Raw genomic sequence first — 72089 nt, 5'->3', positions numbered from 1 at the left:
CTTGAGTTCCAAGGTAACTGGGATGAGCACTTACATTTGGTAGAATTTTCCTATAATAACAGTTTCCACTCGAGCATCAAGATGGAACCCTATCAAGCCTTGTACGGACAGAAGTGTCGTACGCCGTCTTGTTGGCTTGAGGCTGGAGAAAAGCAGTTTATGGGCCCCGAGATAGTCCATGAGACTGCTGAAAAGCTGAAAGTAATTAGGGAAAGAATGTTAGCAGCTCAGGATCGTCAGAAGAGCTATGCTGACAAGAAAAGACGACCGATGACCTTCGAAGTTGGGGATTCGGTTTTGCTTAAAGTCTCACCGTGGAAGGGACTTATAAGATTCGGAAAGCGAGGAAAGTTGAGTCCAAAGTTTATTGGACCGTTTAAAGTTCTTCAGAAGATTGGGAACCAAGCCTACAAGCTCGAATTACCCGAGGAATTAGATAGTATTCATAACACTTTCCATGTGTGTTATTTGAGGAAGTTCACAAGAGAAGTTCCCGGCGTAATTCCAATCTCAGAGTTAAAAATTGATGAAAACAAGAGGCTGATTGAAGAGCCCGAGGCAATTGTTGACCGTAAGACTAAGAAGTTACGACGCAAGATGGTCGACTTAGTGCTAGTCCAATGGAAACATTCGAATGGGCCTAATCTCACTTGGGAAACAGAGGATGCATTATGAGTCGCTATCCACATCTGTTTGCTAACGCATGATTCCGGGACGAAATCATCCTAAGGGGGAGAGAATTGTAACGCCCGGGTTTCGGGGCTAAGAATTTTTAGACAATGTAATAGTCTAGGTCAACTATTGTAACTATTTTTGAAGTAATAAAGATAAAATATTTGAATACTATGTGAATTATGTATATTTGTGTGCTTATAACTTAATTATAAATGTATAATTAATAAAGAATAAAAATAAGCGTCAAAATTAAAGTGTGATATAAGCCCGATATCTTTACATAAAGTTGTAGTGGTCGAAACAAGGATTCCGGGGATATAAAGAACGCGGAAATCCGAGTTATAACGAAGAAGCTATGACCCGTCGAAGTTTCACGACGGAACCGGCACGACACCGGGAAGCGTAAATAGTGAATTTACGATAGAGCGACTTTTAGCCTTAGCAATCTAAACGAAAGTCGTAGAATATGTTAAACCGAGAGCGTCCATAAAAAGAACGCCCAAATCTGACTTCGTATGAGGAAGTTATGATTTTTCGAAGTTTCGGCTTAGCTGTGTACAGCCCGAAGTTCGAATATTAGATCGAGCGGTTTTTAGCCGACACAACCTAAACGAGAATCGAAGATCTCGTTAATAGTAGCATAACAATAAAAAGACAGACGAAAACGGACGTCGGATGAAGAAGTTATGAATTTTTAACGGACCAATCCTGTCCCGGCCTGTTAAAAATATAACTTTCAAAATAAAGTCAAAATTAGCCGACGGAGTCTAAACGAAAGTTGTAGAGTACGTTCCCGCCTACGCGTGGATATAAAGAACGTCGAAAACGGAGCTCGTATGGGAAAGTTACGAATTTTTAAAGTCGAGTGTGCAATTTGCGAAATCTGATGCAAGATACGATGACGTGGCACGATCCCAGCCTTCCCTTGCTCCCCACGGTCTCGCTTCAGATGAAGGACACGTCGCCTCGCCACTACGCCCCGCGTCCGAGAACGAGTACGCCCCGCGTACTCCGGTCTTATCCGGTTCCGATACGAGCCACGTGCGAGACAGCTGGATGCGAGCTGGCCCCCCCTTATCCGAACTACGCCCAGCGTAGTTGAGTTGTACGCCCAGCGTACGGTCCGAAGTCCGACCCTATAAATACCATGCGAAATGTTCCGGATTTCTCACTCATTTCTTCATTCCTTTCTCTCTCTACTTTCTCTCACTACCCCTCTAACCCCCCCCCCCCCCCCTAAAACCTAGGAAAACCCCCTAGCACCCGAAGGAAGCCCCGAGGCTCCCGGAGTCCCGAGAAAAAGGATCTTTCGGTTCGGAAACGCTGCTCCAAGCGAAGCCCGGTTTTCTTTAAAATCCGCTGTAAGTGAGCTACGCCTATGAAATTTTTAATATAGCTTTTAAATAATTATAATAATGTTATTAGGTCCTTAAAATAATTATTTGGGCTATTATTATGAGTTATATAGAGTGTTGTTTAACGCTTATATAATAATAATAATAATAATAATAATAATAATAATAATAGCTAGACTATTAATTAGTCGCGGTTAACGTTAGACTAAACCCTAGTGGTATTGATACTAGGTTTTGTCGAGGGAAAATTATTTTGAGATAACGAAGCGATGTTCGAGTGCAGAGTCACCACCTTTCAGGTGAGTGCATAGTTACTTTCAGCTTACATATAGATATGAAATATTTTATATAAATTACGTGCTGTGTGTGCATATTATCTGTATACTTGCTATCTATGCTGGTTGAACGATTTTATACATGTTTTAAATGATTTAAACTGTATATGTATTTTATATCTACAAAATGTGTTGGGTAAAACATGGGTAGATGTAATAGTTGGTGTGTGACAAAATAAAATAATGAGAGGCCTCGTTATAGATGTTATTGATGATCCAGTCATCTAGCGGAGTATAGATGACGACCACGGACTATTCTAGACAGTCCAGTGGAACGCTAGCAGGCTCGCAACCTGTAGGTGTTTATTTGAACTGTGTGTTTACCACCAGTACTCCATCCCCCACATGGTTTCCTTATTTGACATGAATTGTTGAGGAACCCCCGAAGCATGTGTTGTCACCCCGATGAAAGTCCTTAGACTAGGTCCCTTGTGTTAGATGTTTTAGGGACGTAAAGTGAGGATAACGGGAACGGGTAATCGAGTTTGTTTGGTTTGATAAAGTTAATAAATTTATTTATTGTGGGTTGAAAACCCTATGTGCTCACCAGGCTCCCAAGCATGACTCACTCAGTTTCTTGTGTTACAGGAAGTGTCGCATGAGCATAGATGTTTGGATGAGAGATAAGGGATTATAGGCATGTAAAGACGAAATAATGTAGTAAGGCTTATGTTGTACTGTTTATGCTTTTGATCTGTATCGAACATGACATCCTGAGTCTTTTAATGAAATACATTTCTTTGGAAATGCTTTTGATAAATCTTTATCATATTTTGTTATGGGACAAATTCCGCAACACTTTTATTTAAAATGTTACTCTGATTTTCAAACAAACATAAACAAAATCGGTCTTTTCTGGCCGTGAAAATGGGGATGTCACAATATCCATTCTTACCCACCGCTCTCTTATATGGTGGAGGGTCGTTAGTCGATAGGACAATTAATCCTCATTAAAAGTATAATGATAAAGTAACTAAACCATTTTCTAAAATCTTATTCTTAGTTACTTTATGAAAAATTTGAATTTGATGCTAACCCATGAAATTGCACATTGCACCATATTGGTCATTAGTGGAGCGTGTGTGATTAACCGACACACTAATATGGGACTAATATTGTTGGCAATGGGTGTCTCGTAAGTTATCATTGAATTAATGGAGCGCGTTTGGTTAACCGGCACGTTAAATTCAAATGATAAATGACATCGAGAGTACCAAGCTAATTTGCATGATTATTCACATCTCGTTTGTGATCCTGGGCATCCCAATCACCAGTGTTGCAGAAATCGGCCTTGGCGGCCGATTAATCGGCGATTAATAGCTTGGCGGCCTCGAACCGATTACGATTAGGTGCTTGGCGGAAATTGGTCAAAATCGGTCAAACTCGGGCTTGGCAGTCCTTGGCGGTCATAGGCAGGAAATATTTAAAAAATTCAAAAAAAAAATAATTTTCAAATATTACACCAAAATTTTAAAATTTTAAATTTTTAAGCTTTCAAATTTTAAAATATTATACTAAAATTTTTAAAAATTCAAAATTTTAAAATTTAAAATTTTCAAATACATAATTTTTCAGGAAATATTAATTTCTTAAATAATTTTATTAATAATTTAGGGTCCCCGATTAATCGCCGACTAATCCCCGCGGAGTCTGATTAATCGCTTATCGCCAGTCGACCGCCGAGCTACCGCCGAGCGATTTTTACAACCTTGCCAATCACAAAGTGAGAGCATAATCGAGATTAAACATGCCACTGAATAGTTCAATGAATCTCAAATGATCTAGGAGTTTCATAAGATTGAAATTGGTAAATGTTTTACCTACCTAAAATAAATTCGAATTTGATTACGACATCCCTCTTCATAATTCGAATCCAAAATATGGATACTAGCGTTGATTTAAATTTTTGGGTTAATAGTTAAGGATTAAAATCAAATAACTTGAATTCTCTTTTCTCCCTTTATAGATGTCGAGTCAAGACAACAGTGGTTCTCCTCGTTCTTATGGAAATGTTTTTCCTTCTGAAGATGATCTTCCACATGTTGATCAAGGTGAAAGAATGTTCCCTTCTTCATGTAACGTCTGGTTCCCAGTACGTATTTTTATTACAAGTTTTTGCTTATTTACACAGGGACTCGACGAGTTGGAGGCCCAACTCGTCGAGTAGGTGCGAGTGATTGGACGCGGGTTGAAAAGTCTACTCGCCGAGTCAGAAGCCCCGAATCGACGAGTAGGCCTGTCTGGATGAAACCCTAAAATTTAGGGTTTGCGCCCTATTTAAACAACTTATAGGGTCTCCACTCCATCCTCCATCACCCTCAGAATCTCTTCACGAAACCCTAATCGAATATTGAGTGTTCTTGAGCTTTTTGTGCCATTTGTGTGTATTTGAAGCTTGAGAAGAAGAGGGAAGCTTAGGAGATCAAGAGAAAGCAAGAAGATCCAGAGTTTTTGACACATTTCCAGCTCATTTGAGGTATAAAGCTGATACCTTGACTATTCATTTCTTAGATCTCCATTTAGGGCTATTTTCTACCTTTTATAGGTCTTAGTGAAGCCATATTCGGGATTATAAGTATCCATGGAGTTGTACTTCAGATCGTGAACCTTTAAGGGTCCCCATGGCATAAAGGTGCCAGCTTTATGGCCATGGGAGTCCCATGCATCTTGTAGACTTCATTTTAGACTTGGAAATGGTGTTTTTGGCTCATGATGCCTTGCATGCATGTAAAGTTTGTAACTTTATGTGTAATATGGACCCTAGGAGGCCAGATCTATGTTCTGGATGCATTAAGTCCGATTGAAATCGACTTGGTAGACTTGGACCTTGGGGACTCGGTGAGTCGCTCATAGGACTCGGCGAGTTGGTTATGGTTCCCCAACCTTTTCTGTTTCTAATCGATCTGGTTGAGTTTAGAAGAGGACTCAACAAGATGGACTGGAGTATGGACTTGAGGATCGAAGAACTCGACGAGTTCAAGGATGAACTCGGTGAGTTCAAGGCAATGTCCCAATGTACATGAAGAAAAACTCGACGAGTCAAGGAAAGACTCGGCGAGTCAAGGACTAACGTTCCAACTTGCACGAATAAGGACTCGACGAGTTCAAGGGCGAACTCGGCGAGTCATTGACTAAAGGTCCCGATCCCGTATGAAGAGGAACTAGACGAGTTCTTGAAAGACTCGACGAGTGGAAGTGAGGTTCCAGGATGTTAGTGGATTATGGAACTCGACGAGTTGGTGGACCAACTTGGCGAGTAAAGTCAACCAGATGTTGACTTTGACCAGGGGTGTTGACCTGGACTTTGACTTGACTTGAGTTGACCCTTGAAAGGGTTAAGAGTATGAAATGGTAATCAAGGAAGGTTGTTATGGGTAGGAGTTTGAGAGGAGTTGATCCCTGCATTGAGGACAGTTCATGCACTTCACGACACTGAGGTGAGTTACCTTCTACTAGAAGTGGGTCTACGGCCACAATGTCGGCCCACTAGTAGGAGATGGTTGTTAGATAATTGTTTTTGTGATAATTATCTGGTATGTTATGTTTTATGTGATAGTATGCTATGATGTTATGTGATATGTGATAGGAGGGGTAGGATAGACCCCAGTACCGGTCGATAGGGCCGAAGGGGTATGCCAGCACCCAGACAAGCTAGGCAGTATATTATTTATATGTTATACACTAGGATGCTATGTGGTAGAGGTAGGGGTGAAACAGTCCCCGGTACCGGTCGACAGGACCCAAGGGGTAGGCCAGCACCCTGATATGCTAGGCTAGGTACCGATCGACAGGACCGAAGGGGTAGGCCAGCACCCTGATATGCTAGGCAAGTTACCGGTTGAAAGAGACCGAAGGGGTAGTCAGTACCCAGATATGTTAGACAGTATGTGTTATGTATGGTATGTGGTATGATGAGGAAACTCACTAAGCTTTGTGCTTATAGTTTTCAGTTTTGTTTTAGGTACCTCTTCAGCGAAGGGGAAGGAGCCGACACGGTAGCAGCGCATCACACACATATGATTTCCGCATTTCGAGATCCATGGGATTGTACTCTGACATTACTACCATTTGATGATATAGTTTGAGACATGTGACTATGTTTTTATAAAATGATATGAATCAATGATGTTTTTCAGTAAATTGTTTTACAAGTCACTTAATTAAAAACAAAATTTTTGGTCTTGAAAATTGGGATGTTACACTTCAAGCAAGGGTGGAACTGGAAATAATGCTTCTCCAACTCTTCCTCCACCTCCTCCAGTGACTCTCCCTAAGTGTCACACCCCAAAACCGGAACGGCGGAATCGTTCGGGGGTGGAGGACGCCATGTTTAGTATCACGAGATATGTATATGGTAAGCAAGTAAAGAACAACCATTTCATTTCGAAAGAAAGTGTTTACAATGTGTGTGTTCACAAAACATAGAATTCATAAACAAATAACAAAACAAGACTTGAAGCTATAATGCTCCATCTTCTGAATTCCCAGCACGAGCACATGTCTAATAGTCTCCTGAGAATACAAGTTATTTGAAAGAGTTGATCAGCAATTAAGCTGGTGAGTTCATAAGATTTTAGTGATGTGAGTAAGTTGTAAAGTGTTGTTGAAAATGTATATGTAAAAATGGTGTAAGTTGTAAGTTCTGTTTTGAAAAGTTCGCCTGTTCCTCTAGAAAATCATATATTTCCTACTTTGATGGAAGTTTAAGTAAAATGACACTACAACCCATTCTATGGGTACTAAGTGGGTACAAGTTATATAAGACTCAGAGTAAACAAACAATCAATTGCGCGCATCTGCCTCAAGCTCACAACCAAACGAGGAACAGAAATTAAGGCGGATAGCACACATCCCATTGTTTGTTAGATCGTCGTCATATATAACCCTGGTGTATTCACTTGTTACTCATAGAGTTAGTTGTGATGGTTCCTTTGTATCTAATGAAAAGTTCTTTAAGAAAACCCTTATTTCTTATAATAAAGTGGTGACCACAGTGACTACTTTTATAATAGCTTAGTTTATATTGATATACACAATCTAATATCGGATAGAAAGTTAATTGAGTGAATCTGCCCTAAGCCCACAACCAAACAAGGAACAGGAAGTAAGGCGGAAAGCACACACCCAACTACCTACTGGGTATTAGTTTTATATATAAACATGATGTATAAACTAAGGTATTATAGAGTTACTCACCTAAGGTCATTTAATTTGAACTGGTTTAATAAAATGGATTAAACCCTTTACTGGGAAGTCTCTAGTTTTATATACCAAAAGTACTGATTTTGGAAAGTGTGTTTTGTACTGGAAAAACTGTGCTTTGACTCTGTGTCCTATAACCTGACCCATACCTGGTACCCTTATGATGACTTGATGTATACTAAGCATACATATATATAGAATCGGGTAGAAAATAGATTGGGTGAATTCGTTCCAAGCCCACAACCAAACAAGGAACAGGAAATGAAGCGGAGAGCACACATCCTATTACCTGTCAGACCCTATTGGTATATATATATATATATATATATATATATATATATATATATATATCCTGTGATGTATACATTAAGGAATCATAAGACTAGCATTATGGTCCTTTCTTTTAATCGTAGCCTTCTACCAAGGCATCTTCTGTTATGTGCTAGACTCGACTGTTCCGTTTGTCGTTTGTAAAAATGTATATTTTCCCTAGTTTATAACTATCTTGACTCGAAAATAGTTTGAGTTTGACTTTCAAGTGGTACTGTCACTTTATGAAAGTGATGGGAAATGTAAGTACACAGTTGTCGTTTATAATGACATGCGGATGTACTAATAACCTAAAAACATATTTGTTTTATTACAGTTATAATGTGAAGGCTAGAACCCCTACTAAACGCTCTCCATATCAAGAGATTAAGGGAACCAAACGCGACCTCTGCAAATTCTTGCAAGCCGTGTAATTCACATTAAAGTATATGATCATGTATACCCAATATAACTATCACCTTTTGTTTAAAACAATGAGTTAGTGATTCATTGGTATAATTAGATCCTGTATGCGTTCTCATGCTATAGCAACCTAACTTGTTTGTTTTGTACTGTATATTGTACGTTCTCTCTGTATGGTATTGTTTGATTCTCTTCACTATATGTTATGTATGGTATTGTTTGATTCTCTTCACTATATGTTCTGTATGGTATTGTTTGATTCATGTAAGAACTGACTCTTTGTGTGCTTCATTGTACTAGAAGTAATGAATAGCATTCTCCTAAACTATACCTTTTATAGTTTACTAATGTTCTACTTGGACTGTTACTGAAAAGACTCGTTTATCTACTAAGTTATGCTTGTACCTTTAAAAACAGAGTTTTGTATAACTATAAAGTAACATAACTTTTAAAAGAGTTTTGGAAATGTTTTGACAACTTATAAATAACATAAGTAACATTTTGAAAGATGTTTATAACAAACATTTACACAATTTTCATTGTGTTCAACTTGTATCCCCCCTTAAACAGTTAAAACAATTAAAAGATTCATTACGGGGTATGAACTCACCTGATGTGGGTGATTCAAACGGGTATGCGTGTACGGATGAGAAGTTCCACGAATGAAGTCCTAAATGACATATAATAGCATATATTGACGTAAATATAGGGTTTAGAAGCAACCAAATGCAAGAAAACACCTCACGGGACTAGGAAACACCTTGGCCAAGTGTTGGAATCACATGTGATTCAAACTAAGGGAGTGTGCGGCCACTTAAGGGAGTGTGCGGCCATGGGTGTGCGGCCAGGGGAGTGTGCGGCCACACACTCATGGTAAAGTGTGCTCAAAACGTTTTCCAAATGGTGGGGAGGCTTGTAGGGCTGATGCTCATCAAGTGTTGAAGCTAGAAAGGCACTTTGGACGCCCTAAAGCACCAAACAAAGTGGTGTGCGGTCACATGAGTGTGTGCGGCCGCACACTCCTTGATGAACATGTTTTGGACATTTTCTAAGGCTCTTATCTAGTAGGTAACAAGCTTGGGGAGTGGTATTTACAGTATACAAGCCTTTAGGGGTGTTTTGGTGGTGTTTTTGAGGGTGTTTGAAGGGTGTACGGCCACATGAGTGTGTGCGGCCGCAGACACCATAAGGTCACGAGTTCTGGGCATTTCTAAGGACTTAAACAAGTGTTCTTAACAAGTTTCAAGCATTGGGAAGAAGTACTTACGATCCGGAAGCTCGGGAAGGCTCAAAATCGCCAAGAACAAGTGTGTGTTCTTGGTGTTCTTGGTGAAATGGATGAAGATTTGAAGATCTAACCAAAACACGATTTTAAATGGATGAAATCAAAGGTTGTAACTAGTTTATGAAGATTAGCAACAAACCAAAGGAAGAACACTTAGATTCTTGAAGATTTAGGCTGAAAATCGGGTGGTAGTTGAGAGCAAAATCGAGTTCTAAGCTTGGGAGGGTGAAAAATGATTAAAGGAGGCTGAGTTCTACACTTATACCCGTGAGTGTGCTGCCAGGAGAGGGGTGTGTGGCCGCACACCCATGTGTGCGGCCGTACACTCCTTGTGTTGGAGTGTAAGGCCCGGTTTTGATGCTAAAAGCGCACACGATCCTTTTCTATGTTCAATGCTTGAATGTACTAACCTTTGGACCTTTAAATGGACTCTAAACAAGGCTAAATGATAGCAGACATGAGTTTGACACTCAGCTGAGTTAACTGGCTGAGCTTTACCAGGCAAAATTTTAAAAATTTTCGGGTTGTCACACTAAGTCATGTCTTCTTCAAGTTGAAAAGTACGAAGTCACTCAAGCCATATTGGCTAGTAAACATCAAGATGGAAAGTATGTGTGTGCGCATGTTCTGAAAATGAAATCGCACATTGACAGATTGGGAATGTTGGGTGTCGTTTTTCCAAGAGAGTTGGCCATTGATTTGGTTCTACTTTCGCTTCCTAAATCATATATTCAGTTCATCAAAGACTTCTATGAGAGGGAATACGATGTGACCCTAATCGATCTGACATATATGTTGATTGCTGCTGAAGCAGAAATGCTTAAGAGCACAAATCAAGCAAATATGTTTGAAGGATCTATCTCCCAAGTTTCCATGGTCGTTAAAAATGGCAACTTTGGTAGTCCGGAAAAGATTTCTCTTCCCAATGGAAAGGGATCGGCCAAGGTCAAACCGTTTGACCATATGGTAAAGAGAAAGGCTAATTCTGAGATAGTCCCATGTGCTATTCGTGAAAGGTCCATATGTTTATATTGCCAATTGAAGGGGCATTGGATGCGAAGCTGCCCAGACTACCTGAAAGATCTTAGAGATAGTAAAGTCAAGTTGTTTGACTATACTTCAGGTACATCCTCTATATAACTCCTCTATTTTATTAAGTTCCTATTCATAGATTCTCAATACATGATGTGATAGTCATATTTTGATGTTTTTGCGGGATCTAAGGGAAAGAAGGAAACTTAAGAAGAATAAGTTGAATCTGATCGTGAGAGATGGATTTCGGTCGCATGGTTCGATGATCAGATTTTGGAAGCTGTTGCATAGGAGTTGTGATATATTAATAATTTGCTTAGAAAATATCTAGAAACATAGTTTTCATATGTATCTGCATTGTAAGGACAAAATTTTTCCGCTTATTATCAATAAAAGTGAATTTTGATTTATTTACTTTATATTTCCTAGCAATGGCATTTATGAAAATTTGTAACATCCCAAAATTCAAGGCTAAAAATTTTGTTTTTAATATAAGAAAACACTTAACAACTTTGTTCCGAACATTGAAAATGTTCCATTTAAAATAAATATCAGAGTCTAATCCCAAAGATCACATAATGCGGAATAATATGGGTGAATGCGCTGCGATCGTCCTGAGCTCCTTTTCTGAAAACTGAAGGTACCTTAAACCAAAAATGTAAACCGTAAGCATGAAGCTTAGTGAGTTCCCCAAATATCACATACCATACATATCAACTGGTCCATACATTCCATACATACTGTGAGCCATTCATATCAATCATATATCAAATAAGGTGTTATGTGCCGCACATAGTCTTGCTGTTATGCCACGGACCGCCACATGGTCTTTCTTGCCAAGTCGGGGGCCACCCCCTCGGTCTTACACACAAGTGCCAAGAGCCGCCTCCTGGTCTTCCATGCAAGTATCACAAAGACAACTAGCATACATACTAATCTACTTAGCTAATGAGCATACAGTGTGTCAGGAGCCACCTCCTGGTCTTTCATGCATATTGCCTAGGGCTAACCCCCGGGTCTTCCTGTCATACATAATAGCATATTGTGTGCCAGGAGCAACCCCCTGGTCTTTCATACATAGTTCCTAGGGCTAACCCCCGGGTATTCCTATCATAATAAACTAAATGGGTCGGCATTGTGGTCGTAGACCCATAAAAATAGTGAGGAGACTCACCTCACAAGCTGACTGTCGAATCCCGCGAATAAACCCCTCGCTGCTAGCTGACAGATCCCTGAACTGCTGATCTCTCGACTCCCCGTGCTACCGATTATCATACAACTTAGATAAGTCCGAGATTCTTATAACTTAATCATAAGTCCTCACTGGGGTAGAAGACCATTCCACCCCTCACATACTCTTGCCCAAAGGCCTTTATAAGTCAAATAGGTCAACCTTGGTCAAAGTCAAAGTCAACGCTCCGAGTTGACTCAACTCGTCAAGTCACCCCCTGACTTGCCGAGTTTCTATGCTACTCATAGTCGCGAAACCACAAACCAACTCGTCGAGTCCCTTCACGGACTCGTCGAGTTCCTTCTGAACATAGTCGGTACATTACCATCTTAACTCGTCGAGTCCTTCCCTGGACTCGGTGAGTTCTTCAGTCTGCTAAGCCTTCCTTCATGGATTAAGCCACTATACTTCAGATATGAGCCCCAAACTTCGTCTATATGTTGGAAATGACCTCTTAAGGGTAAAGTTTCCAACTTTACCCACTCCTAGTACTTCTTAATGGGTTTAGCTCAAACCCTAGCTCCTTAAGACATAGATTCATTGTCCAAAGACCACAATATTCCAAACTAAAGGACATCCACATAGATCCGGGCCTTAGACACCCAACAAACACGTAAAGCCTCTGCCTTTTCATCCATGCATGGACCTTTTGGCTCAAAAGGCCATAACAACTCCTTAAAGCTTGCATGGGGGTTTCTAATGGCATAAAGCTTGCACCTTCATGCCTTAACCACCCTTAGGGATTTCAGATCTGAAAGGATCTTGCGTGGGACGTCCTTGTCCCATAGATCAAGCTTTATGGACCAAACCTCTCATGAAAGGGACATAAATAGATCTAAGAAACTATAAACCAAGATGAAGACTTGATTACCATAGAATGATGGAAATAAGACGGTGTTGTTGGATCTACAAACTTCTCCTTGAACCTTCAAACTCCTTCTTCTGCTTCTAGTCTCCAAGAGCACCTCAACTCACTCAAAAATGGCTCACACACTCAATAAGAACTCTAGGGTTTTGTGGCTTATGTTCTGGGCAATGGGGGCTGGGAATGGAACCCAAAGGAGGAGAATAGGATGTTTAAATAGGGTACCAAGTCCCAAATTTAGGGTTTCCCAAACCCTGACCAACTCGTCGAGTTGGTCCCCCAACTCGTCGAGTAGGTCACTTAATCCGCGCCCTAAACTTCGCTCCTACTCGCCGAGTTCCTCCCTAGGCTCGACGAATAGCCTTCCTAGTTAGGGTTTTTTTCTTTCCTTTCTTGGCCTTCTGGATTCCAGGTGTTACAAAATTGGTGGTTATATTTCTATTATTAGCAATGTTAAATATGGATTTGATTCTTAATAATTTCGTTTGTGGAAATGTCATAATCAACCAAGTGAAAAGGAATTCTCATCACCCAAGTTTCAATTAGATAGAAACTTGGAGTCATACAATTCGTATTGTGTGATGTATGAGAATCTTGGTTATTGGAATATCATGACTAATTCATTGATCACATGTTTATGTGAGTCAAGTGAAGGACTAGAGGATCTAGTACACATTGATGTGGACTATTTAGATCCACCACAAAGAACGATAACTCTATTCGTCATGGTTTACTGATGTTTCAGTAAACATGGTTGTGTTTATAAGATTAAGCATAATCCCAACACCTTGAAAAGTTTCAAATAGTGGCCTTAAAACGAATAAGAAGAATCTATTAGGTAGAAAGATAAAAGTGTCTCCAATCTGAAAGGAAAGGAGAGTACTTTAGTATCATGTTTTATGATCATCTTAATGGTTATGGAACTATATCACGATTGATCCTTGAAGATCATCTTAGTGTAATTGTTTGACTAAGAACAGGAATCGGATATTGTTGAAATGGTTTGATCGAGAGATGAGTCATACTTCGTTTCCAATCAAGTTCTAAAGTCATACTCTAGTTACTTCAAATCGTATCTTGAAGCTTATTTCAAACTAAGTAGGTTATAACACCTCATGAAATGTGGAGTAATAATGTTTTCTTACTCTAGCACATTTGTAATTGGTAGTTGTAATGTTTTGGTTAAAACAAAAGATGGACTAAGATCAATTCCATGAGATGTTTTCTTGTCGAGAATTCACACTAACTTTTGAATATTGTTTTTTCTTGTCAAGGAATGTTCCTTAAAAGAAAATTTGTATATGTCAAGAAGTCAGTGGGAGTCTTAATGATCTTGAAAAGTTTCAGGAATTAGTCGAGAATAAACCTTTTAGTTATCACTAGCACACGACCTAAGGTTGATAACCTATCGTATTCAGTTGACACATTCTTGTTTCTGTGCACCTTCCATTTGTGTTGGCAATGCTTATGAGTTCTATGGTTCTCATTCGACTGCAAAAGGCAGAGCACGTTGGTTAGTGATAGTACATTGGTCAATATGGGTGAGCTGCTTAACAACACGGAAGCACTGGTAGGCCCTCGAGCTACCAGAAGGCAAGAAATTAAGAATAAGCAAAGTTCAGTCCATGAAAGGAAAAAACTAAATTTGTTTTTTGGTTTCGTCCTCAACCTTATCTAATGATTGTAGGTTTGAAATGATAAATTCACATGGATAGGAACGCATACACCATAAAATCTAGGTGGCAAAAGGTTTCGCCCTAATTCATGAAAATGATTATGAGGAAACTCTTGCGCTAATAGATTTTAAATATGATTAACATCATTATGGTTAGCAATTGTGATAATTGCGTTCTTAAATTCGCATATGATTACGGCATCCCTTTTCATAGTTCGAATTATGAGAAATGGCAAGAAATAGTTTGAACGTTCAGGACTTATAGCTATAAGTTCTGAAAGGGTTTAAACACACACATATGCTATCTAATGAAAGGTGTATGAGCTTGAGAAGTCTAGATGAAGACTTATCAAAGCATCATGCATTAAAAATTTGTACTTTAGTAAGAAAGTCAATAGTATTGATTTCTGAAAGTCCAGTTGATTTATGGGTACATGTCAAAGCTAGTGGGAGCATAATTGTTATGGTAAGTATTGCAAGTTGGCAATACTAATTGTAGTAAACAAAGATTTCAAATTTGCAAATTGAAAAGTTTGGGAATTGTTTTGCTACAGAAAGATTTAGTGGAGAGGGCACTCATACTTCATTTCAAATCTAAAAGTTTAGATTGAAAGTTTAATAAAACTTAGTCTTAGACATATATGAATATCGTGTTGAAATGATTCAACGTAGGAAATTCGATATATGGAAATATTATAGCAAGAGACTGATCAAGTATCATGTATTTATGTAAGACATAGTGTATTGAATCCCATATGCTTTAGATATAAGATTGATTATGCTATAATAATCACTTGTTCTGATTTTTCCAAATGCCTAGGGCAATGAGAGGGAAAAAGGACTAGAACAAGATGTGACTAAAGTTGTTGAACAACTGTCGAGAACATTCTGAGGTTTTACCTGAAGACTGGTTGCTTTTGGACATTTGGAAGTATAGTATTAATTTGGACGGACCATATTGATATAATTCTGAATGGAGGTTGTAACGCCCGTAGATCCGGGCTAGTCAATTTAGAGATGATAGGGGTCGAAAACGACTTTTCGACAAAAGATTATTTAGAATAAATAATCTTACCCAAGTTGTAGAATATGTCTCAAGGGTTCCGTACATATAAAGAACCCCGAAATCCGAGTTATAACGAAGAAGTTATGACCCGTCGAAGTTTTACGGCAAAATCGGCACGGCACCGGGAAGCGTAAATAGTGAATTTACGATAGAGCGAGTTTTAGCCTTAGCGATCTAAACGAAAGTCGTAGAAAACGTTAAACCGAGAGCTTCCGTAAAAAGAACGCCCAAATCTGACTTCGTATGAGGAAGTTATGATTTTTCGAAGTTTCGGCTTAGCAGTGTACAGCCCGAAGTTCGAATATTAGATCGAGCGGTTTTTAGCCGACACAACCTAAACGAGAATCGAAGATCTCGTCAATAGTAGTGTATCGATAAAAAGACAGACGAAAACGGACGTCGGATGAAGAAGTTATGAATTTTTAACAAACCAATCCTGTCTCGGCCTGTTAAAAAATATAAAGTTAAAATAAAGTCAAAATTAGCCGACGGAGTCTAAACGAAAATTGTAGATTACGTTCCCGCCTATGCGTGGATATAGAGAACGTCGAAAACGGAGCTCGTATGCGAGAGTTATGATTTTTAGAAGTCGGGGTGTGAACTTGCGAAGCTGTGACAAGATCGATGTCGTGGCTGAATCCCAGTCGTCCGATAAGCTCGCACCGGATGAAGACACGTCGCCCCTCGCAACTACGCCCCGCATCCGAGGCCAGGTACGCCCAGCGTACCTCAGTTCTTATCCGTCCGATATTGCGAGCCAACTGGTGCGAAGCTGGCAACCCTATCCGGAGTTACGCCCAGCGTAACCAAAGGCTACGCCCAGTGTAGTCCGAGGAGCTGCAGCCTATAAATAGTTGCGAAGTCTTCCGAGTTTTTCACACAAATCTCTTTATCTCTCTAAATTATTTCTCTCTCTAACCCATTCCAATCCCCCCTAAACCCTAGATAAAACCCCTAGCACCCGAAGGAAGCCCCGAGGCTCCCGGAGTCCCGAGAAAAATGGTCTTTTGGTTCGGAAACGCTGCTCCAAGCGAAGCCCGGTTTTCTTTAAAATCCGCTGTAAGTGAGCTACGCCTATGAAATTTTTAATATAGCTTTTAAATAATTATAGTAATGTTATTACGTCCTTAAAATAATTATTTGGGCTATTATTATGAGTTATATAGAGTGTTGTTTAACGCTTATATAATAATAATAATAGCTAGACTATTAATTAGTCGTGGTTAACGTTAGACTGAACCCTAGTGGTATTGATACGAGGTTTTGTCGAGGGAAACTTATTTTGAGATAACGAAGCGTTGTTCAAGTGAAGAGTCACCACCTAATCAAGTGAGTGCATAGTTACTTTCATCTTACACATAAATATGAAGTGTTTTATATAAACTACTTGCTATGTGTGCATATTGTCTGAATGCTTGCTGTCTATGTTGGGTGAAAGGTTTTTATACACGTTTTAAATGATTTAAACTGTATATGTATTTTATATCTACAAAATGTGTTGGGTAAAACATGGGTAGATGAAATAGTTGCTGTGTGACAAAAATATTATGATGAGAGATGATATAGACCATGAGATAAGGGTGAGAGGTAAACCATGAGAGAAGCCTTTTACCCATGTGTTGGCCCCGTCATTCAGCAGAGTATGGATGACAACCACGGACTATTCTAGACAGTCCAGTGGACACTAGCAGGCTCGCAACCTGTAGGTGTTTTGAACTGTGTATTCACCAGGTGTACTCTAAAAACCCATTGACATGTATTGCGAGTGGATTCTCGAAAAAGATATTGTCGATAAACAAACCCTGGCGACTATGAGACGTAGTGCCTAAACCCTGGCGATTATGCGACTTAGTGCCTGTTGTATAAACCCTGGCGACTATGCGACGTAGTGCCTGTTGTATAAACCCTGGCGACTATGCGACGTAGTGCCAATTGAGTAGACTCTTGCAACGATGGATTTCGTGCCGATTCCTTAGGATAATCCTTAGGAATAAATGAACGAGGAATAATTGATTCTTAGGGTAGAATAAAGAAGATAATGGGGATGGGTAATTGGGTTGATTGTTTAATTGTTTAAACATAATAATTATATTATTGTGGGTTGAAAACCCTATGTACTCACCAGGTTTCCCAACCTGACCCACTCAGTTTATTTGTATCACAGATGTTGATATGAAGCTACTTTATACTGAGAGATTTAAAAGAGATGTAGATCACTAGTGTAAATGAATGTAAGTTCTGTTTATGCTTATGTTTCTGTATTGACGATGACATCCCAAATGTTTTAAAATGAATAAAAATACATTTATTCGGAAATGCTTTGATAATATATTTATCATGTTTTTCTGGGAACAAATTCCACAAACATTTTTATTAAAAGAAGTACTCTGATTTTTATAAAGCATAAACAAAATCGGTCTTTTCTGGCCGTGAAAATGGGGATGTCACAGAGGTGACTCTTGTTCAGAATTGATGGTCATATGAGAATATGGAAATGTTTCCATAGAGGAATTTGATAATTAAATCTACATGTGAGTTAGGGACTTTAATGCTACGAAGGTGTTCAAGGACTGTATCTTGAATTTGAGACTTCATTACTATGGAATTGTTTTAATGGAACATTCTGTAATATCGTTGGCTAAGTCTCTGTGACTTTGAAGTTTCGACATCACAGAAGGACATTGCATGTAAAGTTGAAATTCTAACACTTTTAGTAGTGACTAGAATTTGGAATTGTGAAATGAGCATCATTGGAATAGTGTCCAATCGATCTATTCACAGAGGAAGGACCATAGAGAGACATAGTATGCATGTTTATAACATGACATGACTGATGTTTAATTCAAGTGTTTAGTTGATTACTCGAAACATTATACAATTAATAAAGTCTAATTAATATGATGATTAAATAATAAGTGTTTTATTTGTATTCAATAGTTTTGAGACCATAGTTAATTAGGTTATTATTGTGTTTCACTTTGCATGTTTTACTTCCCGAATAATTGGATTATTCAAACATCCATTGTCGATCGTACTGTTGGAAGTAAATATTGAATTAAGACTGTCATGAATCAGACTGTAGATTGTCTAAGGGGTTAGACATATCAATGGTTTGTTGCAGTATTCATGAGTACTTTTGAAATGGGGATTTAAGTATTGGATTAACCCACGTTCAAAGAATTACTTCATGGATTTTATCACGAGTAATTTTGAGACGATAATATCTTATATTCTTGAAACGGAGATATATGAGTTGTTGTTTACAAGTCAGTTGTGAATTGATAATACATAAACGCATCAGTAACTTGATGTTATAAAACGTATTGTTGTGCGTGATTTGATGAGTGAATATGTCCGTTCCTTTTGCCCTAACGGAAAAAGCGATATATGTGGGCCTCTCGATGATTTGATTATAACATCTAAAGCGTTTGACCAAATATAACCAAAATGAGATTTTTTTTATTTGAAGTTTTTTCATAAAAAGAAGGAGTCATTGAAAATTTTAGGGAGATACCAATGGTATTTTCAAGATACCATTCTTTCACAAGTGGGATGATTGGAATGCATTTTAGTGGGTTCATAAACCCACCTCTCTCTCTCTCTCTCCATTAGTTGGTTGTATATCATGCTTTAAAGCTTATACCAAATTGTGTTTGTATGTTTTTACTTGGTTTGTGAATTAGTTTTGTATGTTTTTAATGTTTTTGTTAATTAATTTTAAATGATTTTAATTAATCTATATTTATTTTAAAATTAAAATTTGAGTGAGTTGGAAAAGATGGGTTTTCATGTGTTTTTGGTTGAGAAAAGATGGAAAAGATATGTAAAGGAAAAAATCTAATGTGAAGATGTGGCAGTGAGTTAAATAGGCTGAGAGAAATAACTCCCTCCACTCTAATAAGAAAGACCGTCTGCAAAATTTAGAAACCACATAGACAATGTAAAGATTTGGAAGTCATATTAACACTGCCTAATAACTTTTCGACAGCTAAATTAACCAAACCACATGAAGAATTTTGTAATTTACGCTTAAACATTTTATGATTTTTTGTGAATCAACAATACATTTTGAGTAACTTTCCATATGTTTAACTCATTTTATATTTTACAAAAGATTTAGTTTTTATCCATTTAATCCATTAAATATATAACATAAAACAAACTAACTGATTTAAAATCGTTGAAATTGGGTCCACTAGAGAATATTTGTGAGTGTGCGACTGTGCGGCCATAAAGCACTTCGAATTTATCATGATAACGATAAGGAATGAAAAACTTGAACCTTAATGTTATATCATCTTTGTGCGTGTTCAAGTTTCGTAAGCCAGAAGAAGGCCAGTGGGCAGGAGGAAGGTCGGTCTGTCGGAAAAAAGGAACTTGATGATGTTCTTCTCCCCTCGTGGTCAAGTTAATTAAGGTGTGCCTTTCGAGGATTCGTAAAGGCAATATTAATAAGGGATAACGACTTAAAAGGGTAATATATTCTTTGATTTGTATATATTTGGTCACTGAATTTATTTTTTGTTCATATTTACCCCTTCAACTTGTTAAACTGTATACATTCAGTCTTTATGACCGGTTATTTCAGGTTAACCGGTAAAAATGTCTTAATAGGTAATATATTTCTCATTTTGTACACATTTAGTCCTTAATATTTTTGTACACATTTAGTCTTTAACTTTTTTTGTTGCAAAATAATTTATTTTTGTTTTTGTATTCATTCAATACTTATGAATGTTTTCTTTAAGTTTTTCTCACAACATCTTACATGGAACAATCATTAACGAGGTGTTTTAGGTTTTTGATGTTTATGTCCATCGCGATCTCGACTACTTGGTTGCTTAGGTCATGTGTTTTGAACGTCATAACTTTTTCATACTATCTCGGATTTTAACGATCTTTATATCTATGCGTTTGTATTTCAGTCTACTACAACTTTCGTTTAGATTAATCCCGTTAAAAAGTAATATATTTATTAATTACGATCTTTATATCCATACGTTTTTTATGAATGCATGTATGGATATTTTTTTATAAAATCGTAAGTAAAAACATATTATATTTTAACGGGAGTAATCTTAACGAAAGTTATAGCAGACTTAAAAAACGAACACGTAGATATAAAGATCGTTAAAATCAGATATCGTATGAAGAACTTACGACGTTCGGAATACAAAACCTAAGCCAAACCACAAGACATATGCAACCAAGCAGTCGAGGTCGCGATGGACATAAACATCAACAGCCCCAAACACCTCATCAATCAGGGACGGACGCATGATTTGGTAGTAGGTGTTGCCGGTCCGTAGAAAAAAGAAAAAAAATATCGAAAAATATCGAAAAATTTACACTGCGTACAGAAAAAGCAGGGGTTGTAAGTGCCACTGCGGGCACCTAAAGAGAACCGTCCCTGTCATCAATGATAGTCTCATGTTAGATGTCGTGAGAAAAACTCTAAATAAATCATTCATAAGTACTGAATTGGTACAATAAACAAAAAATGACTTATTTTGAAACAAAAAAATATTAATGACTAAATGTGTACAAAAATATTAAGGACTAAATGTATACAAAATGAGAAATACATTACCGTAATAAGTCATTTTTCCCGCCTAACCTGGAGTAACCGGTCATAAGGACTGAATGTGTACAGTTTAACAAGTTGAAGGGGTAAATGTGGACGAAAAAAAAACTCAGTGACCAAATGTGTACAAATCAAAAATATATTACCCTTTTAAGTCATTATATATTTAAAACACAACTATACTTTTTATATTTTTGATTATATATTTAAATAAAAAAACATGAGTTCTATATTTATGCTCCCATAAACAAATTAATTATAATACTTTTATATGTTTTTTTTTAACAAAAACAATTAGCATAAATCATCAAAAATATGGTTTTTTTTTAAACGGCAAATCTAGCGTACGCATAAACTACTCATTCATATGTCCACGACGATTTTGTCAGTTTTGAGGGTTTCGATTATTACTTTTATTTTATACATCTGATATAGAGTTTGGATCTGATAAAAAAAATTGTTGCGCTACAGGTGAAATCGTGTCTCGTTTTTTGTATATTGTTTCGTTGTTCATCGTTCGTACGATTCATCGCTAGTGTTCATTTTCGTTTTGTTCATCGTTTGTCCGTTTTAATTATTGTTCGAAGTTAGTATTTGTTGTTGGCACTAGTTTGCTTTTATTACAATTTTCTTTCAATTATGAAACCTAGTGGAAAGTTTTATTATAGTTTTCTTTTGTTGCCTAAGTTTTATTATTTTGAATGATTAGTCTAATTTAGGTTGTTTTATTCTTCCTTCAAAAAAAATTGTTTTACTTTTGCAAAATTGTCACTTCATGTTAAGAGCAATTATAATTTCGTCTTACCTTTCTGTTACAAATATGGTTTTAAAGGGTTTTAATGATTTTCTATTTAAGTTTAGTATTACAAAAAATATAGATGTTATGCTTTGTTTGTATTATTTATTTATTTTTAAAAAAAGTTCTTTTGTTTTTTTGTTTTTGTTTTGCTCTTACCAGTCACTTCATTTTGTGTTTTTTTTCTAGCGTTTTTGTTTTGTTTCGAGTCCTTTGTTCGTTTTCCAGTTGTAGCTTCCATTTCAAGTTTAAGTTACAAAAGTATTTGATTTGGGTTTGTGGTCGTTTGGTTGTTTTTGCTTATGTTCTAGCTTTGCTTCGTGTCTCTATTTTTTTTTCCCGTTGGGTTTTGCTTTTGTTTCGGTGTTGCTGTTTGGTAAACTTTCAATGCTTATTGCTTAAGCATTGTGAGTTTGAGGGAGGGAAAGAGAGAATACGGAGGATTAGGTATATTAGTTTAGTGCAATGCAGATTTGCATATTAGGTCTTCTTTATTGTGATACTTGCACTGGTATCTTTGGTTCGTTTGTATGCTGCAGAAATGCAGGTTGGGTTTTCTTCGGGTGAAGAAATGCATATTGGGTTTTCTTCAGCACCGATAATAGACTATATTGAGAATCGATAACCAGCACGATTCTTATATATCGGTACCAGTCCGGCTATGGTTCCAGATATGTCTTGTTCACCAGTCCATATGCTCACTAGTCTATTTCTCAGTATTTCAATTAGACAAAATTGCAAAAATGGCATTTGTGCTTATCAAAATTATGTGATTTTGGTCTAAAAGGTTTTGATGGTGCATCAATTGTCCAATTTTGTATCTTTTTAGTGATTTTGGTCTTTATCAGCTTAAAAAGACTATTATACCCCTCCTGATTTTCTTTTTCTTTTTTCTTTTAATTCATTTATTATTTATTATGTTTAAAAAATAGATAATTTACTCCAAAATATCATCATTCATCCCACACCCACCACTGCCATATACCACTATGGTTGCAATCAACCACCATGTCACCGACCACCACACTTCCATTGACCACAATCACCACCAATTAGAAAAAAAAAGGGGCTAAATCTTTCATCCCGCATAGATCTCAAGATATACAGATAATATGCACTCATATCACGTAATTTGTATAAAATACTTCATATTTATGTGTAAGATGAAAGTAACTATGCACTCACTTGATAAGGTGGTGATTCCAACTTGGACAGCCCTTCGCTTCGACGAAACAGAGATGTTTGCTTGAAAATCGGGCTCTGCGGGGGCAGAGTTCCGAGCCGAAAAACTCTTTTTCTTGGAGCCTTCGGGCGCTCCGGGGCTTTCCTCTAGTGCTAGGGAAGTTTCGTAGGCTTGGGGGTGTTTGGGAGGTTTAGAGAGAGAAAGAAAGGGTTTGTGGTGTGAAGAATGAAGCAAGCCTCACACCTCTATTTATAGCTGAATTTTGGCTAAACTCGACAAGTTTTGGACCTCCAACTCGTCGAGTAGGTGCCAAGTGTCACCATTCTGGTGGAGGACAAGTAGTGGCCTATATTGTGCCACGTCACCCCTTTTGCAGCAGCACTCTGCCGACTTCTAAACCCCTTAACTTTCGCAAACGAGCTCTGTTTTCGATGTTCTTTATATCCACGCGTAGGTATTGACAAGATCTACAACTCTTCTTTTGACCTCATCGACTAATTCTCGACCGATTTTAAATTTAACAGTATGGGAATGTTACACTATTAAACGACCGTGTAAAATTCATAATTTCTACATACGAACTCCGTTTTCGTCTGTCTTTTTATTCTTGAACTCTTATTAACGAGACATTCAATTCTCATTCAGGTTGCGTTGGCCAAAAATCGATCGATCAAAAATGTAACAACGTAAATTTTCAAAACAATTTTTCATTTTTAAATCATACTTTCAATCACACGATAATCACAAAAACATAATGTATCCACTGTGTCATAACAAAACATGTCGCAGAATCTCAATAACATAAACTCCATAAGTGTGTACGGATCATGCCAGCGCCTTCCCGCGATCCTCGCTAGTACCTGAAACACATAACATAACAACTGTAAGCATAAATGCTTAGTGAGTTCCCCAAAATACCACACATACGCCTTTCCAGGCCATAACCCTGTAGGATCCTCCGATCCATGTGTCTCAGGGGACTTCCGTCCCGAATCCCGGTAGACCTTCCGGTCCATATCATCTTGACCTTCCGGTCCATATCATCTTGACCTTCCGGTCCATACCATACATAACATACATAGCACATACATATCACATAACCGCATATAGCACATACATCTCATAGCATACAAGACCTTCCGGTCACACATAAGTACCCTCCCAGGTACAGTATAGTGAGAAAACTCACCTCAATGAAGTCGGATAAACTCTCGTGCTCAACGTCCCGACTTAGCCTCCTCCTGTTATTCAGATAACATCCCCAATCAGTATTCTCTCATGATCTCATCTCTACAGATTGGGTAGAAGGCCATTCTACCCTTCCCTGAACTCTCCTGAATCAGTCTTGACCAGAACCCTAAAGTCAAAAGTCAACGGTTAACTTTGACCCGACTCGTCGAGTGCACAAAGGCGACTCGGCGAGTCCATGCGGGTCCTCTGAATCCTTTCAGTCTCTCTTGGCTTGTCGAGTCATCCTTCCACTCGACGGATTACACCTGTCACGAATCGCGGGGCAACCCCGACTCGACTCGTCGAGTCCACTTATGGACTCGGCGAGTTGCTTCCATGTTCATACTCAAATGACCTTCTAAGGTCAGATCTGCTTCCCTAACTATCAGATCTACCCTTCAAATGCTCAAATGCCATGTAAAGGTGCAACCTTTACGTGCATGCAACCCACAACAAGTCATAAATGGAGAAATAACTCTAAATATGGCAACCTAGTCTCCAATCCTCCATGAACAAACAAAAAGCATAATGGGGAAGGTTCTCTGGACCTCTATGGGTCCAGATCTGAGGCCTAACCCAGCAAAGGACCATAAACTCAACTCTTCAAGCCTTCAAAGGTTATAAAAAACCCTAAATCATAGATCTTAACCCAAAACAGAAAGGAAGTTCGATTTGATACCTCAATAGTGTAGATCTGAACTTGAAAACCCTGGATCCACAGCTCCCTTGACCTCCTCTTGTTGGAAACCACTTCTCTTTTGCTAAAACACTCAAGAAATGGTGAATTAGCCTTCCTCTAGCACCACAAATGCTCTCTCTCTCTCTCTAAGGTTTCTCAGGGGTGAAGTGGCCGCAATGGAGGCTATAAAGGCCTTTAAATAGGGCACAGGCCCCGAGAATTAGGGTTTCACTTAATAGTGCGGACTCGCCGAGTCCACGCATCGACTCGTCGAGTCCTTCATTAAATCAGTCAAGAAATGCGCGATCCTACTCGGCGAGTCTGAGCGCCTACTCGCCGAGTCCCTCCTTAAAACTCAAAATAAATACTTAAAATAAGATACCTGGGAATCCGGATGTTACAATTCTCCCCCACTAGAATCAGACTTCGCCCTCGAAGTCTTCCTCGGCAAACAACCCTGGATGCTGCTCCCGCATCTCCAACTCCGGCTCCCAAGTCAGCTCGGACCCTTTCCGATGTTGCCACTGGACCTACACCAGGGGCACTTCCTTGTTCCTCAGAACCTTGATCTTCCGATCCCGGATCGCAATTGGTCTCTCAGCATAATTCAGGCTCGCATCTACCTGAATATCCTCCAGCGGTACCACCGCCGACTCGTCGGTTATACACTTCCTCACCTGAGACACGTGGAAGGTATTGTGAATCTGGCTCAACTCCGCAGGTAGCTCCAACCGATATGCTACCTTGCCCACCCTCGCGGTCACCCTGAATGGACCGATGTATCGGGGCCCCAGCTTGCCCCTCTTCCTGAATCGGATCACTCTTTTCCAAGGAGATACTTTCAGGAGTACGAAGTCCTCCACTTGGAACTCCAGCTCGGATCGTCGCCGATCCGCATAACTCTTTTGACGACTCTGAGCCGTCAGTAACCTCTGTCTAACCTGGTGTATCTGCTCTGTCGTCTGAAGCACTATCTCAGTGCTACCCATCACACGCTGCCCTACCTCTCCCGAGCAAATGGGAGTCTGACACCTCCTCCCATACAACAACTCGAAGGGAGGCATACCAATACTCGAATGGTGGCTGTTGTTGTAGGAAAACTCAGCCAACGGCAAGTACGTGTCCCAACTTCCCCCGAAGTCCAACATACATGCTCGAAGCATGTCCTCGAGTGTCTGAATCGTCCGCTCACTCTGTTCGTCCGTCTGGGGGTGGTAGACGGTACTGAAATGCAGCCTCGTACCCAACTCCTCGTGGAACTTCTTCCAGAACCTAGAAGTGAAACGTACATCGCGATCTGACACAATCGAGATCGGCACCCCATGTCGCGATACCACCTCCCTCACATACAACTCTGCCAGCCTCTCAGCAGAAGAGCTCTCACTGATAGCAAGAAAATGGGCGCTCTTCGTCAGCCGGTCGACGATCACCCAAATTGCATCGACACCCCGCGCGGTCCTCGGCAATTTGGTGATGAAGTCCATAGAAATCTGTTCCCACTTCCATTGGGGAACCTCAAGTGGCTGCAACTTGCCATGCGGACGCTGGTGCTCGGCCTTAACCCTGCGACAGGTCAAGCACCTCTCAACAAACCATGCTACATCCCTCTTCATACAGGGCCACCAATAGTCCTTCTTCAGGTCCAAATACATCTTAGTGGCCCCGGAATGGATCGAGAACCTCGATCGGTGCGCATCCTCCATCAAAGTGGTGCGCGTCCCGCCTGTATACGGCACCCAAATCCGACCCTGAAAGGTCATAAGCCCACGACTATCGGTAACAAACTCAGGTACCTGTCCAATCACCCGCTCCCTCTTGCGGTTCTCCGGCCTCACGGCCTCTGCCTGGGCCTCCCGAATGGTGTCCAACACTGGAGTCATCACTGTCAATCTCATACAAGTGCCTCGAATCGGGGCACTCTCCGCCCTACGACTCAGCGCATCAGCTACAACATTAGCTTTGCCCGGGTGGTACAGGATCTCACAATCGTAATCCTTTACCACATCCAACCATCTCCTCTGGCGCATATTCAGGTTGGGCTGATCCATCAGATACTTCAAACTCTTGTGGTCCGTGTATATGGTACACCGAACCCCATACAAATAGTGACGCCAGATCTTGAGGGCGAACACCACTGCCCCCAACTCCAGATCGTGGGTGGGATACCTCGTCTCATGAGGCTTCAGCTGCCTCGATGCATACGCTATCACATGCCCCTATGCATAAGCACTGCACCCAACCCCGATATCGATGCGTCACAATACACCACAAAATCCTCCATCCCTTCCGGGAGGGCTAACACTGGGGCTTTGCATAACTTCTGGCAAAGTGTCTCAAACGAGGTCTGTTGCTCCGGACCCCATGAAAAAGCAACACCCTTCCGGGTCAACCTAGTGAGAGGCACGGCGATCTTGGAGAAATCTCTGATAAATCTCCGATAGTAGCCGGCCAATCCCAGAAAACTCCTGATCTCGGTGGGAGATCTCGGCACCTCCCAACTTATAACCGCCTCAATCTTGGCCGGATCGACCAAAATCCCATCCTGGTTGACGAGATGCCCCAAGAACTGGACCTCCCGTAACCAGAACTCGCACTTGGAGAATTTGGCATAAAACCTCTCCGTCCTCAATACCCCGAGAATCTCTCTCAGATGCTCCTCGTGCTGCTCTCTAGATCTAGAATACACCAGTATATCGTCGATGAACACGATCACCGAACGATCCAACATCGGTCTACACACCCTGTTCATGAGATCCATGAACGTTGCTGGTGCATTGGTGAGCCCGAAAGGCATCACCACGAACTCGTAATGCCCATAAGGAGTCTTGAACGCCGTCTTCTAGATATCCTCATCACGCACTCTCATATGATGATATCCAAACCTCAGATCAATCTTGGAGAACCAAGACTCTCCCTGCAACTGATCGAACAAATCGTCGATCCTCGGTAATGGGTAACGGTTCTTGACCGTCAACTTGTTCAACTCCCGGTAATCAATACACATCCGGTGTGAACCATCCTTTTTCTTGACAAAAAGGATCGGCGCTCCCCATGGCGAGCTACTCGGTCGAATAAACCCCTTCCCCAGCAGCTCCTGAAGCTGCGGGGATAACTCATGCATCTCTGGCGGCGCAAGGCGATAAGGCGCCTTGGCGATAGGCGCTGCCCCCGGAACCAAATCAATGCGGAACTCTACCTGCCTCTCGGGAGGCACACCCGACAACTCCTCGGGAAAAACATCCGGGAACTCACGCACTATCGGAACGTCATCCATCGAACTTGGCCCTTCGGCGGCCACTCGTGAGTCCATCACATATGCCACAAACCCGCTACAGCCCTGCTGTAAACTCTGTCTCGCTCTGGCTGCCGAACAAAACGCTGACCCACATCGGGTACCCTCGTCGTACACCGTAAGTACTCCCCCACTAGGGTCTCGTATCGTCACCAACTGTAGCTCGCAGTCTATGACAGCCCCAAATCGGCTCAACCAATCCATGCCCACTATGACACATACGTCCCCCATCGCTATCGGGACCAGATCTATCGGGAACTCAACACCGAAGATCTCGAGTACACATCCTCGAATCACATCCGTAGCATACACCGCTCGCTCGTCAGCTATGGAAACTCGTAAAGGTCGTCTCAACGCCTCTCGTCGGCTACTGATGTGTCGACTAAACGCTATCGACACAAATGATCGACTCGCACCCGAGTCAAATAACACTAAGGCAGGTACAGAACTCACAAGAAAAGTACCTACGCATATCATAATATAAGCACAATATCTCATCTCAGCATAAATAAATAAAGAATACATACCAGCCACAACATCGAGCGCTGCGCGGACCTCTGCCGCTGTCAACTGGAAAGCTCTCCCATGAGCCTTCGGTGCCTCGGCCTTCGCTGGCCGAATCTCGGTAGCCCTAGCAGCAGGTGCTGATCCCTGATGTAGCTGCGGGCACTCGGCCTTCCGATGGCCAGTTTGGTTGCAATGAAAGCAAACCATAAATCCCTTGGGGCAATCCTTGGCGATATGCCCCTCCTTGCCACATTTGTAGCAAGCACCCGATCGACAGACCCCATCATGTCCCTTGCCGCACTTCCCACAAGTGCGGCCCTTCTGGCCTCCAGATCTCGTATCAGCGAACTTGGCCCGCTTGGCTGCCGGCTGAGACTGTGCCGGCCGCCGATCCATCCTATGAGACTCGGCCTCCTCCCTGTCCTGAGTCTCCAACTCAATCTCCCTCTTCTGGGTATTTGCCTGGTGCTCAGCAAATGTCCGGTAAGTCGAGTTCGACACGAACTCCCGAATATCCCTCCTCAAAACGCCCAAATACTGGCTCATGCGTGCCTGCTCAGTAGACACCTGCTCAGGGCAGAACATCGCCCTCTCATGAAACTTCCTGGTAACCACAGTAACAGAATCAGTACCCTGCTTGAGGGTCAAAAACTCCTGAACCAACCGTTCCCTCTCCACTGGGGGAACATACTCGTCTCTGAACATAGCGGTGAACCTCTCCCAGGTCACCTCTGTTTTCGATGTTCTTTATATCCACGCGTAGGTATTGACAAGATCTATAACTCTTCTTTTGACCTCATCGACTAATTCTCGACCGATTTTAAATTTAACAGTATGGGAATGTTACACTATTAAACGACCGTGTAAAATTTATAATTTCTACATACGAACTCCGTTTTCGTCTGTCTTTTTATTCTTGAACTCTTATTAACGAGACATTCAATTCTCATTCAGGTTGCGTTGGCCAAAAATCGATCGATCAAAAATGTAACAACGTAAATTTTCAAAACAATTTTTCATTTTTAAATCATACTTTCAATCACACGATAATCACAAAAACATAATGTATCCACTGTGTCATAACAAAACATGTCCCAGAATCTCAATAACATAAACTCCATAAGTGTGTACGGATCATGCCGGCGCCTTCCCGCGATCCTCGCTAGTACCTGAAACACATAACATAACAACTGTAAGCATAAATGCTTAGTGAGTTCCCCAAAATACCACACATACGCCTTTCCAGGCCATAACCCTGTAGGATCCTCCGATCCATGTGTCTCAGGGGACTTCCGTCCCGAATCCCGGTAGACCTTCCGGTCCTACCCGTATCGACCTTCCGGTCCATATCATCTTGACCTTCCGGTCCATATCATCTTGACCTTCCGGTCCATACCATACATAACATACATAGCACATACATATCACATAACCGCATATAGCACATACATCTCATAGCATACAAGACCTTTCGGTCACACATAAGTACCCTCCCAGGTACAGTATAGTGAGAAAACTCACCTCAATGAAGTCGGATAAACTCTCGTGCTCAACGTCTCGACTTAGCCTCCTCCTATTATTCAGATAACATCCCCAATCAGTATTCTCTCATGATCTCATCTCTACAGATTGGGTAGAAGGCCATTCTACCCTTCCCTGAACTCTCCTGAATCAGTCTTGACCAGAACCCTAAAGTCAACGAAAGTCAACGGTTAACTTTGACCCGACTCGTCGAGTGCACAAAGGCGACTCGGCGAGTCCATGCGGGTCCTCTGAATCCTTTCAGTCTCTCTTGGCTTGTCGAGTCATCCTTCCACTCGACGGATTACACCTGTCACGAATCGCGGGGCAACCCCGACTCGACTCGTCGAGTCCACTTATGGACTCGGCGAGTTGCTTCCATGTTCATACTCAAATGACCTTCTAAGGTCAGATCTGCTTCCCTAACTATCAGATCTACCCTTCAAATGCTCAAATGTCATGTAAAGGTGCAACCTTTACGTGCATGCAACCCACAACAAGTCATAAATGGAGAAATAACTCTAAATATGGCAACCTAGTCTCCAATCCTCCATGAACAAACAAAAAGCATAACGGGGAAGGTTCTCTGGACCTCTATGGGTCCAGATCTGAGGCCTAACCCAGCAAAGGACCATAAACTCAACTCTTCAAGCCTTCAAAGGTTATAGAAAACCCTAAATCATAGATCTTAACCCAAAACAGAAAGGAAGTTCGATTTGATACCTCAATAGTGTAGATCTGAACTTGAAAACCCTGGATCCACAGCTCCCTTGACCTCCTCTTGTTGGAAACCACTTCTCTTTTGCTAAAACACTCAAGAAATGGTGAATTAGCCTTCCTCTAGCACCATAAACGCTCTCTCTCTCTCTCTCTCTCTCTCTCTCTCTCTCTCTAAGGTTTCTCAGGGGTGAAGTGGCCGCAATGGAGGCTATAAAGGCCTTTAAATAGGGCACAGGCCCCGAGAATTAGGGTTTCACTTAACAGTGCGGACTCGCCGAGTCCACGCATCGACTCGTCGAGTCCTTCATTAAATCAGTCAAGAAATGCGCGATCCTACTCGGCGAGTCTGAGCGCCTACTCGCCGAGTCCCTCCTTAAAACTCAAAATAAATACTTAAAATAAGATACCTGGGAATCCGGATGTTACATAAAATTCGAATTCCGGGCTGTGCACTGATATGCTAAATCTTAGAAAAATCATAACTTTCTCATACGAAGTCAGATTTGGACGTTCTTTTTATGCACGTTCTCGGTGTAACGTATAGTACGACTTTCGTTTAGATTGGTAAGGCTAAAAAGTAATTTATCAAAAATTCACTTTTTACGTTACGCGGTGTCGTGTCGGGTTAGCTGTAAAACTTCGACAGGTCATAACTTCTTCGTTATAACTCGGATTTCGGCGTTCTTTATATCTCCGGAACCCTTGTCACGACCGCTACAACTTTCTTCATAGATATCGGGTTTATCTATATTTTTATTTTTGACGTTTATTTTCATTCTTAATTTATTATATCTTTATAAACAAGTTTAATGCACATAAATTCACATAATTCACATAACATTCAAGTAATTCCTTTTTATTACTTTAAGATAAGTTACATTTGTTGACTATTACATCATCGTATCAATGTTTAGCCTCGAAACATGAGCGTTATAGGGAAGGAGCGGCAACAACTTCATTTTGCACCATAGCTCTGGTGGAAGGAAGGGGCACTGGTGATGACGAAGAAGTCGATATAGGTCATCTATCATCATCGTTTTCCAGTCGTCACCATTCACCACCACTATCCGCCACTAACAACCTCCGTCTCCCTACCCTTACCTCCATATCTACTTCCTTAACTCGATGAAACCTCTCCTTCTCAAATCTAAAAAACCTAGATCTCGTCAGTTTTAGAGCTTTGTTTTACTTCAGACTATCAAAGAACACATTCATATTTCATACCAATAAACCAACCTCTGGAGAAACCCAGTTTCCATATAAGTAATCTTAACCCTATCTCTTCTTCTTCTTCTTCTTCTTCTTTGTATCTATGTCTACAATCAACATAATCAGAGGAATAAGACGAAGATGTAGAAGCATCATCCAATCGCTGGAACCATGTTCAATCAGATTCTTAACTTTAACAGATTGCATGATTACATGACTGTCCTTGCTAAAAAACACAAAACTTATTGATTGATTAGTCATTTCTGCTACGAGGTTTATACATCTGATCCAGTTAATGTTGAGTGCATCATGAAGAAAATTTTGGTGGTGCTGGTGCATGGACTAGGATAGAGACGACCACGTGTGAATTTAAGGCTCTGGTGGTGCTCCATTGGAAAAGGGTACTTCGACAGTGGTGCTGGGAAGATGGGTGGATTCTAGAGAGAGAGAGGGGGTGGATTTTCTTTTTGATTTATTAAATAAAAGAATAATAAAATAAATTAAAAAATAATTACTATAGGGATATTCATCATTTCAGGTTAGGTATGGAACAATAACATACAAAAATGTCAACCTAGGGACCAAAACCACACAAAATATCTAAAATTGAACCATTGATAAACCGGCAAAAAAAATTGGATTAAAAACATAAAATTTTGCTGGCCATAAGGATCATTTCTGTAATTTTGCTTTTTTTTTATTTTTATTATATTTAGTTATCGATAAAAAAGCTCCATTTTTAAAGGTTGATGGGTCGTCAAAAACCGCTAAAAGCCATACGATATGAGAAGGTGATGACGATGTTTTTATATGCAACATGTCCCCTTTTCAATGATGATATGATTGATGTGTACTGGAGCCGCTGCTATCAACCGCAGGAACACCAACGAATCATCTCCACCACTCTACACCTATTTCAATCAAGATCAAACCCTAGAACTTCCCTACAGCTTCCCTTTCTTCCCATCAATGGCGGCTTGTTTGGGTTCTGTATCGGAAATGCATTCCATACGTACGGTTCTCGAAGAACTTGATGAAGAAAAACAGATGGTTCGACCGGAGACCACGAATTCTAACCCTAACTTACCCACCTCCACCTCCACCTCCACCTCCGTCATGGTGATGCGGCGTAAGGTCGAGAGAATCTTTCCGGTTTATGCACGGGGTAAATTATCTCCAAGATCCGATCCGTCTGTCAATTCGGGCTCGGTTGTGGGTGATTCTATCTGGGATGCTGTTAGAGTAGAGGCCAAGTGTGAGGTATTTGCAACTCTTCATAACTTTTCATGGCAATTCAATGATTTAACTCGAAATTCCTTTCAATTACTATATGGATTTTGAGTTTCTAATTTCTCTGTTATCGGATAAACTATAGAATTTAATCAATTTATAGTTTATTTGATAGTGGATGATGAAAGTTTAGTGAGGAAAGATGAAATTTGTCAAAGTCAACATGCAATAATTTATCTTTTGGAAAAATAATTGGTACTTCTCTCTGATGTTATTGGACAATCCTTAGTTTCTACAGTCTACTTATAATTGGTGATTGAAAAAATGCTCAAAAAGGAAATATATGAAAGTCAACTTCTTGAGTTAGTCTCATAATTTGATACTCTCTTTGGCTTTGAAAAAGAAACTCATACAAATACAATAATGAACTCAAAAACATTTTTTTTCCTGAAAGCCAATGATTAAACACAATTTAACAAGATTTGTTTTCTTTATCCAGTTTGTAAAAAGAATGAAATGTAATTGAGGACCATCATACTTGTGTTTATGTCAAATTTTGAAATTTGACTCTTTTTCAAACTTTGATGTGGACTTTTTTATTTGGGTGGATGGAGAAATATCTTCTTTTTCAAGAAAGATGGTATCTTTTTTCTATATTAAACAAGTTGTAATGATGTTACTTTAGTCTTTATGAGTTCTACTCAATGCCACTATGATTGGTGGAAGTTGTTTATTATAATGATATAATCCAATTGAAAGTAATAATTCTATATACATATATTAATTGGATGTTTGATGAAAAAATTTCAGGCTGAAAATGAGCCAATATTAAGCAGCTTCTTATATGCGAGCATACTATCACATGATTGTTTAGAGCGTGCATTGGCATTTATTATTGCTAACAGACTCCAAAATAACACATTATTAGAAACCCAATTGATGGATATATTTTGTGATGTAATGGTTCAAAATCGAGGCATCCATAGAGCAATTCGCCTTGATTTACAGGTGATGATTGTTTTGTACTTTGTTTGCATGTCTTCAATTTCAATGTCTTTTTTTTTGTTTCTGATTCTATTTTCCTTCCTTTGACAGGCATTTAAAGATAGAGATCCTTCATGTTTGTCTTATTGTTCTGCTCTTTTATACTTAAAGGTATTTATTTCAATTAGAAATTCAACTTGTTTATTGATGTGATGTGAAGTGAAGTGTTGAATTAAATGGTGATTCTTTTAGGGTTTTCATTCATTACAAACACATCGAGTAGCACATGCATTGTGGAATCAAGGACGCAAGGTGTTGGCTCTTGCACTTCAAAGTCGAGTTAGTGAGGTATCATTTTTCATCTCTTGTTTTAAGTTATTCATCAAACTTTCTGCTTCTTATTTACTAAATGTTACCTTTTTTTTTCTAGGTCTTTGCAGTTGACATACATCCAGGTATTCTTTCAAAATAGTAGTTTAGTGAGACGTAAAAAAATACTTAATTTATTTATTTTCTTGACAAAGCTGCGAAAATTGGAGAGGGGATACTGTTGGATCATGGGACTGGATTAGTTATTGGTGAAACTGCTGTTATTGGTGATAGAGTTTCTCTAATGCAGGTAATTTGGTTTATCCCTTCTCATTCTTGAATTGATATGATGGAATTTGTTAATATAACCCATTTTTATTATTATTATTTTTAAAAAATTGATGATTAGCAGGGTGTAACATTGGGAGGAAGTGGGAAGGAAACAGGGGATAGGCACCCAAAAGTTGGTGAAGGAGTGTTGATTGGAGCAAGTGTGATTGTACTTGGGAATATAAAGATAGGTGATGGAGCAATGATAGCTTCGGGTTCCCTTGTTCTTAAGGATGTTCCTCAACATAGGTGACACATAATCATGATGAAATTGCATGATTTATTTTCTTGTTTATTTATATTACTATTATGCTAATGCTAATATATTATTATTATTATATAAAGCATGGCTGCAGGAATACCGGCTAAAGTGATTGGTTATGTAGAAGAGCAAGTTCCATCTTTAACAATGAAGCATGGTATGTGGTTAATGAAATATTTTACATAAATTAAATTATATAAGGTTTGATGAGAGACATTGTTGATATTTAGTTTGTGATGTTGGTTGGTTATGTTATGGCAGATGCAAGCAAAGACTTCTTTGAACATGTAGCCATAGGATGTGAGGGAAGATCCATTGGTGAATATGAATACTCCATATAAATTATTATACTCCTATAAACTTAACTTAAACATGCAGAAATTGGTAATGGTAGTGGCGGAAATACTTTTGTATACCTGTAAACTCGTGATAAAACCCTAGGAGGGACTAGGGTTATGTTATATTCTAATTATGCTCTCTACCAAATTGGTGTAATCACTAATCCCCCTCCCCTGTTTGAAGGTTTAGGGCCTATTTGTACTGTTTTGTTTGTTATTGTAAAATGGAACAATAAAGTTGCTACATTTCATTATCATATTTTGAGGAATCAGATGAGAGACATTCAACAGTTTAAGAAAGTGAATGAAATCTAATTGAAGAAATAATGTTTATGTTTGAATATGATTTCTCTCATTCTTGGTTTTAGGCCAAACATACACGACCAAATTGTGGCAGAAAATAAAGGCAAAATAAATGCATATACACCAAATTGTGGCTCCTATGAATGATACAAAAACTCAAGGACGCTCTATCCAGTTAATCTTTAGATGTGTGTTGTATATAATTTTCCTCTCTGATAGTATAATAATATATGTTAAAAAAGTAACAGTGTTACAAAAAGAATACAAGAATATAGCGCATATATGCTGTTTGACTTGTTATGAAAAGGAGAAGCGTGAGAAGAGGGAGAGCCCAGATCCAGGGGGTTCACTTGCAACTGGGCTTGGTGGAACATCAGTAGAAGGCCGATACGCGTTTTGACACTTTTGAAACTGCATTTCATTTCATTTAAATCTCATAAAAACAGCTACATATTTTCCCTTTTAACAATTTTGGTCAAATGGATAATATACATAAAACCTTAACAAAACATTTCTCACCTCATCAGGGCTGAATTGAAGGAGCATTGCAATAACAGGTAGTAGAGCCCCCACTTCACCTATATAATTCACACCAAAAAATATATACATAAATCAAGAGAAAGATCAAGAGCTCATTGTTGTTTTAGTTATGTAGTAGAATGAATATACCTGTTTCAAGAAGCTTTACTATGACATTTTTAAGATATGTCATATCCACTCCTTCCCTCTTTTGTGATCTTTCCATGTTCCGAAGCTCTTCCTTTAACATAGCTTCCTGTGGGTTAAGTTGTTAATTGTTATTATAATATAATTTTTTTTAATTAAAAAAGAAATCTAAAGTTAAAATACCTGTTGGCTGTGAAGACGATTTTCGCGTTCAAGCTCTTCAAGTTCCTCCTGGAAGATCAACAAAGTACATAACAAACTTAAATGAGTTTTTTAAGTCATTATTTTTTTATTATTAAGTCAAAAAGACTTACTTGAAGTGCAAGAATGTGTCTCTGAGATTGGGCTAGCTCTTCCTCCCTTTGAGCTTGTTGCCTAGCCAATATCTGAATTCCAATTTTTTTTGTTAATTACTAACTAATTTTATTAACATATTCATACAGAATATAAAAACAAAACAACTGTCTAGGGTTTGAAAAAAAAAATGCATACCAATATCTGTTGTTCTGCAACAGAGGTGTTTGAAGAATCCTGTCTAGTGAAACCTATAAAATTGAATTCCATGTAAAATGGACAATCAATATTAGATTTCTAACTAGATAAAAAGACAGACAAGGGTATCAGACATTAATCATACCCGTATTATGGCCATTCTCATTGTTGTTTGCCTGAAAATAGCAATAACAATAACAAGGGTATTTAAGGCAATGAAAAAGATAACAAAATAAACATGAATATGATAGAAACAGAGGATTGAGGGAGATACCGATGGCTTTGATGATAAGGAACGAACAAGATTCTTATTGTTGTCTACAAGTCTTGAAATCTCCATGTCCTTCTCTTCAATCATCTTATCAGCAAGCTCACGAAATGAATCATGTTCTTCCTATAAAAAAATAAAAATAAATAAACAATTTGAAATTAGTCTCGACATATAATTGTAATGAATATGAAATATGAATATCACCTTTAATTTTTTATATCGTGTTTGGACATCTTGTACTTCTTTTTGTAAAGTTTCATCAGGTGTTGACTTTTGTTGTTCAATTTCAGCCTTTAGCGCCTGGAATCTCACTGTAGAATAATTTATTTTGTCATTAAAAAGAATTAACAGAAAGTTTTTTAAAGTAAACTAAAAATTGTTTAATTACATTGCCAAGTTTCTTCCACATTTTGAAGATTCTTCTCCCAAGTTTCTTTCTCAGATCGATGGCTAGAAATTGCAGAAGAGAGCTTCATTTCCATGTTCTTCACTTGTTGCTCAACAAGGCTAAGAGTTTCATCTCTGAAATAAATAGAAATAAATTTAATATAATGTTTAAAATAACTTTCTGAACCTTAGGATTCATCAAAAAGGAAAGTAATGCCACCTGGCACTGAGTTCTTTGTCATGATGACTTAGAGCATTCTCAAGATCATGGAGGGTTTTGTCCCTTTCAGCAGATACTATCACTATTTCATTTTCAGCCTCCTGTATAAACATGATGATATATGTGAGTAGATCTGTGTGCCACATCATCACATAGAAGAGAAAAATATATACACCTTTAGTGCTTCTTCAAGGACTTTAAGCTGTTCATTATCTTTAGCAGATGCCAGCTCAGCATCCTTTTTCTGAAGAAGTGCATGTGCACGAGCCTTATACGAAGCAAATTCACTTTCTAGACGTTTTATCTGAATAATAATTAAACATTTATTATACACAATTTCATTAAATAATAGATGACACAGGAGAATAAATAGTTAAATACCTCCTCTTTAGCAGTTAATAACTCGGACTCTTTGGTGTTTGACTGCTGACTCAGCACAGAAAGTTCTAGATCCATCTGACCTGTGGGTTACCATTGTTACTTCCATTTAAAGGGCAAGAACTGAAAATAACAAGTCAAAAAAAGGTGTATATATGTACTTTTCATTTTGGCAGCTTCAATTTCAGCACGTATACAGTTAGCCTCAGCAATCTCAAGTTTCCTGCTGAGTGCCTGAGAGGTGGCTTCCCATTTTTCTTTCTCTTTCTCCTAAAATATAGGAAAATCAATTGAATAAAAAAACATTAAAAAATCAAAATGGAAAAGGACTCTCATTGAATTATATTAGTTCATACTTGTTCGTTTTTCAGGTGAGTAATTTCCCCTTTAATAGTCTCCATGGCAGCTTTAAGCCTTGCAGCTTCACCACTTGAAGCTGCATCCATCTCTGCCAGTTTTGACTCTTTTTCTGCAACAAGTTTCTAAAAAAGGAAAATGATCAAATGTTTAACAACTTACAGATATAATATATATAACTTGTTTACCTGTAGAGAAGAGATTGTTTCAGTTGCTTTCGTTCTATCTGCTGATGAGTCAGCAAGTTGAGCTTCCAGATTTGCTATTTGCTTTTGATGTTTTGAAGAAAGTTCAGCCATTGAAGCTTGCCTCTTTTCTTCTGCTCCTTGTAATAGCCCTTTCATGTTCTCTAACATCTGTTCATACAAAATATATCATTTTTCTGTAAATTCACAAGTACTGTTCTAATATTAGACATAAAAGATAAAAGTACTTTGACTTTTCAATACCTGTTCTTTTTCTACAAGTGACTGTTGCAATGTCTCAATGGTATTCTCTTTGGGCTCCAAAGAACGTCTCAGCTCTTCAATATTGTCCCGAAGTCTAATGTGAGTCAAATAGTCAACAGTCAAAAGAAAGATTGACACAAAAGAACACATGGAAGCTTTCTATCTGTAATTCCAGATATACCCTTTTAGTGTACCTATTGTTTGCACTTCGAAGTTGTTGTCTTTCTACATCAATTGCTTTGAGTGCCTCATTAGCATGCTGACGTGTGCGATCAAGCTCCTGCTGTAATCCTGACAGCTGTAATGAAGCTTGCTCTGACTTTTCATTGACTTCTTTATATTTGGCCTCAAGGTCATCTTTCTCCTGGAAAAGATTGTCTCCACAAACCAATCAGAATCAATACACAAACAGTAATTAATATCTTGGATACTGTTGAAGGGGCCCACAAACAAAATTACCTTCTGAACCTCTTGAATTCTTTGTTTTGCTCGCTTGTGAAGCCTATTCAACTTGGAATCAAGTTCAGCATTCTTCTCATCACGCTCTTTTACCTGTTGCTCCAGATTCTTTTCAACTGTATGCATAAAAAGTAGTATGAATTTATGCTAAGATTAAAAAAAAAGGTAACACTAGCTAAGGGTAAACAGGTAATTTATACAACCTTCAGCTAGTTTAGCAGCAAACTCTTGGCACTTGGCATCTGCCTCTGAGTATTCTATACGAAGATGTTCCAAAGCTGCCTCTGCAGCAGCTCGTGTTTGTCTTTCTTCTATTAGTTCTTTGTTCAAGGATTCTATTTTGTCATGCAACTCTTTTGAATCTTCATGTGTCCTATCTTGATTAATTGTCTTTGTTTGTTGGATAGAACCAGTTGAATCTGTGTATAGATTCTTCAAATCATGGAAATGAGACTTAAAGTATTCATTCTGAAATTTGAGTTCTGCCACTGTTTGCATTAGATGATCTTGAGTGTCATCAGATATGGGGTTACCATTTGATAAAATGTTATCCACTTTTGAATTTCCAATATCTTGAGGACTCATGTCGTTTGATTTTGCATAAGGTTGTATAGCATCTCCAACATGATTTTCCACCCTCTTGTCAACATCATCTCCCCCTTCTGACATTATCTTGTAATTTCTAAAATATTGTGATGTGTTTTGAAGATGGTGATGCCTGTATCTACTCTACCAGCTTGATATAGATTAAAACTAGAATGACATGATTCCTGCATAAAACAAGGTCTTCCTTTGTAAAGTAACAGCATAAGGCTGTAAAGAGCATACATGTGCTTCAATCAAATAAGAACACCCAATATGAGATTGCAAACATTTGGATCATGGAAATTGACAACCAGTGTAGGAACATATACTGAAATTAACTCGAATTCCAATACTAAACCAAAGAATCGGGATTTCCGAACATATAATGGTATTGAAATTATGTATATCGTGGTATTGGAGGCTCGATTCCATGGTTTGTAATTGGTTGTAATTTGAAGTAAATTAGCTTCAATCCAATTCCAGACTCCAAAACCCTACCTTAACTCACAAACAAGTTTGAACCCTCCAAAAATAACAAATCAACAATGTCCTTAATACTACACAAATACCACGTGCAACGGCTAATATCAGTGACTAATTGATTTATTCCATAGAAAATTGATTCACAGTAACACCCTAGCAGAATATAAAACACACCAGGTTGAAAATCAAGCCTGCAACTACAGTAATAAGTTAATAATGCTGACAATTGGGATTTGTTGTTCCTTACAGAATGTTGCCGGTAGACAATTTTGCATAATGATATAGATAGTGAAGAACATTTGAGATAATCTAACCTTATTCTCCTGGATACACGAGATCACAACCAGCCACCAACTCGAAATTCGAAATTCGAATCGGGGTGATTGATTGGTCAATCAAGATCTATATTTCGTGATTTTTCGGATACCTAACGGATCTAAACACCACCACCCCCTCTATGAATCAATCAAACCGTATTTATCAAAAAAAAATGTGATTGAAGAAAGGGGTGGAGATTCGGAGGGCATAAACTCTATGAATCGTATGTTATCACGATTCGCATTTGTGAAAAATGGAAACTTTCAGTGGCACTAGATTTTCGTTTTACGTATGATCCCCGAGTCACGAGTTCAACTCAGATGTACACCAAAGGCAAGTCGACACTTTTCACCCTTCAACTTTAACAAACTGGTCAATTCTTGACCAAAATTAAGATTTTTATAGATGTAGTAAATTTGGCAACCACCTATAACAATTTATCCTTTTTCTTTACTATATTGTAACTTTTTTTTTTGTCTAGCTTTCCTCTTGCAGTTTTTGCTATAATAAAATTGGTTTTATTATTTATTTCTTTTTAATTTTTAATTGAAGTTGCTGCTATGGATTGTTAAACATCGATGAAAAATAGTACATTAGAGAGGGTTTTATTTTCAAGCGATATTGATGATTTATAAGTTTTTTTTTCAATTAAAAATGTATTAACATTATGCAAAAAGTGTGATCATTAGGTAAAAATAGTTGCTTAATAAGTTATTTTATTTGAATATAAGTGAAAAAATGTCAAAATAGTACAATATACTTAGGCCCTTCAAAGTACCATCAACGGAGGGCTTCGTTGTCCATGTTGGCATGAACCACAAAAACGAACAAAAACATGTCAATAGATTTCGATGTATTTAGCATAGCCATGGAGTAATATGAAAAAAGAACAACAACTCGCAAACCTTTTCCATATCTTAAACATTGGCTAAGGTTGAAGGATGCTCCAAAAGGGAAAGAACTTGTGAAAGAGACTTCTGCTGATTTGAAGCGTTCAAGAAACACCGGTAGAAGTTCACAACAATCGGACAGCCAAACGCACATTGACATCAATGATGAGTTAGTGGATCTTGAATATGAACAACCTCTCCATCAACCGATAAGAAGAAATAGAGCAAAGAAAGCGGCTTCCGGTTCGTCTTCAAAAAATTCGGGTTCCGCTGTTATCGATTATTTAGGAGAAAATTTTGATCGATATTTCCAATTAAAAGAGAGCAATGCGGCGATGATGAATCGGGTGGAACAAAAAATGTTAGATGCACAAACATTGTTTCAAGAGGCACAAATGGCGTTTCAAATGGAAAACGATTTAGAGATATTGAAAATGAAAGTTGACGACTATGAGGGTGATGATTTTGAGATTTTTCTCACAATGAAAGAATCTATCCAAACGAAAGAGTCAAGAATCATATTAAAATGATACTGTTAATTAACATCACACTAACAACTTGATATAATTGATTATTTATTATAAATTGATTTTAATACATATTCAATAAACTCTTATAATTAACTGGAAATTATTTATTTCATGGAAATAATAATTTTAATTAGCAATTAACATATTACATATCATATGGTATAATTTATTAAGTCATGTACATTATTTTGGACTAGAAATGTTTTTTTTTTGTCTTTTAGCCAAAAGCCAAAATTTATATCTTTTAAAAGAGTTTGAAAGCTTTTATAAAATTTGGTCTTTCTCTTGGATTTTCAAAAATTAAAGAGATATAAAAGAGTATGGTGTTTTGATTTTTATAATCAAAAGAACACTTCACTTTGTTGCATGTTTAGACAAAATGATTAAGCATGAGAGGTAGGTGCATGGTAGGGCAAAAATGTGAAGATCTAATGGGTAAAGAATGCAAGTTAAAGGCTTTCATGCACTCTTCCTTTCCTCACTTCTTTTGAACGTATTATGCTTATTTTTCTCTCATTATTCTCACTTTAAAGTGTTAGAGTTTACTTGCATATGCTCTCTTGAAGTTCATAATTTGGTTATGAACTTTAAGCTTAAGAGTACAAGAGTTTATGGATTAGCATCTACATCAAGTTGAAGTATTGTTGGTGTCCACAAAGGAAAGAGTTCTACTCAAAATTCTACATCAACATTCAAGCCTCTCTTAATGATTCGAAGGCTACAAAGGTTTTCATCTTCTTTGTAACACTCGTTTTCCATAATGGATTAATGGATGGTATAAAGGAGTCAAAAGCTTGGTTATTAAGAAAAACCATATGTCGTGACATGACATGAAGGGTGTCACGACGTGGCATGACAATTAAAGATCGCGTATCCGGAATGGTTGTCACGACGTGATGAATTTTGTGTCACGACGTGACAACAGCTGCAACCCAAGCCCATGATTTCTTTGGGTTTTCTCCATATTTAAGCACCTTAACTTCAAGTTAGGGCATCATTTTCAGCCTCCAACCTCTCTATTTTGAAAACCCTAGCCGCTTTGAGTAATCTTGGTGTTCTTGACCAATTGAAGGCTTATTTCTCATATTTTGGTGTGGAGCTTGAAGACCATGTTCTTGCAAAGTGTTTTGGTGAATAGCACAAGTGCAGATCTAGCAAAGGGACTTCATTTCTGATCCATTGTGAGTAAAAAGCTTCCATCTTGATCTTTAGTTGCTAGATCTTGTAGTTTGATCATGTGTGTCCCTTTTGGTCCATGTGAGCTTGTACTTTGGAGTTGATTGAACTCCAGCACCTCTTGAGCTTATTTTATCACCTAATAATTGTAACATCCCAAACTTCAGAAGTATGATTTAGGGGCTTATGTGTAATTTTAGGAGCCTACTCGGCGAGTAGGTATGTCTACTCGTCGAGTCAGAGCGGGTTTTGGCCACGTGTTAAGTGACCAACTCGCCGAGTCGGCGGCTGGACTCGACGAGTTGGTGCTAGGAAGAGAAAACCCTAATTTTAGGGTTTGCACCCTATTTAAAGGACCTTAAGTCCTTACCTCAGCCCCCTTATCACCCCTTGACGTCCAGAAGCAGCCCTAACCGATCCAAACCCCCCATTTTGAGTGTGTGAAGGAGGGAAAGTGTGTTTTAAAGCATTTGCAAGAAGAAGGCTTGAAGTTTAAGAAGATTTGATCATAGAGGAGCTGGTGGATTCGATCTCTCTGCTCAGTGGCATCAGTCTGAAGGTAACAAGTTGTTACCTTGACCTTGTTCTTTCTAGATCTCTTCATGTTAAAGATTAGGGCTTTTATAGCATGGGTGATATTCATTTTCGGGTATGGGCTAGGATCTAAAGTTGCAACTTCAGATCTAAGCTCATATTGGACTCTAAAGCCATAAAGTCTCCAGCTTTAGCAAGCATGAACCCTCCATGTTGAGATAAACCCCATTGTAAGCTTGAGATTGACATTCTAAGCCTTTAGAGCCGTGCATGCACGTAAAGGTTGCAACTTTACATGATAAACATGCCTTGGGAGCCTAGATCTGCAATATGGAGCCTTTGCATGACTTAAAAAGCATCTGTATGGTTAAAGGATTGAAGGGACTTGGCGAGTCGCAAGGTCGACTCGACGAGTCATATGAAGATAGTCATGTACTCGACGAGTTGGATGAACAACTCGGCGAGTTCGATGAAGATGGCCTTGGGCTCGGCGAGTCAGATGTATGACTCGGCGAGTCGGCTAGGGTTTTTCCCCAACCCTTTGATACGCGTGAACTCGGCGAGTTGCAAAGAAACTCGAAGAGTCAACCAAGGATTTCACGACATCTCGAGTACAGGAAGGACTCGACGAGTCGGTGAACTGCACTCGACGAGTCGAGACAACATGGGCTGTTGACTTTTGATTGTAGACTTTGACTTTGACCAAGGGTTGACCAGTTGACTTCTAAGGGTATTTTGGTAAATTGAATATTGATAGCGAAGGACATTGGTGAATATAGGTGTGGGAGTTGGAGCTACTTTTGGAAGAGTTTGACACTACCTTCCGAGCTACTTACGAGGTGAGTTATCCTCACTATACTAAGGGGTCTAAGGCACTAAGGTCGGCCCATTTGATATGTTATCTTGAGCTGTGTTAGATGTTGAGTATGACTTAGTGTTACATGCTAGTGGATATGCCTGTTAGGTAGGTCTGTAGGACTACCGGTGATGTTATATGATTATTGCATGCTCGATTCTTATGATTTATGTGGTTGTTATATGGGATGGGTTGAGGTTGTACTGCTTCGTGCGGTACCCAACAAACCCTAGGAGCATTCCAGTTACGGGCTAAGGGAGACTCGTATTGTGGGCTCGGGAGCATTCCAGTTACGGGCTGAGGGAGACTCGTACTGTAGGCTCGTGGGTATTAATTACAGTCTGTAGGGCTGTGGACCTGTTATGTGTTGTTCTGTTCGGTTTGGTATGTTATGATGTTGCTGACATTGTTACGTGGACCGTATGTGTATCGGTATTTTGGGGGAACTCACTAAGCTCTCGGGCTTACAGTTTCAGTTTATTGTTTCAGGTACATCAGGGGATCGCGGCAAGGCGAAGGCGTGATCGTACAGCTCCTCATGTTTTGTCTATGTTTCTAGGAAAACTCTGATATTGTGTATTTTGAAAACAAAGTTGTAATGATTTTTAATGGTTTGAAATTTTTTAAAAGTTTAAATTGGCTTAAATTTTTGGGTGTTACAAGTTGGTATCAGAGCCTTGGTTTGAGTGAATTGGAGGAAAACTCGTGTAACTCCAGTCTCAAATCAAGGAAAGGATTTTCAAATTGATTTTTTTTCAAAAAGGTTTTCAAAATAAGTAAAGGAGGATGCAGGGTGTATGATCAGTCGAAGCCAGTAAGTAGACCCCAAAATACCATACAAGTTATTTGATTATGAGATATGTTAGAACAGCATGTTAGTACTAGGCTAGGAATCCTCAGGAACCGTATGTTAGAATTGCCTGATCTTTGATGCCTTATCCTATGTAGAGTACCTCATTGGTTGTTTGTGACCCTTTCGTGTGTGAACTAACTATTGGGTGAATACTCTAAGTCACATGCTACATGGATTAAATGGTCTTAGGGTAAGGGATTTGGCCCTGCTGCGCAGCTCTTGTCTGAGTCCAACCGTTGTGGGATTAAATCTTTTAGTCTAAGATTGTTTAAGCCGTGCGGTATGTGATTGTATTCATGTAATAGTTAACTGGCACCAAAGGAGGGTCGTGTGGTAGCTGGTGGACGGGTGGGTAGTGAGAAGCCGAAAGGCTAGTTATGAGATATTTATCATTCCTCTAGAAGTGAGGATTTAACGGTCGCTATGTATATGTATATGGTAGGGTGTTGTGGTGATACTTGAGACAAATATGGGTAGGTGTGGAAGGTAGTATGGGCCCGTACTACTGAAAGCACAGGACCATACGCGTGTCAAGGAAGTCACAACCCCTATGGTTTGGTGGGAGTAGTTTCCCCGTCATGTATGCGGATTATCTGATATCTTCCTGGTATATGTTCAGTATAGTGATGGCAAATCGATTTGAGGAGGGATCCGGATCAGGATCGGGAGCGAGTGGCCAGGATAGGCCAGTATTGTCCGTCGATCAGATACGGGAGATGATTTCCGTGGAGGTTTCTCAGAGTTTGCGAGAAGAATTATTCGGTGTCATGGATCGGGTCACTGCCAGGGTGATCGCCAAGTTCGAGGAGCAAGTTGCAGCGTTGCAATCTGTGAGAGATGTTGCTACCGGGATGACTACTGGGGGAGTGCCGGTGGTGGGGTCACAACTAGGAAAGAGGAGGAGGGACTGTTCAGCAGAGGACGAAGAGTTGGAGACAGCTAACTTAAGTACGGGAAGTCAGGAGGATCACGAGGCGTGTGGCAAGTGTGGGGGAACCCACGGATTTGCTTGTCACAAATTCAGGTGCTACAAGTGTGGGGAGAGAGGGCATGTGCAACAGGATGGAAAGAAGGATCAGATATGCTTTCACTGTCACCAGCCAGGTCATTTCAGGTCCATCTGTCCTGTGTTGAGGACGGAAGGAATTCAGATTCCAGCGATCATCGTTCCTCAGGAGGTCAAGGTCGAGCCGCAAGAAGTCTCTGGTATGTAATTGGAAAACCCCCATTCTGTACTAATATTGTGGTCAAGTCGTTCGTGATCAGTGTTTATTCTGTCTTGGAATATTGTTGAGTATGGATAAGCAGTAATTTCGGGTTAGTTGCCTATTCTGTCTGAACTATGTGTTGCGGAGTTTCATGAGTTGTTAGGCCATTGGAGGTGTCAGGAAGAATTTATTATCAAAGGATTGTAGGTGATTAGAGTTTAGGGATTCATTAGAGGATGGGAAGTAGAGTGGTTGGTTAGAATTCTTTTTTTTTTCATCTATGGCAAGGGTTGTGCCCTTTCAGTTTTTCGAGCTCAAAATAGTGAGCAGGCTTGTGACCCCAAGATCGGGATGTATTCCATCTCGGGGTCAGTTGGTTGCAGGGATTGGCCATATTAATTCAGCGCAGATGGGTCGATGTGACATAAATATTTTGTGAGGTCCGGTTTACCTTGGATTTCTTGTATCAAGTGGTAAGGATTGATAGTGCGACCTATTGCAACTTTGGATTATAGACTATGTCTTGGGAATATTTGCAGCCCGGTTTAGGGAAGAAGTTGCTTCAGCTACTGCAGTTCAACTGTGAATGTTTGAGCGCGAAACATGTTTGGAACACCTTTGGAAAAAGGGGGCATTACGTGGGAGGTCTGCGGAAAGGATCCCATAGAATGGTTATTCAGCATTGTCAGGATTCAGTGGTTTTAGTAACCGTCATGGGTTGGCGGACTAAAGCACCAAGGGAAGTAGCTCGTCGCCTAGGTATTGTTGGAGCATATATCCTGTGGTCTTTAGGACTTGAGTGTGAGGTCATTCAAGCATTAGTGACATTCAGTCTCACTGGGATTCAGGAAGTGTTCATCCGGTTCTTAGAAGTGTGTGATCAACTGAGATTGGCTAGTAATGGAGCACTAGCGAGAAGGAGTTAATTGTCATCGAGTCGATCGTTTGGAAGTGAGAAGGATTGAGAATCATCCAATTTCATGTATTATGAAGGCTTAGTCGAATCTAAGTGGGGGAGAGTTACCCCGGGATGCAGAGCGGGAGAGGTTTTGAAACGGGGATAAGTTTCACAACCTGACGGGAAGAATGGAGGCCCTAGTGGCTGCTTGGTTTGAGGGTTGTGTTGATTTGGGGTTCGGCAAAACTTCCCAGCATTAGAAACACGTCTTGTTAAGTGCTTGATAATAGAAGTTGGGGAACCAGGTTGGAGTTCTAGTCGGGAATTGAGTTCAGTTCGAGTATTCGGACGAGGGTGTGCTCGACTCTGAAGGTTTTTGGATTGATAGATTGAGGGTTTTGCTAGCTGCCAGGGCTCGGCAGTGCATTCAGCACGGGAGTGCAGGTTATTTAGCGTATGAGGTAGACGCGCGGGTCAGGGAACAGACCATGGATTTCCGAGAAGATGGACGATCGACATTAGGCCTAGGGTTAGGCTGGGGTTAGAGTCCACATAATGGATCAGGAGTTCGGAACCCCAAGTGGGTGAGAACAGTCCGCATGAGAGAGATCACCAGGATGGGTGGTCTAGGGAGATGCTCAACAGGTTAGAGCGGTCCGGATAGATTGAAGGCCGGTGGGGCGTACCTGTTAGGCCGAAGGCTCGGGGAACGGTCCAGACAGGCTGAAGGCCCAGAGAGGCACTCCAGACATGCTGAAGGTTCCGAGAGTGGTCCAGGTAGACTGAGGGTCTGGTGAGGCAGTACAGTCATGCTGAAGACTTTGTATGTGTTTGTAGATCTATGTGTGGGTATTGAGTATGCTGCTATGCTATAGCAATCAGTAGGTCTGTCCTCAAGTATTGAACATGCCGATGGAGTATGCTGAAGAATTTACATGGGCCTTGTTAGTTACATGATCAGGTTCTGAGTATATATGTGTTACGGGGTAGCAATTTTTTCTGCAAGTGGATAGTGTAGGGTGAGGTTCAGCATTGTGACACTTGTTGGTGTTGTGAAGGACATTGATTAGGCCTTCTTGGGAAATAGCGGAGGTGAGTACCTCCAGGATGGAGAGTTGGACATCCGTAGCGACGACAACGATGTCGATAGGTTATCGGGAGCATATCAGTCATGAGCTGAGGGCCGGAGAGGGCATACCAGACTCATGTTGTGGGCTCAGAGGTAATCAAGACCTATGTTGAGGACCGAGTAAGGGTATTCCAGTCATAGGCTGTGGGCGTAGGGATTGTGTTAGTTATCTTTCTGGTAGGAGCGCGCTCGAATTGGATGTGTGGTGAGATTCGGGGGAGTTGCATTCGGTTGTGACGAATCAGAGGATTTTGGATGAGACGCAAGGATAGATCCTTGGATTCCAAGTATGGTTGTAGACATGGGTTATGTATGTAGTGGTATTCCAATCTAGGGTATTCCATCATGAGGATGACCGGATCCTATGATTGATTGGACCTGATGTGTTTGGTATTCCAACCCGAGGGTTGATTGGGCCAAACAGGCGTGAGGATACGAGGGTATACCATCCTAAGGATGATTGGACCCGTCGTAGGCGTACCTGGTATTCCAGCCTGAGGCTGATTGGGCCAGGTATGAGTGTTTATGTGATATAGCTGGTTGTTCATGGGAGTTGCCCGAAAGCTGAAGGATGCATCATCCGGTCAGCGCGGAAAGGGACTAGATTCAGGAAGGGGACAGGATGAGTTTCCAATATTGCAAGTTACTCGGGTTATCGTTAGTTTTGGAAAGGGGAAGATAGATTAGTTTTGTGAGAGAGCCCACTAAATTATAGTAGTGTCTAACTTTCGCAAGTCACGAAAGTGTGTTCATGACAGGAAGGTGGCAGTATCATTGGGTGATACTTAGATTGATATGTGCTAATATTAAGGAGAAGAGGTCCGTGGCCGGCTTGGAGCGTTAGGCAGGGATCCTGCACAGGAAGGAGTTGTCGTAGAAAAGATGTGGTGGTAGAGTCTGAAGAGACCTGAGTTGGCTGGGCGGTCGGAGGTTGCAATGCAGGAGTTTTATCCCAAAAATCGTGTACTGCAGCAGGCTTCGAGGACGAAGCCTAATTTAAGTGGGGGAGAGTTGTAACATCCCAAACTTCAGAAGTATGATTTAGGGGCTTATGTGTAATTTTAGGAGCCTACTCGGCGAGTAGGTAGGCCTACTCGTCGAGTCAGAGCGGGTTTTGGCCACGTGTTAAGTGACCAACTCGCCGAATCGGCGACTGGACTCGACGAGTTGGTGTTGGGAAGAGAAAACTCTAATTTTAGGGTTTGCACCCTATTTAAAGGACCTTAAGTCCTTACCTCAGCCCCCTTATCACCCCTTGACGTCCAGAAGCAGCCCTAACCGATCCAAACCCCCCATTTTGAGTGTGTGAATGAGGGAAAGTGTGTTTTGAAGCATTTGCAAGAAGAAGGCTTGGAGTTTAAGAAGATTTGATCATAGAGGAGCTGGTGGATTCAATCTCTCTGCTCAGTGGCATCAGTCTGAAGGTAACAAGTTGTTACCTTGACCTTGTTCTTTCTAGATCTCTTCATGTTAAAGATTAGGGCTTTTATAGCATGGGTGATATTCATTTTCGGGTATGGGCTAGGATCTAAAGTTGCAACTTCAGATCTAAGCTCATCTTGGACTCTAAAGCCATAAAGTCTCCAGCTTTAGCAAGCATGAACCCTCCATGTTGAGATAAACCCCATTGTAAGCTTGAGATTGACATTCTAAGCCTTTAGAGTCGTGCATGCACGTAAAGGTTACAACTTTACGTGATAAACATGCCTTGGGAGCCTAGATCTGCAATATGGAGCCTTTGCATGACTTAAAAAGCATCTGTATGGTTAAAGGATTGAAGGGACTTGGCGAGTCGCAAGGTCGACTCGGCGAGTCATATGAAGATAGTCATGTACTCGACGAGTTGGATGAACAACTCGGCGAGTCCGATGAAGATGGCCTTGGGCTCGGCGAGTCAGATGTATGACTCGGCGAGTCGGCTAGGGTTTTTCCCCAACCCTTTGATACGCGTGAACTCGGCGAGTTACGAAGAAACTCGAAGAGTCAACCAAGGCTTTCACGACATCTCGAGTTCAGGAAGGACTCGACGAGTCGGTGAACTGCACTCGACGAGTCGAGACAACATGGGCTGTTGACTTTGACTGTAGACTTTGACTTTGACCAAGGGTTGACCAGTTGACTTATGAGGGTATTTTGGTAAATTGAATATTGATAGCGAAGGACATTGGTGAATATAGGTGTGGGAGTTGGAGCTACTTTTGGAAGAGTTTGACACTACCTTCCGAGCTACTTGCGAGGTGAGTTATCCTCACTATACTAAGGGGTCTAAGGCACCAAGGCCGGCCCATTTGATATGTTATCTTGAGCTGTGTTAGATGCTGAGTATGACTTAGTGTTACATGCTAGTGGATATGCCTGTTAGGTAGGTCTGTAGGACTACCGGTGATGTTATATGATTATTGCATGCTCGATTCTTATGATTTATGTGGTTGTTATATGGGATGGGTTGAGGTTGTATTGCTTTGTGCGGTAGCCAACAAACCCTAGGAGCATTCCAGTTACGGGCTAAGGGAGACTCGTACTGTGGGCTCAGGAGCATTCCAGTTATGGGCTGAGGGAGACTCGTACTGTGGGCTCGTGGGTATTACAGTCTGTAGGGCTGTGGACCCGTTATGTGTTGTTCTGTTCGGTTTGTTATGTTATGATGTTGCTGACATGGTTACGTGGACTGTATGTCTATCGGTATTTTGGGGGAACTCACTAAGCTCTCGGGCTTACAGTTTTAGTTTATTGTTTGAGGTACATCAGGGGATCGCGGCAAGGCGAGGGCGTGATCGTACAACTCTTCATGTTTTGTCTATGTTTCTGGGAAAACTCTGATATTGTGTATTTTGAAAACAAAGTTGTAATGGTTTTTAATGGTTTGAAATGTTTTTAAATGTTTAAATTGGCTTAAATTTTTGGGTGTTACAATAATCTTGTTGGACTAGGAAAGTTTGCATCTTGATCTTGTTCTTGAAGTCATGCATGTTTTGGGAAGGTTATATGCTATTAAGGACTTAGGGTTGTAGATCTAGGTTTGGATGGATTGCTAATGGATTAAGATGGAAACTTTATCCATTAAGTCGGTAAAAAGAGTTTGTTCTGAAGTTATGGGTCTTGATTTGAAGGAATTAAGCACTTAATGAAGATTTTGGCATTATGTCAGAAGCCACGACGTGACCTAGGGTTTGCCACGAGGTGATGGTGCTCGAAATCGCGACTGTTTCGCCCTTGATTTCTCACAATGTGACACATAGAGTGTCACGGCGTGACATTGACTTTGTGGAAGTTTGACCGTTTACTTTTGACGAATTTGACTTGGGGTCAAACTTGGAGGATTTAGGTTACTGGTTGAGGATTTATTTGTCTTAGTGTTAGTTGGTTCGAGGGATTTATCAGTGCAAGGAGTTAGACGATTGTTGTGCTTCTTCAGTTCTGCAATTCAGGTGAGTTTCTCACTATGCCATGTATTCCATTATATATCTTTTGCATGTTAGGATAAAGGTGTTGTTTGAGTACAAGTATGCTGGTGACTAAGATAACTCTTTTCGTATGTATGTGCAGTTTAGGACACTTGGTGTGTTGGTATGCTAGGTTGGTAGGGTCTTTCCTGTTGATTGTATGATACTGTTAGGAGTTATGTTTGGTTAGGATTACTGGGATAGACCAATTGTAACATCCAGATGATGAGGTATTTCCAAATTTAACCCTTAAGTATGAAAACTTATAATATTAAGCCCTTGTGTATGAAAAAAGCTTGTAAAATGGCCCATAGTGGCATCTTTGTAATTTCAGACCGAGGTTTAGTACGTTGGGCATACATCGCGTACGCAGGGCGCACATGTGAGGTTCTCAAACCTTAAAATTTAGGGTTTTGACCCTATTTAACTATCTTTATGGCCTCCAACCTTATCTCTCATCAGCCTCCAACACCTCCATTCGATTTTAGCAAAGCCCTATCCACTTTCTTGAGCATTCTTGACCCTTGTGTGTGTTTTTGGTGGTCTTGAAGGAGAAAGAAGGAAGTATAACCACCTTGGAAGCTTGAAAGAGCTTTGGATCTGGGATCTTCACCTCTCTAGCAACCTCCAAGAGGTGTAAAGTTCTAAACTTGGCTTGTAATTCCTTAGATCTATCCAAGTCCTTGATTCATGAGCATTTTGGTCCCAAGACTTGACTTTTTGGAGTATGGCATGCTCTAGTCCATTCTAGTTATCCTTCCAGGTGTTTTAAGGGGCTTAGAAGCATAAAAATAGGGTTTTGGCTCTTAATCCTTCTCCATGCATGTGTTTGAATGTATTAATGGGTTAAGAAGATGGATTTTTAGCATTTAGCACTTATTGGCCATGCAAGACCATAAAGTTGAAAAACTTTATGGTCAAGGATGATATTTTGGACTTGGATATGCATTTTGGTCATAATAGCTTAAATGTTAAGCACATAATTCATTAAGTGAAAGTCCAGCTGCGTACGCTGTGCGTACGCAGGCTAAGACCCTGACTCCTCGGACATTGGTGTACGCCCCGCGTACATCCTAGTACGCCCCGCGTATGAAGGTCTGGGTCGACTCGGCTAGGTTAACTCGGCTGGTTTCGTTGATTTTGACCGATTTTGACCAAGGGTGTTTTGGGAAATTGATATTAATTTAGATTGAGAAATGTTTTGATTATTAGGAGTCAGGTAGAGCTGGTTTTCGGAGTAGAGATTCATTCAAGTTGTATTCAGACTGAGAGGTGAGTTTTCCTCACTGTACTTATGGGTCGAAGGCACCGCCTGAGATGCAGGAGTTGTCCTCTCAGCTTCAGGAGCTGTTGGGCACGTAATTCATCAGATCAAGCAGTTCGCCGTGGGTAGCACCAATATTGTTCGTCAAGAAGAAGGATGGTTCGCACCGGATGTGCATTGATTATCGGGAGTTGAACAAGTTGACGGTAAAGAACTGTTATCCCCTTCCGCAGATTGATGACCTCTTTGATCAGTTGCATGGTGTATCTTGGTTCTCCAAGATTGATTTGAGGTCAGGGTATCATCAAGTGAGGGTTAGAGAGGAGGACGTGGAGAAGACCGCATTTTGGACTCATTATGGTCATTACGAGTTTGTGGTGATGTTGTTTGGGCTCACCAATGCGCCTGTGGCATTTATGGATTTAATGAATCGGGTGTGCATGTCGATGCTCAATTGATCAGTTATTCTTTTCATTGATGATATATTCGTGTATTCCAAGACTAGGGACAAGCATGAGGAGCACCTTCGAGAGCTTCTAAGAGTTTTGAGGTGAGAACGGTTGTATGCCAAGTTCTCAAAGTGTGAGTTTTGGTTACGAGAGGTCCAGTTCTTGGGGGACCTCGTTAAACAGAATGGGATTTTGGTCGGTCCGGCCAAGATCGAGACGGTTATGCAGTGGGAGGTCCCGAAGTCTCCTTCTGAGATCAGGAGTTTCTTAGGATTATGTAACATCCGTAAATTCAGGCTAGGCAATAAAGTTATTATAAGCCATAATAATGACTTTAAAATAAGAGATTGTTTAGGATAAATAATCTTAACCGAATTATAGTATATGTCATAAATAGTGAGTTGGAGATAGGTTATTTATTAGCCCTAGTGGTCAAAACAAAAGTCGTAGTATTAGGAAAAAAACGAATTCGTGCATATTTACTTTCAAGCTTACGCATAGATATAAATATTCTAAATGCTTAGCTGCTATGTGCACTATCTTTGTTGTGTTTAATGTAGTTGTACAAATATGATTACTACTTGATTTATTGGTATGTTTAACATACTTAATAATATGACTAGGTAGTGAGGGGGTTGTGCAAAATAATAAATGAAAGGTTGTGATAGGGTTGTGTGAAATAGTGGTTGCGATAGGTTAGAGAGAGAGAGAGAGTCGTGTGAGATAATAAGTCGTGTTCGTCGTGTCTATCTCCAATACTTTGTAATGTCGTTCTAAACCCAAGTACTTTTGTATTGCTGTGCTAAACCCAAATATTTTTGTACTATTGTGCTAAACCCAAGTACTTTTGTTCTATCGTGCTAAACCCAAATACTTTTGTACTGTCGTGCTAAATCAAAGTACTTTTGTACCGTCGTGCTAGACCCAAGTACTTTAGTATTGTCGTGCTAAACCCAAGTACTTTTGTACTGCCATGCTAAACCCAAGTACTTTTGTACTGTCGTGTTAAACCCAAGTACTTTTTTACTATCGTGCCAAATCTAAGTACTTTGTACTACCGTGCCTGCCGTAATTATACAAAAATTACTAATGTATTGTCGTTTTGTCGCGAGTATTACCGTACCGTCGTGCCTAATCACCTAGGAATTATAGTTGTCCGCTGATAAAGATTCTTTTGGAAAGATCCCTCAAGATCATAATAATAGGATTAGTAAGTGAGAGTGATGGGAAATGAGGTAATTGGATTATTTGAATGGTGATTGTTATATAATCAAAAATTATAATATTGTGGGTTGAAAACCCTACGTATCTCACCAGGTTTCCCAACCTGACTCACCCAACGTCTTTGTATCACAGGAAACAATAATGATGATGTCTGAGAGATTTGAGGAACTTTAGACTATATTAAGATACTGTAAGTCTTCGTTTATAATTATGTTTCTTGTATCAGTTATGACATACCGAGTTTTTAATAAATTAATGAAAAACATCCCTTCGGAAATATTTTATGGGACAAATTCTGCATTTGTAAATTAAAACTCTAATTTTAAAATAAGCATAACTTGGTCTTTTCTGACCGTGAAAAAGGGGATGTCACAGTTGGTATCAAAGCAATAGTTTAAACGAACTAGGAGTAAGGGTTTATTTATAGACTTAAACTTAGAATGCTAAGAAATGATCGTGAGACGAGTGTCTAGTATATTTTAGGTAGTACACCTAAATAGACACGAGCACTAGCTTACTTTAGGATGGATGCCTAATTTGCTTCTATGTGCTAAATGATTTACACGTGTTATAGCTCTGTTAGCTGAGCAAATAGAGTAAATGAGGCAGCTGATCCGGGAAAATGAAAGAGAACCCACGGTGCCTGTTGAGCATCCCGAACTGAATGAAGATCCGTCTGAGGAAAGGAACTATAGCAGGACCGTGAGTCAAGCAGAACCTCAAGTATTTAGGAGGAACAACCTGGATGAAGGAGCTGCTTGGAACAAAGGACTTTATAATTTGCAAGCACTCATCCTTCACTGGAAAAGAAGACCCGGTGGGAGTTATGGACTGGATTTCAGAGATGGAGCAAACTTTCATCACCTGCGGTTGCACAGGAAGGTTGTAAACCACCTACGCGATGAGACAGTTTAAGGGCTCAGCTGTTCGCTGATGGAACACTTTGGGAAAGATAATATGCCCAAATGAGCCATTGCAATTGACATGGACAAAGTTCTTGGTGCATTTCAAGTTGAAGTATTGTTCTGCTTAGAACATACTAGAACTGGAGAACCAATTACTGAACTTGAAGAAGGGGAGTTTGACTGTGGAGGAATACACCAATGCCTTCACCGACAAGATGGAGTTCGCTCTAACAGCTAAGGGATTCAACGTGATATGGGTTATCGTGGACTGTCTGACCAAGAACGCTCACTTTCTAGCCATACAAGAGAGTTCTTTGACCGAGAAATTGGCCGATTTGTATGTGCGCAAGATTATTTCTCGATATGGTATTCTAGTCTCCATTGTATCTGATCGAGATGTTTGGTTCACATCTTGTTTTTGGCAGAAGTTCCATGAGGAACCGGGTATAAGGTTGCATCTTAGCACTACTTATCATCCGCAGACTAACGGTCAGAGTGAACGGACCATTCAAATACTTGAGGATATGTTAGGAGCATGTGTCTTAGACTTCGATGGGAGTTGGGACTCCTATGTTCCCTTAGCTGAGTTTTCTTACAATAACAAATATCACTCCAATATCGGTGCGCCGACTTTCAAGCTTCTCTATGGGAGGAAGTGTCGTACCCCAGTATGTTGGGGAGAGATTGGTTACAGGGTCATGGGAAGGACTGAGGTAGTCCTTCAGACGTCAGATCTTATTCAACAGATTAGACAGAGGTTGCAGATAGCTCAGAGTCGGCATAAGAGTTATACCGACAAGTGTCGATCTGAGTTGGAGTTTCAGGTCGGTGAGATGGTTTTACTGAATGTATCAACCTGGAAGGGTGTAATATGCTTCAAGAAGAGGGGCAAGTTGGGGCCCCGGTATTGTCACAACTAGCATTTTAGCTAGGAAATTCTATTCTCGTGTAATCATTCAACTATTGTAAGACATATACTCTAAGTAAATATCATCAAGTGCTCATTTGAATTCATCTATCATGTTCAACAAAGAGTCTGAAAACCCTAAAAATCCCGGTTTAAGTCCATATTGGACTAGGATATCCCTATTGGGCCTAATGGACCAATAAGCATTCAATTCAACTATTTTGGGCTTGGAAACCCTATTTGGATTCTAAATGGACCCAATTCACAAAATCTATAACATTTTGGACCATTTGGGCCTAGAATGATTCATTCTAACCCTAAAAGGCCTTATTGGGCCATAGCTAACCCAATTAACCTTAGTGAGCCATAAACCCATTCTTTTATCCTATTTGGGCCGTGAACTATCTAATGAGCCCATTGGGCCGAAAGGTAATCATTGGGCCTCATAATTTTGAGTAAAGGCAAGTCAAGGCCCAAACTACTCCACTCTTTCTCCTAGCCCAAAACTCTCGGCCCAACACATTAACAAAAAAATGAAAAATGAAATGGAGGGGGGGGGGTTGACTTTGGAGGTGCCACCTCCATATTGTTCACCATGTAACAATGCATGGCCTCCCATATTTCCATACAAAGTCACCTCACCTTTCTCTCCCCTCTCTTCTTGATTTCTCGGCCGAGAGCAAAGACACACACACACACATACTTCATTTTCAAGACACTCTCCAAACACTCTCAAAGAGTATCCTCCTTCCTCCAAGATCTCGAAAATTGCTAGAGTTCTAAGGATCTTCATCAAGTCATTCCAATCTTTGGTAAGTTTTTGTCAAACACAAGTATCTTCTTCCATCTTAACATGAAAAACTCCTTCTTACATAGTTTTATTCCATTAGCACACCTTAGAAGCTTCATAATCTCGAGATCCACTTCAAGGTGTTGTTAGGACCAAAAATCCTTTCCACTCTTTCTTCAAAAACCGAAACATCAAAGCAAAGGTGAGTTCATACCCCCTTGTTTTCGGTTTTACATGATTTTTGGGGTAGAATGCAAGTAAAATGTGTAGATCTATGTGTTATATGCATGTCTTGTGTGATTTCTTAGTTTATTTTGTAAAAATATGTTAGATCTTAGCAAATCACGACATATTGAGTAATATTGAGTCAAGATCCATGAACTAAGACACCTTATACATCATATTATCAAGTTAAAAGTGTTATATGCTCAAGATATAAAAATCTAAGGCAAAAACTTTGTTAAAGGTCAAAAATTATCAAGAGAACAAAAGATAAGGGTAAAAAGCGACATTTATGTTTTTATAAGGATCAAACAGGTTCTACTTGTATAAAAATGGATTTTTATGATAAAAATGCTTTTCAAAGGGGCTAAAATGTACATTTTAGCTTAATGGGCCAAACTTTTGGGCCTCACGGTTTTGGGCCAAATTTGCGAAAAAGGGAAAGTTTTGGGACTAAAAAAGTTATTTGAGCAAAATTTGAGTTATAAATGTAAATAAACCAAATTTAGGGGTGAAAATATCACTTATTTCCAAATTGGACCAAAAATGTAACTTTTAATAAAATTGGGCCGAAAGTGTAAATTTTTACAAACAATGGGCTGAAAATGCACTTTTCTGCAAAACTGAACCTTAAATGTCAAAATATATATTTTTGGACTAAAACCGTGAATTTCTAGACATTTGGGACAAAATTACAAATTTTTTATATATTATGGACTAAAGTGTCATTTTACAAAACTTTGGGCCTTAATTGAAAATTTGAGGCTTATTGGCCAAGATCGTCGTTTTTACAAAAGAGAACTTTTATATTCAATTCGGTAAACCTCGAACTAAAACAATCAACGAAATAATAACAAATTGACGAAATACATCGACAACAATTTTATTGGGCCTAATATTCACGTTACATGGCCAATGGGCCTTAAGGGCCCATCCAAGTGTATATTGAGCCCAATATTTTCCATGACATGTTTATTGGGCATTGCGACCCATTTACATGTTAATTTGGGCCTGATTTATGGGTCACATGTTGGTTGGGCCTTTGTGGTCCATTTACATGTCTATTGGGCCCAAATTATCCACTTACATGCTATTGGGCCTTTGTGATCCACTTACATGCTAATTAGGCTTGGACTGAACTTCACATGCTTGGTAGATTGTAACTATACCTTTACATAACTATTGAACTTCATATACTTATACATGTACCTTTGGATTGATAACATACAACATGCACGTAAACATTAAACATAGTACGAAAGGTTGAGAATCTAGTGAGACGTGTCGGTTGGCACCTTTGAGTGTACAATCGTAGCTTGTAGTTATAATCAGAGTCTCCTTGAGGGAGAGCGAGAGTTTGTGTATAGATCTATACGGGGTGACCCCCCACACCTTAGCTGTTCGCTACAGCTACACTAGGCCAGTCTAGGGCGACAAAACCTTGAGCAAATACCGACATTTGGAAAAATGCCAAGACAGGCAACCTAGTCATTATCATGCATGGTTATAACGGCTCATATAGAGATTCTAATGCCAATTTAACATTTCGAAGATTAACCCTTCGATTGTGTCAATACAAAACAACTTAGTTAACGATACAAGAACCTCGACATTATAACAAATCAGAAAATATCGGATTTTCTGGGGAAATACTAATATTCAATTATCACTTACTTACAATACAAAGAAATCTAAACCACATTCATATATTGTAACGCCCGCAGATCCGGGCTAGTCAATTTAGAGACGATGAGCATCAAAAATGAGTTTTTGATGGAAGATTATTTAGAAGGATTAATCTTAACCAAGTTGTAGTATATGTTACAAGGGTTCCGTACATATAAATAACGCCGAAATCCGAGTTATAACGAAGAAGTTATGGCCCGTCGAAGTTTTACGGCAAAACCGGCACGACACCGGGAGACGTAAATAGTGAATTTACGGTAGAAGACTTTTTAGCCTTAGTGATCTAAACAAAATTTGTAGTATAAGTTAAACCGAGAACATACAAAAAAAGAACGCTCAAATCTGACTTCGTATAAGGAAGTTATGAATTTTCTAAGATTTGGCATAGCAGTGCACGACCCGAAACTCGAATTTTAGTTCGAGCGGTTTTTGGCCTACGCGACCTAAATGAGAGTTGAAGATCTCATTAATAGGAACTCAACGGTAAAAAGACAGACAAAAACGGAGTCCGTATGTAGAAGTTATGAATTTTACGCGGACATTTAACAGTATAATCTCCTCCTGCTGTTAAATTTAAGATCGGTCGAGAATTAGCCGACGGAATCTAAATAAAAGTTTTAGATCTTGTTTTTACATACGCGTGGATATAAAGAATGTCGAGATTAGAGCTCGTATGTTAAGTATATGGACGAAACTTGGTCCCTACTCTTCAAGCGCGATAAATTCGATACAGTTTTGTAAATCTGAGATATAATGAGAATTAGCTGACGGCGTCTAAATGAAAGTTGTAGTACTCGTAAATACCAACGCATGGATATAAAGAACGTCAAAAATGGAGTTCGTATGAACGAGTTACAAATTATAATAGCTTATTTACGTATTAAAATAAAGTATAAATCATATATACGTACACATATATATACAAATGTATATATCATTAGAAAGGTATTGACGATGCGGTTATTATAAGACTAGTGTTGAGTACTTTCGACATTAGTTTAGTACAAATATCGTTAAATCTATTTAAAATAGTATTATGAAGGGGTGTTTAGTCGTTTATATAACTATAAGGTCATTAACTAATTATGGATGGTAGTTTTTGTAAATTCAATTACTATAAATAAGAGGCTTGGGCTCTCATATTTCTTGCACCATTCTCTTGATTTAATAGTCTTTCTCTTCTTATCCCCCGAGCATTTTCGGTCTCTCGTGATTCGACTTCTCTTTCTGTAGTTTTAGTATAGTAAGGTGAGCGCTGCACGAAGCTTTCTTAGAAAGATTCAGCGACGAAGTTCTGCCCCTGCAGAGCCCGACTCCTAGCTAAAACCCCCTTGTAAGTAAGTTATGCTTACCTATTTTAATATAGCTTATATTTAAAATTAGTATTGTTATTATGAACTTATAATAAATATTTGAGCTATTATTATGACTTATATAAGTGTCGTTATAATATCTTTTTAACTACTCGCGGTACGAGGAATCTGGTTTAAAGGGCCGCATAGGGTTGTTGGATTTCAGAAGTGCTATATGCCAAAATGGTCCTGCCCTCCGGTGTTTTATGTCTGGCCTTGTCTGTACATAGTGGTTGGAAAGTATTGTTTAAACGCTTATATAATAATAATAATAAGACTAATAATTAGTCACGGTAATATTAGACTAAAATCTAGTGGTAATAATACTAGGTTTCGTCGAAGGAATTATTTTAAAGTAAACGAAGCGTTGTCCGAGTACCGAGTCACCACCTTATCAAGTGAGTGCATAGTTACTTTCATCTTACACATAGATATGAAGTATTTTATATAAACTACGTGTTATGTGTGCATATTATCTGTATACTTGCTATCTATGCTGGATGAACGATTTTATACGAGTTTTATATGATTTAAACTGTATATGTATTTATATCTACATAATATGTTGGGTAATACATGGGTAGATGAAATATGAGTTGGACGATAAGTTGAGAGGTAATATAGACCATGAGGTAAGGGTGAGAGGTGGACGATGTGAGAAGCCTTGTTCCCAAATGATGGCCCCGTCATCTAGCAGAGTATAGATGACAACCACGGACTATTCTAGACAGTCCAGTGGAATACTAGCAGACTCGCAACCTGTAGGTGTTGTGAACGATGTGTTCACCCGGTGTACTCTAAACCCTGGCGATCATGCAGACTTGGTGCCTAAACCTTGGCGATCATGCAGACTTAGTGCCAAAACCCTAGCGACTATGCGGACTTAGTGCATGTTGTACAAACCCTGGCGACTATGCAGACTTAGTGCCAAAACCCTGGCGACTATGCGGACTTAGTGCCTGTTGTATAAACCCTGGCGACTATGCGGACTTAGTGCCTAAACCCTGGCGACTATGCGGACTTAGTGTATGTTGTATAAATCCTGGCGACTATGCAGACTTAGTGCCTAAACCCCGGTGACGATGGACTTTGTGCCGATTCCTTAGGATGATCCTTACGAATGAATGAACGAGGAATAGTTGATTCTTAGGGTAGATCCTTAAGAGTAAAGAAGATAATGGGGATGGGTTGGGTTGATTGTTTGATGTTTAAACATAATAATTATATTATTGTGGGTTGAAAACCCTATGTACTCACCAGGTTTCCCAACCTGACCCACTCCAGCTTATTTCTATCACAGGTGTCGATATGAAGTTACATTACACTGAGAGATTAAAGAGGTGTAGATCACTAGTGATAATGAATGTAAGTTCTGTTTATGCTTATGTTTTTGTATTGACGATGACATCCCAAATGTTTTAAAATGAATAAAAATACATTTCTTCGGAAATGCTTTGATAACGTATTTATCATGTTTTACTGGGAACAAATTCCGCAACATTTTTATCAAAAGAAGTACTCTAATTTTTATAAAGCATAAACAAAATCGTTCTTTTCTGGCCGTGAAAATGAGGATGTCACATATATGTTACTACTACGAAATTCACACATGCATTTATACTTGATTTTCACATCATTTTCAGTCGCTTTACAGAAAATATCAGATTTTCTGGGTTTTTACAAAGGATACAAAGACTTTTATTCAAACATACTTATGAACTCACCAACATTATATATGTTGACCGTTTTCAAAATAACTTGTATTCTCAGGAAATCGTTAAGCAGGAAGATTTTCAAGTATGCATGGTTTTATTTTATGTAACATCGCTCCTCGTACTATTAATACTTTGAACTTATGTAATTTATAACAATGTACTTGATGTGAACAATGTTGGTTGTAAAATGAAATGTTGGTGATGAATGTGTATTCAACTGTTAGTCACACGAGCCCCCGGACGTTTCCGCCGTCAGGTTCGGGGGTGTGACAGGTATATTGGGCCATTTCGGGTGATTGCCAGAGTTGGCAAGGTAGCTTATAGGTTGGATTTGCCTGAGGAGCTCAACCAGATTCACAACACCTTCCATGTTTCGTAGTTGCATAAGTGTGTGGCTGATGATTTAGTGGTTATTCCTTTGGATGATGTTCAGGTTAATGATCTCCTGAATTACATCGAGATTCGAGAGACCAGTAGCGATTTTAGATTGGAAGATGAAGGCCTTGCGCAACAAGGTGGTATCTTTGGTCAAGGTCCAGTGACATCATCGGAAGGGTTTTGAGTGAGCCTGGGAATCCGAGACATAGATGAGGAGCATTACCTAAAGTTGTTTGCAGCAGCGAACTTCGAGGATGAAGTCTGATTCAAGTGGGGGAGAATTGTAACATTCAGAATCTTGGAGGTATTATAATTTATCATATTTTTGAATTTTGGGTAGTGTCACGTCGTCGTGGCAATGGTTGTTGTATCGCGGATTTTAAATGGTCATCACGGCGTGGCAGCATATGGCCACAACGTGGCAGCTTTTTAATGCAAAACCCTAATTTTCTGGGTTTACGCAGTATATAAGGGAATGTGAGGGCTAGGTTTGCTCACTCTCAGCCTCCATCACACTCTCTCAGCCTCCAAGCAAACCCTAACCTCCATTTTTGCTTTATAAGCCTTTTGTGCTGATTTTTGGGGATTTAAGAAGAAGGAGGTGACTTCTAGGCCGGATTCAGCAAGCAACTCTTCTCACCATCTTCTTGTATATCTTCTGGACTCTTGTAAGTCCCCGAGTTCCAAGCTTTTCGTTTAAAGTGCATAGATATAGGTTTTTATGCCTTAATCTTCATGTCCTTGATTATTGGGTGGTGAGATCTCATAAATTTTGCAACTTTATGAGTCTCCAGGTCATTTTGGACATTAGATGCTTTGGATCGGGAATAGCACTGAGTTTTAGCATCATGCATGGAAGATTTGGCAAAAAAACCCTCATTTTGACATAATAGAGTCCAAGACATGCATTGGACATGCATGACTAGAAAGTAATGATTTTTATGTTGTTATTTGATGCTAGAAATGTTATGGAAAATGGGGATCTAGTTGTCTTCAAGAGAAAGTGCTTAATGGGTTAAGCCAAGCTTTGTTCTTACCCTTTTGGGTCTAGAAATGAGGATCTCTATTCCTTAGAGAGTCTAAAGGGGTAAAGTTAGAAACTTTATCCAATTGGACCTTAGAATGGACCATATTTGGGATTTGGAGGTCTTAAGATCAAGGAAATCAACTTAATCCAATAAGTTGTTTGGGAGCCCAATGCCCACGGTGTGGCGGCTGGGCTAAGTCTCGACTATATTGTCATTTAGCAGCCACGGCGTGGCTAAGGATGGTCACGGCGTGACAACCTGCTGTAGTTGACTTTGACTTTGGCTGTTGACTTTGACCAAGTTTGACCTAAGGGTATTTTGGGTATTTTAAGTGGTATTTGAGAATGGTCACTATTTGATGAATTGGTGACTGATAGAGCTGAGATTCGGAGCAGAGACCTATTCAACTATTTGTTCTGACTGAGAGGTGAGTTTTCCTCACTGTACTTGAGGGTCGAGGGCACCAAGGCTGACCCTTTTTTATTAGATATCATGGTTTGTTGTATGATGTTATATGGAGATATGTGTTTACTGGTCATGTGATTAGACTGGTAGATCTGTAGGAACTACCTATGTTGTTGTTTATAGATTGGTAATGTTTATATCAATATATTGTTATGGTTTACTAGGTTGATACGGAACAACTGGTACTGAAGGCCAAGATACCCAAGGCGGTCTAGATAGACTGAAGGCTTGTGAGGCGGTCTAGTCAGGCCGAAGGCCCGGAGAGCGGTCCAAATAGGATGAAGTCCAGTGCGGTGGTCCAGTCATGCTGAAGGCTTTGTATGGATGTTGTTATTGTTATTTTGTGTGGTGGTACTTTGGGAGGACTCACTAAGATTTGACTTACAGTTTTCAGTTATTGTTTCAGATACTTCAGATGACCATGGCAAGACGAAGTCGTGATCGTGCAAATCCTTCGGTTTTATGTTATTTGGATTTTGGGATACTCTGATTGCGGAAATACACTTTTGAAACAATGATTTTGTAAACATTTATGGTTTTGGGTTATTTTTGAAAAGTTAAAATTTGTTGTGATTTTTGAGATGTTACATCCAAAGTCCATAAAACACTCTAATGCTCAAGAGCTCATGCATGGATGGATGGGAGTGAGCAAGCTCCCATTTTTATGAGTCTACAAGCTTAGAAACGACTGTAAATGATACTCATAAGGTCTGGAGTAGCTCATACTCATTAAGACCAAGGTTATAGGACAAAAAACATAAAAACTCATTAGCTAACTAGATCTAACATAAATGAACATCAAGATGCAAGCTTTATACCTTCTGGAGGTGGATGATGAAGAGCAAAGTCTGGATCTACAAATCTTGGAGCTTACAAGCACTTCTCTAATGGACTCCTTCTTCAAGAATGCACACAAAAACACACTCAAGCTTCAAAACTCTCACAATATGGCTACGATTTTGAAGTCACTGAATATGAGGGTGGAGGCTCAGCATGGGGAGACCCTCAAGGAGTTAGAGCCTTTAAATATGGTTCACAACCCCTCAATTAGGGTTTAACTCCTGCGCTCCTACGCCCAACGTAAACATCTCTAAGCCCAGTGTACGACATTAAGTTGATCGATGGAATCTTTTGTTGGATTTAGTGTCTAAGCCCATAACTATAACTGATATGTATTTGACCCGATTGTAACATGGTCCTTTTGGGTTGCCTTCACCAATGCAATTTGATAGGATGAATTTTGAGAATAAGGTTATTTATGGTTTATTAATATATTACGAGTATAATATATTAATATGGAATTATTTAATTAGTATTGATCAAGAATTACTTTATTAATTTTGTGGTCAGAAGAGACTAATTAAATATATTGGGGATTGATTATGTAAATCAAACATATTTGTAGTGTGGGCTAATGATCCATGATAATGGGCTAAACTAATCCATGGATAGTCCATGGAGGTTAAACCCATGGAGCATGAGAATGTGGAAAGTTATGGGTTATTAGGGTTTACCAAGTGTAACCCTAGCATGTCCAACACTATAAATAGAACCCTCCATAGCCAAAATCGGTTGAGCCCATTCTCTTTGAGATAAATAGATTATTCTCTTAAATCATCCTCTTGCATATTGGTGTTTGTGAACCATTAGAGGCATCAAACTTGAGGTGCTCAAGCTTTCAAAGGTCAAGAACTACAAGTCCTTCTAAAAGGTATGTCATCTAACTAGTTGTATTGTTCATTTGACAATTTGTATGCTAGTTAGGAGAATGCTTTGGAAAAATTGTGAATACATGTATAATGAGAGAAAACATAGATCCAAAGCATTTAGGGTTGCATGTGCACTTAGGAAGTGTTATAGTGCTCAAAACCCAACAGTGGTATCAGAGCCTAGGATTGCTTTCTATTATATTTGATGCTTACTAGTTTTTCAAAGCCGAAAAGTCGAAATTTTGGCCTCTGACTGGTGAACTCGATGAGTCCATGGATAGACTCGACGAGTCCACTCAGAAACAACCCAACTCGGTGAGTCCAGTTCATGTACTCGACGAGTTGGTGCCCCTGTTTGCAGAATTTCGAGTTTCTTGGCCTATTTTGGATTAGGAACATTACCACAAACTGTTTTTGGTTCATAAAATTGTTTTTAATGATATGGTAACGTTAATCCCCATCCAATAACATGATATTTGTCAATTCTAAGATAATGATATGGATTAGTTAATTTGATTTATAATTGTTTCTTGAATAGTTCCATAACTTGTCCTCAAGTAATGGAATGTGAAAAATCACACCATTCATGAAACATTAATTTTCATAAGTTATGAAATACCAAGAGTCATGAAAAGTTCATAACTTGTCCTCAAGTTATGGAATTGGAAGGGTCTCATTTATACAACTTTTGTCACACCCCCGAAACCAGACGACGGAAACGTCCGAGGGCTCGTGTGACTTAAATTGAATATCATCACAATGAATATACATGAATCATAACATAAACATCACCATGCATCAATACATTACAACTGATATTGTTCACATCCAATACATTGTTTTAAATATTACACATCCATAACATAAATTGTTTGAGAGTTTTCAAAAAAAACATAACATCCTAACATACTTGATATTACCCTTCAACTTACCTGTTACCTGAGAATACAAGTTATTTTGAAAAACGTCAACATTTGAAATGTTGGTGAGTTCATAAGCAGGGTTGTGATAAAAATGATTTGTGTAGTTTATAAAACCCAGAAAATCCGATATTTTCTGAAAAGACAATTGTTTACCAAAGTGTGAAGATCCATAAGTTGATGCATGAATGATTTCAAAACGTGTATAAAAGGGAGTTTTGTGTTATAGTTATAGAAAAATATAAGCGAGTGGTATTGATTTCCTCGAAAAACCCGATGTTTTCCGATAACATAAAATATAATTGATTTTCAAATTGCTATACCGTCACAACAGCTGATTTTGATTACTCTTCCTTGATTTCTCGGATGGTATTGGATTAATTAATTATGTGAGTCGTTATAACCACACATAATAATGACTATTTCGTCTGTCTTGGCAACCTAACGTACGCCGGGATTGATCTTAAGATTTTGTCACCCTAGACTGGCCGAGTCTAACTGTAGCGAACAGCTGAGGTGTGGGGGAGTCACCCCCGTATAGATCTATACACAAACTCTCGCTCTCCTTCCAGGAGACTTTGATTATAACTACAGACTACGAACGACCCTTAGAGGTGTCGCCCGTTATTACTCACTTAATCCAAACAACATTGATTACTATTGATTAACGACCTGAATTTGTTTACTTTGATTACACATAAGCCTAACGAACGAGGAGAAGAGGAATACAAAGTCCTGCTACTTCCGTGAGTTATTTTAGGCTGTTGGGTATACGAAGGACACGTTGGCCCATTTCACATTTGATTTACTTGGACCTTACTAGCAATGCTAATGGGCCACTAAGGCCCAATAGCACTTAAAGCCATTGAGGGTCCCTAAAATATGAAATTGGGTCATAGAAGGCCCAATAACATTTATTATTATTATCCCTTGGGCCCAAAAATCATGTTAATGGATCACAAAGGCCCAACAAGCATGATTGTAACTTTTAAGCCCAAAGTTTCGAATGTTTACTTGTTTTAGGTATAATATATTTGTTGGAAAGTTTGATTGCCGATTGTTATCTTCGTATCGACACGAGACCGGTCGATTGTTTATAACGATATTTGGATTTATACGTATATTCATCTTTCTATTTTTTCATGAGTGGTAGTTTTTGGTATTTTTGACTCAAATATCTTAAAAATAAAATAATTGGTTCAAAATGTTGGTTTGACCTTTTCAGCCCTTCTTTAAATAAAAATAACAATTTTAGTCCTTTATACAAAAAAAAGACATTTTAAGCCCTTAAACCATTTTCTTGACACTTTTAACCCATAGACTTGTTCAAGTGGTATTTTTTAGCTCAAAGCTTATTCTTTGGCAGTTTCAGCCCTTCCAGAAAAGTGTTTTTCGGTTAAAGTCCAAACTTTTTGTAACTTTTACAATTTTGGCCCAAATTCCAAAAACTTTACATTTTTGATCCTTTTTGGAAAAGAAAAGCATTTTAACCCTTGAAATAGTTTTGTTTACACTTTTTACCTCCTTTTTTGTGAAATTTATCATTCAGCCCCTTGAAAATGTGGTTTTTCGCAATTTTGACTCATTGGGCCGAAAAGCCCAAAATTTGGCCCATTAAGCTATAAATTTCATTTCTAACCTTTAAAAGAGTATGATATTCATAAAAACACTTGTTTTTACTGTTTAGGCTCTTTTAGTCCTTGAGAAAACCGCGAATAGTAATTTTTCAACCCAACTTTTGTTTATTTGACAATTTAAGCCCAAAAATGGGTTTTATGTTGCAATATGTTTATCATAATCTTAGAGGGTAATTTTCTTGATTTGTTTAGTGTAATATACCTTAGATCATGTTTGTTTTCCTTCTTATGCCATAGATCTCGAGATTTCTTTCTTTTTGTTTACATATTCAACACATAAGCACATATAATCACACATACATGCATAAAATCATACATAGCATACACATACACATAGATCTACACATTTTACTTGTATTCTCCCCCATAAAACTTATGAAAACCAAAAAGAGAGGGGTATGAACTCAACTTGAGTTTGTGGGTTCGGTTTTGAAGAAGAATGGAAGAAGTTTGATGCTATTCTCGGCCTAGCAAGCTTCTTGGAGGATCTTTGGCTTAGATGTGTTCTAAGAGGCAAGATCATGAATTTGAATGAATTAAAAGATGATTTTTGATGAGGTATAGAAGTTAAACTTTGGATTTAAGTAAGAACTTACCAAGATTTGTAACTAGAAGTGATTTTTGAATGAAAAACTCCTTGGAATACTTCTAATTCTCGAAAATTTGGATGAAAAGGAGAAGAGAGTTCTTATGTGTTTGAAGAGATTTTTTAGAGTGTGTGTGTCTTTCTTTGGTGTTCTCGGCCGAAGAAGAAAAAAGAGGGGAGAAGAGAGAGAGTGAAAGGATGGTTGCTTGGAGATATGAGATGTTGCATGGAAGACCATAATATAATTGTGAGGTGGCATGTAAAAAGTCAACTCTTCCTCCCTATGTTTTGTGGTTGGGCCGAGAAAGGTAGAAGGAAGAAAAGAAGTTGGGCCTTTTTGTGCTTAAGTCCATAATATGGCCCATTTAAATGATTTTCAGCCAAATTGGTCTGTGGAGATGGCTCACGGCCCAAAATAAATCAAGGAATGAGTTTTATGGCCCATTAGGGCTATTTAGATTTGTTATGGCCCAATAAGGCCCATTGAATATAACCTAGTTTATTTTAGGCTTATAAGGCCCAAAATATTAAGTTTCATGCATATGGGTCCAATTAGGGCCCATTTAAGAGTTCTAAGTCCAAAATAGTCAAATTGGAAGCTTATTGGCCCATTAGGCCCATTAAGAAAATCCTAATCCAAAAATGAACTTAAATCGGGATTTTAGGGTTTCCAATCTTTGTTGACTATTTGAATGCTTGTATAGGAATTTTGTTGTCATTGATTTAATCACAATACATGTTTTCAAGTTTTAACTACAATGTTACTCTTTGTTAAGTGTTTACAGCGTATCAGAATTCCTAGTTGTGACATCATCCCCCCGTTAGAGGGAATTTCGTCCCGAAATTCTTTTGAAAGCTAGATTTGAGAACGTGAGAATAGATGAGGGTACTTGTGCTTTATTTGGTCTTCACGTTCCCATGTGAATTCTGGTCCGCGTCTCGCGTTCCGTCGGACTTTCACAATCGGAATGCGACTTTGCTTAGTACGCTTCACCTCCCCGTCCATGATTTCGACTAGTTCCTCGATGAACAGGAGATTCTCGTTGATTTCAATCTCTTCAAGTGGAATGACGAGGGTCTCGTCAGATAAGCACTTCTTTAAATTGGAAACATGGAACACGGGGTGTACACTGCTGAGCTCAGCGGGTAGCTGCAGCCTATAAGCCACTGGACCTATTCGGGCAAGAATCTCGAAGGGTCCAATGTATCGAGGGTTTAGTTTTCCCAGTTTCCCAAAATGAATCACCCATTTCCAGGGAGAGACCTTTAATAACACCTTATCCCCGACTCTAAATTCCAAGGGCTTTCGTCGCTTATCGACGTAGCTCTTTTGTCTGTCTCGTGATGATTGCAGTCGGGCCCTGATCTGAATTATCTTCTCGGTCGTCTCGCGTATGATTTCTGGTCCCGTTAGTGCATTGTCTGATGTTTGTCCTTTTGCTAACTGAGTGTATCCTACCTCAGCCCAACACAACGGTGATCTACATTTACGCCCGTACAATGCCTCGAAATGAGCGACTTTGATGCTTGAGTGATAACTGTTATTGTACGAGAATTCGATCAAAGGCAAGTGGGCATCCCACAACTTTCCAAAGTCTATCACACATGTGCGAAGCATGTCTTCTAGCGTTTGAATGGTTCGCTCGCTTTGCCCGTCCGTTTGTGGGTGGTAGGCAGTGCTCATGTCAAGTTGTGTTCCCATAGCCTTCTGAAGCGATTGCCAAAAGCGTGAAGTAAACCTACTATCTCTATCTGAGATGATAGATATGGGCACTCCGTGGAGTCTCACGATTTCCTTGATATAGATCCTCGTCAAACGTTCCATCTTGTATGATTCTTTTATTGGCAGGAAATGAGCGGATTTTGTCAACCTATCAACTATTACCCATATGGTATCCAAACCATCAGTCGTCTTGGGTAGTTTGGTCACAAAGTCCATAGTAATCCTTTCCCATTTCCACTCGGGAATTATTGGTTGCTGTAGTAATCCCGAGGGCTTCTGGTATTCCACCTTTACCTTAGCACATGTGAGGCATTTGCTAATGTAAGTGGCAATCTCTGCCTTCATGTTAGGCCACCAATAATGTTGCTTGACATCCAGGTACATTTTATCTGAACCCGGATGGATGGAGTATCGCGTCTTGTGGGCTTCATTCATGACTACTTCTCTGAATCCCCCAAGTTTAGGGACCCAAATGCGGTTCATGAAGTAATATGTTCCGTCCTCCTTCGCTTCGAAATTCTTTTCCATTCAGCGTAACGCTTCGCTCGTTCTGTCTTCTGCCTTCATGGCATCCGACTAGGCTGCTCTGATTTGCGAGGTCAGGTGGGATTGGATGG

The 72089-nt window shown here is 39.4% G+C and overlaps 2 protein-coding genes across 2 annotated transcripts; one reads left to right on the top strand and one right to left on the bottom strand.

Moving 5' to 3' along the window:
- Nucleotides 1–32944: 32944 nt before the first annotated feature.
- SERAT3;2 (serine acetyltransferase 3;2) lies at nt 32945–35884 on the top strand. The gene is made up of 9 exons (XM_079079198.1): nt 32945–33434; nt 34215–34412; nt 34500–34559; nt 34641–34736; nt 34819–34843; nt 34913–35007; nt 35110–35276; nt 35373–35446; nt 35551–35884. Exons 1-9 carry the CDS (start codon nt 33021–33023, stop codon nt 35628–35630), a joined length of 1209 nt encoding a protein of 402 aa, XP_078935324.1. The 5' UTR covers nt 32945–33020; the 3' UTR covers nt 35631–35884.
- A 144-nt stretch (nt 35885–36028) lies between these two features.
- ATGRIP (Golgi-localized GRIP domain-containing protein) lies at nt 36029–41287 on the bottom strand. Its single transcript, XM_079079197.1, has 21 exons — nt 40992–41287; nt 39813–40379; nt 39610–39725; nt 39345–39514; nt 39151–39244; nt 38890–39057; nt 38701–38826; nt 38506–38614; nt 38348–38427; nt 38142–38270; nt 37967–38067; nt 37748–37881; nt 37564–37670; nt 37363–37482; nt 37234–37264; nt 37089–37141; nt 36911–36982; nt 36780–36827; nt 36600–36705; nt 36450–36508; nt 36029–36341 (listed from the first exon to the last, which is right to left on the bottom strand). The coding sequence occupies exons 2-21, from the start codon at nt 40276–40278 to the stop codon at nt 36228–36230; spliced, it is 2403 nt and encodes an 800-aa protein (XP_078935323.1). The 5' UTR covers nt 40279–40379; nt 40992–41287; the 3' UTR covers nt 36029–36227.
- Between the last annotated feature and the right edge of the window lie 30802 nt (nt 41288–72089).

The sequence above is a fragment of the Lactuca virosa genome, chromosome 2, assembly GCF_052849685.1.
Source record: "Lactuca virosa cultivar CGN04683 chromosome 2, Lactuca_virosa_CGN04683_v6, whole genome shotgun sequence".
Taxonomy (NCBI): domain Eukaryota; kingdom Viridiplantae; phylum Streptophyta; class Magnoliopsida; order Asterales; family Asteraceae; genus Lactuca; species Lactuca virosa.
Note: the sequence above shows the minus strand (reverse complement) of the source record. Positions and strands in the feature narration are given on the sequence as shown.

Bases quoted from the DNA above. Each gene is read 5' to 3' on its own strand.
- ATGRIP (XM_079079197.1), bottom strand. From the start codon at position 40,278: ATGTCAGAAGGGGGAGATGATGTTGACAAGAGGGTGGAAAATCATGTT. The intron at 39,726-39,812 runs GTTGTATAAATT...TTATGCATACAG, and splicing joins TGCTGCTAAACTAGCTGAAG to TTGAAAAGAATCTGGAGCAA. The intron at 38,615-38,700 runs GTATGAACTAAT...CCTATATTTTAG, and splicing joins CTCACCTGAAAAACGAACAA to GAGAAAGAGAAAGAAAAATG.